The sequence below is a fragment of the Camelus dromedarius genome, chromosome 8, assembly GCF_036321535.1.
Source record: "Camelus dromedarius isolate mCamDro1 chromosome 8, mCamDro1.pat, whole genome shotgun sequence".
Classification (NCBI taxonomy): Eukaryota; Metazoa; Chordata; class Mammalia; order Artiodactyla; family Camelidae; genus Camelus; species Camelus dromedarius.
The window spans coordinates 71,546,878-71,618,966 of NC_087443.1; the positions used below are offsets into that span (position 1 = coordinate 71,546,878).

A 72,089-nucleotide genomic window follows, 5' to 3' on the forward strand; every position below is an offset into this window, starting at 1 on the left:
AGTGTTTACAGATAGGGTCTTAAAGAGATAATTGAACTAAAATTAGGTCACTAGGAGGGGATCTTATTCACAGGTGTCATTATAAGAAGAGGAGATTAGGACACAGACACACCTGGAGGGAGACATGTGAAGATACTGGGAGAAGATGGTCATTTATAAGCCAACGAGAGATGCCTCAGAAGAAACCAACCCTACTGATGCCTTGATCTCAGACTTCTAGACTCCTTGACTGTGAGAAAATAAAGTTCGTTGTTTGAGCTATCCAGTCATGGTACTTTGCCACGGCAGCCCTATGAACTAATACATGGGGATACATGAAATACATGGGGAGACAGTTCCCCATACAGGTCATCATTTTAAGGAATTCTCTTTATCCCATTCTAAAATGACTAGGCAACATGGTATGTCTCCTCTCAGAGGGTCTGAGCTCATCCTCTTTACAGCAGAGATGCCCCTGACCTCCCAAGGAGTACATCCCTGTCTTTGGGAGGATAAGAGTCATGTTCCTGAGTTTGGCTGTGTCTGGTAGAGGGTAGGGGGCCTGGGTTCAGTGGGCATCCACAGGGGTGGTGCTGGTGAGAAGGCCTCCCACCCGCTCTTGTTCTGGGAAAGTCTGGCCACAGGAACATTAAGGTCTGCTGGGACTAGAACACTGTTTTTGTTTCCTGATCAAACTGAGCTCATCCAGTACCCAGAGTAATAATAGTCATCAGTGGTAGCTGTGTGAAACTAGCAATTTTCACTTCACAGGAATTTGTCTGGGAAAATAACAGTTTTTCACCTTTGGATACTGCCGTTTGGTTTTAGGCAAAATGCAAGGTGAAAAGAAACATAGAGCATCTTCAATTTTTCAGGAACTGGATTTTGGCAGAAGTGATATTGCCCTTGGGTCGCACTTAGTGATAAGAGGGTCCACCATGTGTGGAGGTTGGTGGAAAATGAAAGGGGGTGAGGAGAGTCCAGATGGTGCCATCAGTATCTTTCCAAGAGCCTCTCTGGGCAAGGGGTGGGGTAGGGGTGGCACCAAGCTCGGGATCGATAAAGAGGGACATTGGACTTTGGGACAAATTGCTATCTTTCTTAATGTCTTTTCATGGGTTGTCTGGGAAAGGGTTTAATGTATTTACCATCTAGTTTATGAAGGTCTCCTACCTTCAAGTCTCAGTGATTGGCCATATGTATCTGGCTTGCGCCTCCTTGGGATTTTAAACATGTGAGGTTCATTTGTTCAGCCATTACCCAGTTTCTTTTGTACATCTTGTGTGTGCAGCCACAGTAGACACTGTGCAGGTGTGTGTGTGTGTGTGTGCGCGCTTTGTGGGTGAGGGGATGGAGATGGCAAGGCCGAGGGCAAGGCATATAATAGTGAAATAAGATGTCACATCTTTACAAGAATTGGGAGTCTGATAGAAGAGACAGAATTTCCATTTAGGAGGCATCCGGAAAACAGTGGCAGGGCAAGCGAAGGTACAGGTCAAAGTGCAAAGCCTGGCTCAAAAGAAAATTTTTTTTTTGCTGCCTACTGAATTTGTCAATATGACTCAAGAGCCGTAAGACTGTAGTTCTTCTGAGAAACTATCCTAAGGAAATAATCAGAAATGTAGTCAGGGGTGTCAGCGCGAAGGCTTCTGGAGACTTCTTTACAGTAGCTCCAGATTGGGTACCAAGCTAAGCTCTAACAATAGGAGGGCTTGGTTCAATAACTGATGATCTAGCCCAGGTCAGCAGACCAGAGCTCTTGAGCCAATCCAGCTCTCCATCAGGCTTTATAAATAAAGTTTTATTGGCACGCAGCCACGGCCATTCCTTTATGTATTGTCTGGGGCTGCTTTGCCACTACAGTGGCAGAGTTGAGTGGTTGTCCCAGGGACCATATGGCCAGCAAAGCCTAAAATATTACTCTTTGGCTCTTTAATAAAAAGTTTTCTGATTCATGGTTGAGCCATATGAAAAAATTCCAGGCAAGCATTAAAAATGAAATTAATAACATTTTTTATTGTCATAGAAGATTGCATGTGGTATAATGTTAAGCAAGAAAGCAGGATATGGAATTTTGATATGAATAACAATAACTAACATTTGTTAAGTACACAGAAAGTTCTAGGCACTGTTAAAATGATGTTTACAAGGAATTCTTAATAACATGGGGAAATGCAGATGCTACAGTACCATGCAAAAAAAGCAGAACATAAAATGTTGCTATTAGTAATAATTACTTGCATTAAGCATGTATTAAGCTCTAGGCTCTACACTCATCACTCATCTATTGAGCCTTCAAAAAACTCTGTGCAAAAGTTACTATTATTATCTTATATTAACAGATCAAGAACAGAGACACAAAGAAGCCAAGTAATTTGCTTTAGGGACTGACCTGGCTAGTGAAAGAGCCAGAACACCTGCTTTTTACACAGAGAAAGACCTAGAAGGAAAAGGGGCAGAATATTAGCAGTGGTTGTACATGGGCTGTGGGAGGAGCTGTTCAGTTAGGGTTGTCTTCAGCTGGGAGTAAGAGAACTTGGAAAATAACAGTTTAATGAAGGGAGATGCCCATTTTCTTAGGTGCCAAGAAGTCTGGGGGAGGCAGCCAGGGCTCGATTGGAGGCTCTATGACCCCAACAGGAGCCTGGGCTCAACTGTTCCGAGCATGTGAGTTTTGTTCTCAGGCTCATCACTCATGTCTCAAGGGGACTGCCTACTTCTTGAATCATTTCCTGCCCTCAAGGCAGGAAGGGGAGACAGGTGAAGCGCTAAATGTGTTAGCTGGCTGAGTGGCTTCTTTATTGAAGGACTTCCCTCTAAGATCCAGCCAGCAACTTTGGCTTATGTCTCATTGGCCAGAACAGAGTCATATGATCATCTATAGTTGCAAGGGAGGCTGGGAAGTGAAGTTTTCTAGCCAGGCTCATTGCAACTTTGAACAAAATCAGAATTTTGTCTGTAGGGAAGAAGGGGAGAATGGATAATTGGGAATCAACTTGCAGCATCTGTCACCTGGATGGTTATTAATTTATTCTTTATTCTTTCCTGCATTTTCCAAAATCAAATAATCTGGCTGAATCTGAAGGCATCAGGACTAAGGAGAGATGGTGAGAATGAGCGATGAGGAGGGGTGATGTCCTAGTCAGTTCAGGCGGCTACAACACAATGCTGGTGGATTACAGATGACAGAAATGTATTTCACAGAGTTCTGGAGGCTGGGGAGTCCAAGATCAAGGCTAGCAGATTCAGTGTCTGGTGAGAACTTGCTTCCTGATTCACGGATGGCCCTGTTCTCCCCGTGTCCTCCTACAGCTAAAGGGGCATGAGAGCTCTCTGGGGTCTCTCATAAGGGTGCCACTCCCATTCATAGCTGCCCTCGTGACCTAATCACCCTCCAAAGCCCCATCCCCGAGTACCATTACAATAGGGATTAGGTTTTGACATATGAATTTTGGGGGTGGGGGACACCAACATTCAGTCTCTAGCAGGTGGATAAACCAGGGGGGCTTTCAGAGGAGACACACTTTGATTTGTGGGGTGACGGGGGAAAGGGAAAACCTCCATCTGCCTGTGAGAGGCTCAGGCCTCCTGGGGTGTGTAAAAGAGGCCTGGGGACCGTCTGCCCAGTTGGCGTCTCCCATCCTGTGCAGGAATGAACCACTGGGATCCACCCTGCTCCTTTACAGGCCCATGGGCAGGGCCACAGCACGTGGACTCAGAAGCCATTGAGGCCCCACTGATAGAGTCATGAGTCCAAAAGTCCACTCTGGCAAAGGTGACCCTGGCTCCTACAGTGGGTAGACTTGTGTCCCCCGCAGAGAATGTGTTCAAGTCCTACCCTGCAGCACCTATTTGGAAACAAGGCCTTTTCAGATGTGATCAAGTTATAATGAGGTCACACTGGATTAGATGGCCTTAGTCCAGTGACCGGTGTCCTCGTAAGGAGAGAGAAATGTGGATAGAGACACAACAGACAGGGAAGAAGGCCATGTGAAGATGGAATAGTGATCCACCTACAAGCCAAAGGTCACCAGGAATTGCCAGCAACCACCAGAGACGAGGAGAGCGCCTTGGAACAGATTCTCCCTCAGAGGTTCTAGGAGGAATGAACCCTGTGACACCTTGATTTTGAACTTCCAGCCTATTGTTCTAAGCCAGTGTGTGGTCATTTGCCATGGCAGCCCTGGGCCAGGAACCGTTCCCTCTCAGGAGGATGGCCAAGCTCTGGTCCTCTGGTCCTCGTGTGTGTCCTTCCACAGGGAGTCTCCTGTAGCATGCTGGGCTCTACTCCATGGACCGTGTCCCTCCCCACTGAAGCCAAAAGGGACCAGGAGGCCACCTGGCTGGGCTTCCAGCCTCCACAATGGCTCAATGTCTATTCCCTTCCACTTCCCTTCCCTGGAGGGAGCAGGAGCAGGGGCCTGAGTGTTGAGATCAGGGTCACTAATCACAGACTCAACATAGTGCCCCAGGGTTGACCTCACCTTTGGGCCCTGAATTTCTTTTCTCCCCCAAAGCACCAGGTACTCAGGGCTCGCTGCAGACTTTGATTTGACCCTGAAACCTTGTTTGTCAGGACCCAGCCTCGGGAGGGCAAGGGGGTTGCACATTTTCTGTTAAATTGCTGAGTAACCATGTAGACAGCCTGCTCTTTTTGTGTGTCCCGGGCCAGGCTGCCACCAGCTCCAGGGCCTCAAGGCTGCCGGTGGCAGGTGAGCCAGGCTTCGTGTGCTGGAAATGAAAACTTCAGATTTCTTCCCTTGGCTGAGTCTCTCATTCATGCATAAAATGAGACATGATATCAAAGCACATGGGCTCAGGGTGTTAGGCAGCCTCTATGGGACTGTCAAGTTCCGTCTCCTAGGGGCGGGACCTCCTTTGTCTGATATCTGTAGTCACTTACCAACGATTAACGTTCCCGGGGCCCAGGCCCCGACAGCTTTTCCTGGACACAGTAACAGTTCCCTCCACACAGGGCGGGGAGGCTAGTCTCTTCTTTCTCTGAGGCCCATGGGTCTGGAGGGTGTTTAATAGTGAAGTTCGTTCCCCCAGACTAGCTCGTCATCCAGGTGTATACAAAGTCCCCAAACCTTGGGCACGTGGAGTGTCCACCATGTCACCGAGTAGGGCTGTCAGCTTCCAGTCCTCCTGCTCCTGGGTACAGAACTCAAACATCTCCTGGAGACCAATGTTTTGATGAGGTCAGGTTTGGGGCTGTTTCATGCTGCTTCTCCATTTAGAACATGGGTTCCTGATGGTCCTCTCTCTCCAGGACATTGGATTGAGAAAGAACTGTGAGGAACAATTTCCATCAGAGCCCCACTGATCTCATCAGCACAAATGCTGGATTTGGCAGTGGGACTCGGGGAATGGCTGGGGTCATTTATGGGATTTGGCTTCGTGCTTCTCGGCGGTGGGATCTGACCTGCTTTTTTCTCTTTTCTCTTATAGAGCTTGGTTCAAAAGTGAGAACTTTAAAGATCCTTAAGTGCCTGACAAGGGGAGGTGTGTGCCCACGGCTCCAGGGCTGCTCTGAAGGATGGTACACTGCGTCCACCCAGAGGAAGGGGTGCATCTTTCTAACTCACACAAAGGTGACCTAAGGGCTAGCTGTGGTCCTGGGTGGCATCCTGAGATGTTGCCATGAAGGATGTTAACAGAGAAAACCCCAGTAGATGAATTAGTATGGGCACTTCTCCTTATAAAGCTTTTTCTTTGCGTGGCCAGCAGATCTATGAGTCACTATTACCCTTACTTCCACTTCTAACTTACTATCTGCCGCACTCCTGCCAGTGTCCTAGGAATATATATGCTCTTTCCAGACATGACTTTTTAGTTCTCATACAGATATTTTCAGCCCCAGTTTACAGATAGAGAAATTGAGGCTCAGAGAAGCTGTGTAACTTGCCTAAGCACACAGCTTGCTGTGGGTGGAGTCAGGTCATTTCTTTGACTTTTGGTGATTTGGTTCCCTGCTTGTCTGCACTGTGGTTCATTGCGGGGAGGATTTGTGCTTGGGTAGTGTGTGCAGCTCTGGCTCCAAGCCTGGTGCACAGTAGGTACAGCCCAAGCCTTAGCCTCCCGCCTTTGAGTTACCTCCATCCAGGACACATTGGGCAGCTCAAGGTTTGAAATTAACTCTTATCTGCATCTCAGGGCACCTCACCTCCCAAGCAGGGCATTCTTTTGAGGGTGGAAGGGAGGGAGGGAACATGTGGATTTATGATCCTCCTGTAGAGGCAAAGCCCTGAGATTCTTGCTTCTGTTACATGGATAGTCAGTAAAGCTGAGATGAGTAAATGAGTGGATGAATCATCTTGCAGAGGTTTTGGAATCCAACAGACATGGGCTTGGATCCTTGCTCTGTATTCATGTAAACTTGGGTGAGACAATCTTTATGAACCTGAGTTCCTCATCTGTAAAATGGGCACAATAATACCACATTAGTTAACGATGAAGCTATAGCAAAAAAAAAAAAAAAAAAAAAAAAAAGAGAGAGAGAGATGCCAAAATACAATGGCTCAAAAAAGATATGTCTATTTTCCTCTCAGGTATCAGTCCTGGATGAACAGCCATGGTCAATGGGCAGTTCTGTTCATGTGGTCATTCCAGGATCTAGACCCCTTCCATCATATTGCTCTGTCTTCTCTGGGCCATTGTTCTCATCTACATGGTCAAAAATCAATATGCAGAAACGGGAAAGAGAGAGAGATCACAGTAAGGGGCATGCCTTTGGAGTTAAAGAACGACTCCAAAGTTGAACGCCTAGCTTGCGTTACATTTCACTGGTCTAAATGTAGTCACGTGACCAGGCTAGCTGCAAAGGAGCCTGGGAAGTGTAGTCTTTAGCTGAGCAACCACGTATTTAGCTACAGTTCTCTTACTATGGAAGAAGGGGGCGATTGCTCTTTGGTGGATAACTAGCTGCCTTGCCACAAATAGCACATCAGATGGTGGCGGAGAGGACTAATCAGATAATGTGCATAAGCTGCAAAGCACAGGGCCTGACACAGTGTCTGCACTTGAGAAATGGGAGCTATTATTTAATAATTTCAAAGGAATTCTTTTCAGTTGAATGTGATAATAATGTAATCGGGGTGAATATTTTCTTGGTCCTTTGGTGGGGCAGGGTCAGATGGAAAAACTAAAAGGGTTCCGCCACAAATGTTTGGAGATGATCAGAGAGTGTATAGCCTGGAAGCCTCTTGTAGGATGTGACACCTGCTCCACGTACACCTCCAGCTGGGGTTTTAGAGGAAGCACAGGCAGCCTAGAGATGTCCCTCAGATATAAGGATGTGGGGGTCTGGCAATGGCAGGAAGCTGTAGTGATGGACATCAGGCAATCTGTGAATTTGTTCTCATGCACCCGGTAAGTTCTGCTCGTCACAGTCAGGATGTAAGTTTTCAGGAGGGTGAGGGAGAGAGACAGCAGGACAGGCGTGTTCATGGGGAAGCGTGCAGGATGCAGTGGGATACCTGCATCCCAGTTGTCTCATCTCTGGGCAAATCACCTCACCTTTCTGCGTTCTGTTTTTGCCCACGTACAAAGAGGGGACCAAAGCAATCCTTGCTCTAAGGGGTGGTTAGGAAGCAAAAGCAAGATAATGGGTGTGCTCTAAATTCTGAAAGGTTCTACAGATGTGAGGAATTAGGATAATTAAATAAAAGTGGGGGAAATCCATCACCAGCAGTCAGGTGTGTCCCCAGACTGGGCTCATGTGGTGGGTGGGTGGAGCCCACTTACCTGTCCAAGAGCAATGCCTTCCCGTCCCCCCTGGGAGTGGCAGTGAAGCTGTCAGTCTCCATCAGAACTTCCTTTCTGGGAGCGGTTTCCTTCGTGTCACAAACTTGGCACAGTTCAAACCTCTGCTTCAAGAGTTATTTTCTTTGGGTTTTGCAAATCCTCTTTTACCCGGAGGAGACATAAATCTCCACATTTCTTTCTACCTGGAAATCACCACGGTTCTAAGGCTGTCCTTGTTTTCCCTGCTAAAGACATATTTGTGTGTCTACACCCCACAATTTTCTCATGTAACTTTCATTGAAGTTAATTGGCGTCACAAGATTAAGGCAGGCAGCAAGAGACAAAGAAGTCAGTGCCAAATGAGGCCTGGCCGAGGTACTCCCTGCACAAGGTTTAGGGCTGGAGGAGACTTCGTTCTAATGCAAACTGGCCTGGAAGGTATTTTGACTCCGTTCTCTTTCCTATGGTAATCAATACGGTCATAGTAACACGTAATACAGTCACTGAGAGCCACCGATCATGGGGCGTCTAGGATGCTCATCTCTGCACTTGTGCTTGGATTCTCACAGCCCCTCTGTGAAGGGTGTGGTGATCTGCATCTTAGAGATGCGAAACCCAAGGCTCAGAGAGGTTCCACGATTTGCCTGAGTGTGCGAACAGTACAGAGCAGAGTGAGCACTCAGGCCCCTGTCACCCGAGTGCACGGCAGGACGCTGGCTGAAGTGGGTGGGAAGGGAAGCCTTCCTGCCTGGGACTGTTTCTGGCTGATGCCAAACCACTTGGAGAGCCCCTCCCAGGCCACCTGTTTTTGGGCTGGCTGGGCATCTGGGACCCATCCTGTGGGAGCCTGGTGTGACTGGTCCTAGTGCTCCTGGGAAGTGGGAGTTCAGCCCTGGCCACCTTCTGCAGTAGGGGGCAGGCTTTCCAGAGCCCGCAGCCCACAGAATCCACCAGTTCTTAACCCTTTTATGTATAAAGACCCATTTAACATTCCGAATATTTTTAGTATCTAATTGACAAAAACCAAACTGATAAAAAAGATGCTCTCTATTTAATAATACTTGGAAATAGGTCTATATTTTATACATCCCAACATCTATGCAAATTAATAATAATGATAGAGATATAAATAGGTAATTCCCAGAGGAAATACAAGTGGCCAATAAGTATATGAAAACATGATCAATCTGACTAATAATCAGGGAAATGCAAATTAAAACAACAATAAGACATCATTTCATTCATCAGATAGGGAAAAATTAAAAGTTTGATACTATCTAGTGTTAGCTGGGGTGTGGAGAAGTGGTTACTTTCAACTGTTTTCTGTTCACAGGAGTATAAACTGATGCAGCCAGTCTGGAGGAGAATGCAGCAGTGATTGTTAAAATATAACACACACATACACACATTGGGGTTTGGCAAGTTTGCTTCTTGGTAATTCTTCTAGTGTACAAGATGAGATGAACTTTTAAGCACTATTAAATAGCAAAAACATTGGAAGTAAATTAAATGTCTGTCGATGGAGGAGTGATGACACAAACTGTGGAATAGTCATGCAATGGAATAGTACGCAGCCTTTAAAATGAGTGACCAGGTCAACATATGCTGACAGGGGAAGATTTCCAAAATACAGAGTTGAATGAAATAAACCAGCAAAGTGCAGGGTAGTAACATTTCCTGTGACGTTATGTGGCGGCCCTGAGAATGAGCTTCACACGCTTCCAGGTCGCATCACCGACTGGGGATCCTGATTGTGCACTTTGAGAGCCACGGCTGTGTTTGAGTTGAGGCCATGTTTCCTACGGGCTGCTGCCCGACAATGACTGAGTGTGAGAAGAAAACTAAAGGGAACCTGTTGCTGGGAGACATGGGACTTCTTTATTGGCCAACTTTGAGCTCAAGGATTCCCCAAAGGCACTGTACCTGCTCCCAGCTAACCTTTTCTCCCTGTCCTTCCTGGGGGTTAGACGGACATCATTGCCTGATGGTTATCTCAGCCTTCTTTCTATTTCCTTTTCATTCCCATCCTGCATATCTCCCTCCCTACGGCCCCTCATACAGGAATTTCCCTGAAAGAGGTTCCTACAGGCTTCATCCTATTTTGGTGTCTACTTCTTGGATGACCCGGTCTGGTGCACACCGTTCATGTAGTGGTTCTCAAACTTCAGCCTGTATTCAAATCACTTAGAGGATTTGTTAAACCAGAGATGGCTGGGCCCCAGACCTAGAATGTCTGATTCAGTAGGTCTCGGGTGGGGTCTGGGAATTTGCATTTTAACAAATATCCAGTGGTACTGATTGCAGAGGCCCACACTTTGAGAACCACTCTGGTAATGTATAACGCAAGCTGTTTTAAAAATATTTTTTTATAGATTTGCCTGTATATGGAAACATGTATGGAAACACGATACCCAGGAGGCGTCACAGGAAAGTTACAGCAGTGTCTTTCGCCGGGAGGTCGACAGATTGAAATCAGCATGTTGTGGTGTGTAGGAGCATGGACTCCGAAGCAAGACAGCCTGGGTTCAAACCCTCGTTTCACAACATGCTAGCTGTATAATCTCAGGCTGATTTTTAACTTCCCTGTGCCTCAGGTTTCTCACTGCAACATGCTGAGAAGTAATAGCACCAATCTCTAGAGTTGTCTGGAGACAAATATAAGGTGATGCATGGAAAGCGCTTAGAACAATGTCTGGGACAGAGAAAGAAAACGACGAGGTCAATTATTTTATTCTTTTTTTAATGAAATGAATGGTGAAGGCATCTTTAACTCTGAACTTTTTGCAACAAGAATTACTTGTATTGCTTGTATAATTAAATTTTTTTTCAATAAAAAGGTGAAGAAAAATAGTCGTGTATGTATGTGTGTTTGAAGCATATTCTGTTTTCAATCTACATGCAATGTTTGGTGAACAAATGAAGGAAGAGAGTTCTTGCCAGGTTTTTGTTTACCCTCCACTCCCTGAGGGCCCCAAACCCATAAATTCTGACCCTTTAAATAAGGCACCTGCCACTGCCTTGCTGGATGAGTTTTTAAAAATTAGTGTAACCCAAATATAAGTTAGTCCCTATGTGACCCAGTCTACCTAGGGTCATGTTCAAAGAAATGCTATCCATCAGCCAAAACTAATTAAAGAGGAATTCCAAATCTGACTTACATCATCCCCACAAACAAGGGGAGATCCATCGAATAACCTCACCAATAGTTCTTAAAATGCCCTTTTCGCTCTCTCCCCAGGGAAAGCTTGAGGGCACTTGCATGTTGTTAGCTGTGTTGGTCCCTGTCACCCTGGATTTATCAAGAAATCAGTTTAATTAAGCCTGACTCTTAACAGGCCTCCTGTTTTTAATGTGAGCCACTGCTACTATAAAAGGTTCCTTTTCCTTGGGCACATAATCCTATTTTAACATAGAATTATTGGCCGTGAATCCTTCCTGTCTTAGGCAGATTATTAAGTAAATCATGTCCCATTCAGCCAAAGAAGAGGGGTTGTCAGGGAGTGAAAAGTTAGAATGGTCTTTTTTTGGGGGGAGGAGGGGTTGTTTTCTAAATTTTTCATACATTTATCTATTTAACACTTCTTAAAAGACATATTCTATTCTGGATCCAAAGCTAGGGCATATACATATAGTATCTTATTCTATTCCCAAGACTCTCCCTTTGAAGCATAATTATATCCATTTTTCCAATGAGCAACCTGAGGTTTAAGGAAGTCAGATAAAAGCTTATTTCATTCACTCAACTGGCCAGTGGCTGAGCTTCTGTGGTCGTTTCACCGTGGTAGCTCTTTTGCTGGACTAGGACAGAGCGGAAGAAAGCTCAGCTCCACCATTCTCTCTCTATACAATGTTGAGAAGGTTTCTTAACATCCCTAAGCCTCAGTTTTCTCATCTGCAGATGAGGTGGTGCACATCTAGCTAAGGGGCTTTTTGTGGAAATTAAATTAGTTTAGACATGAAAGCATTACTGAGCATGGATACAGTGTGGGTTTATTGTGAGCCTCATAGCATCCGTGTTAGTTTTTACGAGAAGAAAACCATGACCAGCGTTGCTGTGGCTGATTTTGCCCATTAGCTTACTCATTGCTCATCCCAACTCCCTTCTAGCCTATCTTTTTGTATTATAGAGGTTCTGGAGCTGAAAACAAATTTAAAAAGTACATTTCTCAGATTCCCTTGCAGCTAGGAATTTGCATACGGTGGCGAGCAGATGTGCCACACAAATCTTGGAAGTGAAGTGAGCAGTAGAAGATGGTAGCTGCACGCAGGAAGATCAGATGTGCCGGTGAGTTGGGTGTAGGCGTCCGTGTTTGGAGCTGGCTGTGCTGGGGTTTGTGGAGCTCACAGTTCAGGATCATAGGTTCCAATCAGTGGGCCACAGAGACCACAGGTTTCATAGCACAACAGCCCCATGGGAAGGGTTGGTGTTTCTCCTAGCAAAGTGGCCCTTTAGCTGCAATATTTTTTATAGCATCGAAATCTGGTTCTCAGCACTTCTGGAGTTTCTGTGAGCTACTTTATCTTCCTTAATAAATCCCTTTCTGCTTAAGCTGACTGGTATAGATTCTATTGTCCAGAAATAATATTCAAAGACTGACATGGTATCATCCAGGAATATGGAGCTGAAACTGTCAACTTTGAGTGTTCAGTTGTCCATTGGCATGTGGCCGGTGCTCTGAACTAAAACATTTTCAAATACATAAATATGACTCCAGGTTGCTCTAACAAGGCAAGGAGTATAAAATTGATGGGGAACAGAGATAGAGTCTGAATTTTCTCTGGATTTTTCATTTGATGAATTATTTTAACGATCTATAGTGTTTCCAAACTAATAGTACTCATGCACTGGGAGCTGATGACTGCACAGCTAATATGGGTATTTTAAATTTTAAAAACCAAGTTATAATTTGGCAACAAAGTAAAGGAAATTTCCATGTCCCTGAACACAAATCATTTTTACAGTGTTGTTCTCACTGCTAGTTTTAAGTGGAAAACCAAAATATGATATTTGGACCAAATTAAAAATATCTGCACGACAAAGAGATAGGGCGCACCATCCCATCGACAGCTAGAGCAGAGAGAGGGAACGGGGTGTGCAGTCAGCTAGTGCCCAGTCCCAGCTCTGCCACATCCTGGGTCACCCTGAGCAAGTTAAGGACAGACTATCCATATGGTCCTACTGTGTGGTGAGAATGAATTGAGACAGTGTCTGGGAATAGCTACCACATAATAAAAACCAAGCTGATCATGGATCCCTCTTCCTGTCTTCCCCTTACTGATTTCAGCACGTAGAGAGGTATAACACAATCAGTTGCTACTTTTCTGAAATATTGTGTGGATTGAATTTTGTCAATATCAAGTCATCTTGACGTATGTCGGGGGACTCTGGAAGGAGCCATTGTAAATCTTGTAAAATAGAGCTCCTTTTGCGATGTGAGAAACGCTGCATGTTAATTTCTTACCTTTCCACGTTTGGATTTCTGCTTGGAGTTTCATTTTTTTTTCTGTAAGGACAGGGTGTACTTTTCCCACAAGCTTCAAGATGAAAGTGTCCTTAAGAATGTTCATTGTTAGGTTTGGAGACTCAGGATTAGAGTCTGAGGGTGAGAAAAGCAGGCTGATCAAAGGAGAACTAGACCCAAAGTCTGCTCCATGGTGCCCCCTTTTTATAAGGGTACTGTGTGAGCACCTACCAGGGTGTTGGTCTGTCTCTGAAACCCATCCACCCCACCTCCCGCTTCACCCATTCTCTCTTCTGCAGTTCTTGGTTCTCTGTTAACTCTCCACCTTCACACCAGATTGTCCCTTCTGCCACTGTTCACTTTGGTGACCATTTTTTGACATGTCCTCCATTCTGACCTGACACTCCCTTTAGGCTTGATGACACCCTTGCCTTCCAGCTTCATGCAGTGGACTGGGGTCAGAGTCACTCCAAGCACACTGGGTGTTGGTCCTTGGGATGTGCTGGGTGGGGGTGCTGGGTACTTTCTCTGAAGTACTGTGTGGTAGACACCACTGGTTTTCCTCCAATGTACAATTTCCTTTACCTCCCCTAAAGACTTCACTTCCAAGCCTCCCTTGCAGCTAGGCATGGCCGTGTAACTAAATTTTGGTCTTTAATGTGTAAGGTCTTCTGGAGAATATATTTAGAAAAGGGAGCATGCTCTCTCCACCACTCTCCCCTTTGCCTTTTTTTTTGCTAACTAGGGATGAGGATGTGATGTCTGGAGCAGGGGCAGCCATCTGGGACCATGTGATAGAAAAGAGCAATGAGGGATATGAAGCCTGGTGTTCTGATGATTTTGTGCTGCCACTTAGTCCTGACTGCTGCTCTGTGGACCTCATTTCTTCCTACTTAAGTCACTATTATTTTTAGTTTCTTGTTGCTAACAATTGAATAAAATCCTAATTGGTAAATAAACAGCAACTCCAGCACACCATGCAATGAGAGACCACAAGATCAGAAGTCTGGAGGTAGAATTTTTAGCCACTGTCCATCCATCATCTTGAGAATCATAGCATTCAGCCCCTCTGCTTTCCCATTAATAAAAGGGGTACAAAAGTGGTTCTTAATTCATTTTGAGCTATAGAGCCCATAAGAATGCTAGTGAAAGCTGTGGGTCATCTCCTCAAAAAAAGACAATACATTCAAGTAGACTAAGATTTGTGGACAATACTGGGAGAATTCTGGAGGACTCTGAAGCTAGTCAATGAACTCCATAGCAGTCTGAGCATCTGGAGTTAAGAACTAGCTAGAAGATTTCTCAGCTTTAGGATTGGAGAATAACTTTCAGTTTTTTGGTTGTAGATTATTGTTTTAAAATACTTTTTGATGTCTTTCAAAAAGGAACAAAATCAAAATGCATCTGAAAAAAATTCAACCTCAAATGTCCCAAAGTAGATTTCTGGATATGCATATCTGTACAAAATATATCAATATATAAATATATATTAAAAACTATAGATGTGTATATATGTATAATTGTGTGCATATATACATAAACACACACACATATAGTTGTGGGTCTTTTTGTTTTTTGGGGTTTTTTTTTTGCTTCAAGGAATTTAGAGACGTATATGATGAGCAGGGGACCTTCTGCCTCTGTGTGTCTGGAAAGGGTCCTTATCACCGTGTTAGTCCCAATCTCTAACCCTTCAGGTTGACTCCTAATTGGCACCTTTCTGGCCGACTAAGCCAGGAGGCCATGGAGCGAATGGATTACACATGCTAAGTGACCCATTAAGCAAATCCCCCTGCTCTGGGTCTGGGTGCGTGGAGGAAGGAGAAAGGGACCCTTAGCACTGCTACCACCTAAACTGTATTTCTTCTTTAGGTAAACAGAGGTAAATCTCTGTCGTTGTCCGTATAAGATATTTTTAACAGGACTGCTGGTTGAGTGAAGTGAGCACTAAAGAGGAAATAAACAAAGAGAAGAGAAAGAAAGAGAGACGATCAAGGGTAAATGACAGAGATGACCACGTTTTGCCACTTAGAGGTTGCTCAGATTTTGCAAAAACTCCATCTTCCTCATTTAGTTAGCTCTTTCTACACTGGAACAAACAGATCTTTCAAAAAAATAAAAGCTGAGTAAGAAGCTTGGCAGTATTCTTAGACCCAAGTGTTCCGTGGGTTAGGTTAGCTATAAATTAACCAGTCTGCAAAATATATAAATAAATGAATTGCTTTGTTCCGAGCTATCTCCAATAGGGCTTTGGCTGCTCGTGCTGAAGCCTGGTGGACGTTCCACTGCCCAGCGCTTTTATAAATACTAATGAGTGACATATTGAGAAAAATTGTACCTACAAAAGCAAAGACTTCTTCCATGCAAATCAGGCCCCAATTCCCCACAGATAAGGATCTTTTTGATGGAACACATGCAAAATCTCCAGCTCTTAATTCTTTCATTAGTATTCCAGGCAGATGGCTGCCAAATAACAGAGAAAACTGTCTGAATTGCTGTGTCTGAAACCTAATATTGATTTGTTTAATAGTGTCAGGAAGTCAAAATTCACAAATCTCCTGTCGATTGTTTATGAGGCAGTTAGCAGAGAATTGGTTGCCCCTGCTTAATTAATAACTCATTACTGAAATTTGATTATATGCTTGAATGCTTTAAATGGGTTCTGACACAGCATCTGCAGAGTGGTGCAGCGATGAGGTAAGGAGGCTCTGGAAGCTTCCCTTTTTAGGCTTTTGCCCTTAGGACCCAGGCTGTTTTCGACTTTCCTTCCAGGGTCAACCTCCCTCGTGTTAATATGTTGGTTGAAAAGGTGTTCTCGGGTCACATGGACTGAGTAGAGGGTGGGTCTGAAATTTGGGATGGAGACATTTCTAGGAAAAACACTGCTGTGAACATAATTTATAGGCCACTTGCTCAGAAGAGATATATGTGTGGTATTGTCTAAGAGAACACCAATTCTGAAGGTAGGAGCTCCTGGCGTTAGGGGTGGGGGGCAGGCGGTGATTAACTGAGGATGAGATCGAAAACATTATCCCTTAAATGTTGCTGTTTCGAAAAATAGAAATCCAGGGTGTCTAGTCACCAGGTGTAGACAGACGGGCAGGATCAGAGCTCGGGGGTCCCAGCATTAACTGACCTTGTGCTCTGAGGCTGGGGGCGGGAGAGGGGTGCTGCTCCACGTGGCCCAGTGCCAAGGACAGAAGGGGAAAGATGAGAGCCCTAGTTAAGGTTACATCAGAGCACACGAGTGTCTCTGCTGTTTCTCCTGCTTAAAATAATGCCTTTGGGAGATAACATGTCTGAGGGCTGGGCTTGGGACTGCTCGGAGAGGCGGTGCTCCACAGATCTGTGATGTAGGTGCTGCCCCTCATGGTGAGTGTGCTTTCTACCAAAGCACTTCCCTTTAGTGGATAATGGGGTCAAGTTCCCGGACTAGCCCATAAAAAATTATTTAGCTCCCAGTGGACTGACACTGTTAATTGGAGCATGTCTGTTGAATAGTATTGCAGTTGTGTTGGGCTAAATAGGACTTTGTAGGCTAGCCTGGGACCTAGCCGCCACCAGAAGATTATTGCATCATTTTAGAACATTGTTACTTTGGAAGAAATAAAGGAGGACATTCTAAATTCCAAACTACTGACTCACAAATGAACTTTTGGAAGCTAACCCTTTGTCATCAAGGGCTGCCTGTTTGCAGGCTTGCTCAGAGGTTATCTTCAGTCAGTGATGAGGGTGTGCTCAGGCAGGCCATGTCCTGTGGCCAGGAGCCTCAGGGAGCTTGCAGTCTGACTGATTGTAAGTGGATGAAGAGCAGCTTAAGATAAAATTCTGAGTGAAGGGCCACACAATATGGCTGTAAGATCTCAGAGGGAAGAAAGGTCACTGCCAGCTGGTCGGCCCAAGGGAGGCTTCTGGGATGAGGCAGGAGCAGAACGAGGCCTTGACGGGTGGTCAGATTTCATCAAGGGGTGGAGGAGCATTCCAGGCAGGCACAGGAGTGGTCAAAGGTAGGTTGCGGGGACGGCGACTGGCCAGGCCGACTGGAAAGGAGGGTAATATGACCAGCCCGTCTCCTGCCTGTGATCTTAATTGAAGCAGTCAAGCTTTCAAAATGAACAGTTGATCATTTGATTAAGAAGGGCCTTTGACTCTTTCGAGACCCACGGAGACTGATTTTTATCACCGTAGATCAGAAAGGTTTGCATGGAGGAATGCTGACCAGATTCAGGAGGGACGTTCTTTGCCTCTCCGAGGGGCCAGCCTGAACTGCTCCTTCCGGATGCCGATGCCCGGGTCCCTCGGTGGTCGGGTGGGCGTTTCAGGGCGGAGACCGGAAATTGCCAGCCGCCAGCCTGCTCAGGGTGGCTGGGTCCCCGGGCAGCGCTCACCCCTGCCAGCACCAGGAACTTTATGGAGCCCGGCTTCAAAAGTAAAACCTGGGTTTCTCCCGACAGCTTCCAATCAGGAATGTCTCCGATGGCTTCAGCTTGGCCTAGCCAGCTCCAGTGCAAGGAAAGTTCTTCGGCGTCTGCCATAAAGCCGATTTGTCAAAGTGCTATTAAGGATTTTCAGTTATAAAAAAAAAAGGAGTCAACTTTTTTTTTTAAAAACTCTAATTTATTATGCTTGATTACGCAGCTGGAATGGGAAGGTAGCTGCTGTTTGTAGTTAAATAACTCCTCGCAATTTCTTAAAGAAATGATCTTCAAAGCTTTAACGGGTCAGTGGCTCAAGTACAAAGGAAAGATTGATTTTCTTCCTCCCACCCTTTGTTCCCAGAGTTTAAAACAGACACGTTTGGGTAAATTAGTTTGTCTATGTTATTAATGGAAGAAGTTATTAAACTCCCATAAATATACGGTGGTATCTCGCTTAAGAGGCCAAATTTGCTTTCAGGAAAAAAAAAATCTCAAGAAGAAAATGTGGAGAAGTTCTGCTGGTTCCTTGATTCTCAGTGTTTTAAAATTTTCATTTCTAGATTTGAATTTGGATCACTAAGCTGGAGACAGGGGGCTGGCTCCAGATATCCCCTAAGTGGTGGAATAAATACCCAAGGATGGAGACCCTTGCACATTTAAAAAAAATAGTTGAATTTAATAGAAAACATTCAGAGGCCCGATTGTGGTAGGGGTGGGAGGTGTGTGTGGGTGGGATGCTGCGGGAAAGATACTCTTTCCACCAGGAAGGGGATGATAAAGGACTATGCGGCTTTTAAACCTGAGGGGCTGAGAGCATTTGATGGCTGAAGGGGGGAACGTTTCCCCCGCTCAAGGGGCCTTTGGGGGAGGGGGCTCAGAGAGGACTCAGGAGTCAGGGGGGCAGCCCCCAACCCAGATCCAGGGCCAGGATGTGAAGAAGGCCCAGCCGCAAGACCCACCCATGGGGGGCCAGGCCCAAAGAGCTGGAGGTTTGAGGCTCCGGTGTGCTTATACAGGTAATTCCCCAGCTGTATACAGCACTTCACTGTTTATAGACCCTGAATTCAGTGTCTTCTTGAACTTTACAGTGACCCTGTGGGGCTTGTGGAACAAAGCTTGGGATCCTGATTTTGCAGATGATCAAAATCGAACACGCAGCACTTTCCTCAGAGTAGAGAAGTAAAACAAAGAAAATTATTTGCAAAGTAAAGAAAAGCATGAAGAAGAAAACCCAAATCACTGCCAGAAGACATTTAGCGTTTCGGATTTTTTTTGTTTGAACTTTTCTCAGTGGCCACACCCACACTCACAGGCAGGCGCGTGTGCGCGCACACACATGCATGCACAGGAATGCTCAGTGTGCCAGGCACTATTATAGGTGCTTTTTATGTACTAATTAATCTGCAACTCCAAACAACTCTATCCAGTAGGTACTATTATTATGTTTATTTTACAGATGAGAAAACAGAGGTACAGAGAGGTTTTGACTTGCCTGAGGCCATGCAGAGGGAGGTGGTGGGAGATAAGGTTTGAGCCCAGACAGAAGGACTGGCTCCAGCACCGGCCACGTGTTCCTAACCAGCCTGCATTTGGCCTTTTCGTACACCTGTTGGCTTATTTAATATGGGTGAAATCATGCCATATCTGTTATATGCCTCACGAGCCTTTCTGATGCAATTAGAATTCTTCTAAAATGATTTTCAGTGGCTGCAACAGCAGGTGGGGAAGTTTAGGCCACAGTTAGCTGTTTTGCGTGGGATCCCACAACCCAGGACTGGACCTGGGGTCCTCAGGCTCACAGTTCAGCTCTCTTCCCACTGTGCACACTATGGAGATAGTCACAGCACAAAGCAGAAAGTATGAATCCAAAATCAGCCAGGAGGCACTGTCAGATTCAGAAGTGGCCTGGTGATCTGCAGGGGCTTCTGAGTCTGGATGAGCCCTGGGACAAGACTACTTTTCCTGTCACCTAGTGTCCCTATCTTAAACCACATGTGAGAAATTTTGAAATTCAAGACTAGGAAGAGCTCTATGTCCCTTGAGAAGCTGAAATGCTTCTTGGCTTTTCTGCTTCATAAATTTTCCCCTTTTCACTTTTGCCACCAGGAGGCTCAGCTTTAAATCTGAAGCTAAACTAGGGCAATTGTGTGATCCCTTATGACCTGCATGCTCTTCTTTTGCCCTACTTAGTCTTGATAGTCTACTCTTGTTTGCATTTTTCTCAGTTTCATGTTTTTAAAAAAATTTTTTATTGAAGTGTAATCAATTTACAATGTTAGTTTCAGGTGTACGGCAAAGTGATTCAATTATAATTAGGGATTGGGGATTAACAGACACACATTACTATATATAAAATAGATAAACAACAAGGATCTACTGTCTAGCACAGGGAATTATATTCAATTTCTTATAAATATACATAATGGAAAAGAATCTAGAAAGAAAAAATATATATGTATATGTATATGTTTTATGTTTACAGGTGCGTGACACACATTACAAGGTTTCCTAGAACAGCACCCTCCCTTGTGCAACCACCTGTATTTGCTCAGGCCTGGCAGCCTCACACGGTGGGGAGAACTGAGAACAATAATCGTGAGCATTCAATTTTGTGCTGTGTCACTGTTTATAAAGCTCACAAATAGCCACAATCCTACTTACTTGTCCTCTTAAAGGTCCTGGAAGGAAAGAACGATCATGCTCAGCCTCACTTGTGGAGCTGAAAAAACTGAGCTTGAAATAGAATTGGCTTACCCAAGGCTGTGTCCAAGCCTCCCTCCGATCCCTGGGATTTCTCTGGAAAGCACGGTGCAGCCTCAGTGCAGACGTGGGCACCCTTCCCTCTCACCCTCTCCTAGTCTCACCTTGCCAGTTGTGTTGGTGTTTCTATGTGCACTCTGTGTCATGTTGATGGCACCTGAGCTGGTTGGAGTTATTGCACTGAATAACGTTTGTATATTTTAAAAGTTATCTATTGGTTTTTAACAAATTACAGTAAGTGAAACTGGTTTTCCATTTCCAATAGTAGCATGTTTTTTTCGAATACATGTATTAAAGTTATTAATAAAAATGAATTAACTGAAAGTAAAATTTTGAGTAAACAGTAAATGAACAGGCATGTGGGTATGACCAAACTGGTGAGAAGACCCTATTCTTGGCTCCTGCCAACTTGTGATCACATTTGCAGATAAAGGTACTTATCTCACAGGTAAGACTCTTGATGATTGAGTGATTGAGTGATTGAGCCATTCTTCCCATCCAAAGAAATGAATCTCTAAGATAAGAATTTCAGGCCAGCAGCAAAAGAGAGTCCTTAAATCTGAGAGACAATCAACACTTCCAATCAAATATCCAAGGACCATGTGGAGTCAGGAAGTTCAGGTTAGGTCCCCTTGGCTACCAAGGCAGGCCAGTTAACCTCGCTGCACCTCCGTTTGTTCATCTAAAGAATGAGTGAGCCCTGCCTGGTTAGGTTAAAGCTGAGGTTACTTCCTCCAAGACAGCTTGGGCTTGTTTCACCAAAAGTTGCAAATTTCCTCTCTTTTCTTCTCAGCAAGCCCAGCCATACAAAGCAGTTCAGTCTCAGGTAGCAGATAGCTGCAAAGGGGCCATGAAGAATGATTTCTGTGAAGCACTGTGAGTGTTGCAAACCCTCCATATGCCAAAGGGAGGCTACTGTCTGAGCCTCAGTCTGCTCATCTCTAGGATGAAGGGGGTGGATGAAGTCACATCCTGCAAATAAATGGTTGCATGGAGTGCTGTGTGTGGGATGCTGGGGCGATACCCAGGCTCTGTGAAAGTAAAGGGACCAATGATTGACCTGTAGCATTTGTAGCTGATGGCATGATTGCTGACGTAGAAGCGGCCCCAACAGCCAAGATCCTCTGGGCCACTGTGGTCTTGGGGACTATGCCCGTGGTCTCTAATTCTAGTTGTTTCTAATTGTCTAAGAGGCAGAGCCAAGAGAAAGCCTGCTCGTCTGTCTCCTTTCCTTCCTTCCCTCTTTCCTTCCTTCCTCTCATCCGTTCTTCCTCCCTCCCTCCTGGCTTCCTTCCTTCCCTCCCTTTTTCTAGCCAGTCTCCATGGTGGTAATACAATCCTCATCTCTTAGAAAGGCTTAGGCTTATGTGAGCCTTTTTTGGGGACCATTACAATTTACTATCCATTCTGAGATACTTTTGAGAATGAAAGGGGCACTCTCGATAATTCTCACATTTATAACCTGGGACCCTCCTGGGGAAGTGGCATCACTTGAGTTGACAGTTTGAAGTTTTCAAACTTCCCCATGCAGAAGGATTGCCAAAGGATAGTCCTGGGCTCTGCCTTCAGAGATTCTGATTCAGCAGGGCTAGGGCCTGAGAATTTGCCCCGTTCCCAGGTGGTGCTGATGCTGCCCATCTACGGACCACACTTTGAGAAGTTTAACTTGGAGCAAAAGTGTTCACAGAACAGTTCACAGAACTCATTTGCAATGTGAGCTAATCCTCACAAAGAGCCCAAGAGGCTTGGAAAGTTGTTATCAAAATTTCCATGCTAAACTGAGGAACTGAGACTCAGAGAGGTTAAGTGATGGGCCTAAGGACACCCAGCTGCACTGGGAGAAGCCCTTGTTCAAATTCAGGTTCGCCAGCTCCCAGGCTCTGCTCTGACTCACCAGGTGCTGAGCATCCCAGCTCACAAGTGTGTTCAGAGCTGGTTTTGCTGTAATGCCTCCCTCTGAGTAAGTACTCTGACCCAAATTAAAACTGGCTCTTTTAAAGATAAATAAGTCACAGGTATATAATGTACAGCACAGGGAATATAGTCAATATTTCATAATAACTTTGTATGGTGTGTAATCTATAAAAATCTCAAATCATTATGTTGTACCACCTGAAGCTAATATAATATTGTAAGTCAACCATACTTCAATTTTAAAAACGCTCTTTTTGCTTTATAAATACCATTTCAGGTCAGCCAAGAGGTCAGAGATTTGGTTTAAGAAATTACTTTAGCAGTCCTTTTGTCTATATGTTTAATTAATATTTTAGAGTTTTAATCATTTTGATTTAACAAGATTTAAAATATTTAGATAATCAAGTGTAGGGTATCTTCTACATTTTACATCACTAAAATGGTATTCCATTTTTATCACATCGGTCTATACTCAACTTCCATGCATTTAATTCTCATGTGTATTTTCAGAAATGCAAAGGAGGAAAGCCTGTATTATTCAACCTCTCTATGCCTTAGTTTTCTCATCTACAATATGGGACACGTAATAATGCCTGCATGATTAGGTAGATGTGAGAATTAAGTAAATTAATGCATGTTAGAGAAACTGGAAGTGTATGTCCTTGGAAGATACTGAATGTTTATAAATATCAGCTATTCTAATTTTTTAAAATATATTTTTATTGACGTATAGTCAGTTTACAATGTTGTGTCAATTTCTGGTGTACAGCACAACGCTTCAGTCATAAAGGAACATATATATATTTGTTTTCATATTCTTTTGAACCATAAGTTATTCTTGGCTGATTTTATTCCACTCATCAATGTCTTTTGTCATTTTTATTCCTGCCCATCAGTGAGATCTCTCCAAACTTAGGTCTCTTTTCTCCCTTTCTTTATCTCTCCAAATCTTGCCCGCACGTAGTAGGTATCTAAAACTTCCTTATTGAATGAATGTAGAGTTTAAAATGCTTAGGAATTCCCAGAACTAATAGAGCAAAACTGTGAAACCCAAAACACAAGTGATGGAACATTTCCTTGAGGCTCCATGGAGTTTGCTGGAACAGCCGCACTTGGCCACCACCGAGCTTCCAGCATCTCCCTTTCAGCTGCGTGGAATGTGTTGTGGGCTCTGTAGCACCGTTTGAAACATGAGGTCTTATGGGATTTCCCATGTGAGTTCCATCCTGGGCTTGGGAAGGCCTGGAATCCATGGATGAGATGGGAAAATGGAAAATGGGCTGGGTGAGTCTCATTCAGCCCTGCAGGCGGCTGATGGATTTGGGAGAGCTAAACATTTTCCTCTGGATGCCTGGCTACGAAAGGAAAGAAAATAAAAGCAAGAATCTCAGTGGATGTGGGAGATTTTGTGGTTTGGTCCAAAATCAGAACCAAAAGTGGGCATGAATCTCATGTAGGACAGCCACAGTTAGACTTTTTAAAATAAAAATTCTCATTTGCCAGTTGCTTACTGAGCAAAGAGGTTTCATGGTGTTCCGAACTGGTGACGAGGAATGCCCCTGACTCTCACCAGGCTGATGGGTTTCAGGGTCTCCAGCAGAAGCTCTGACATAGCCATAAACATGAGCAGACATTTAAAGGGGAAACCCTATCTGGCTACACGGGTGGCTGTACTTAGAACCGGCTGTGAAACGAACCACCCCCAAATAGAGGGGCTTCACAGGTATCATTTCTCTATGATTACATAGGTCAGCATATTTGGTTGGGCTCAGCTGGGCAGTTCTTCTTTCCTAAGTAAGTTTCCTCAAGCAGCTGTGGTCAGCTGCAGGTCCCCGAGTGGCTTTACTTCGGGGGATTGGTTGGACATCAGCAGGGCAGTGGGGACAACTGGGCCATTTATCTCTTATTATCCCAGCAGGCTAGCCTGGGCTCATGCTCATGTAGGTGCTGGTGGCAAGAGTGTGTGTGTGTGTGTGTGTGTGTGTGTGTGTGTGTGTGTGTGTGTGTGTATGAGAGAGAGAGAGAGACAGAGAGAGAGAGAAGCAGGGGGGAGAGAGAGAGAGAGAGGGAGAGAATACAATACCTTTTAAGACCCACTCTCAGAATTGGTACAGTGTTGCTCCTGCCACGTTTTATTGGCCAAATCAAGTCACAAGGCCAATCTTTATTCAGAAATACACTTGGCAAAATGCATTCCACCTCTTGAGGGAAGGAGTTGCAAAATCCCATTGCAAAGGAGGCATGGGTGTGAGGAGAGTGGAAAACTGGGGCCATTTTTGAAACCAGCACGGACTGGGAGGGCTGATCTATGGACAGCTGTTGGCGGAGTGAAGCCGATAAGGAAACTGCATGCTGAGGACTTGGAAAGCTCCACACTCTGCTTAGCCTCTTGGCTGCCTGTTGGGAGCAGAGACGGCTCCTAGGAGACTGAGGAATAGGCCCGTGTGTGTGGAAATGGGGTGAGGTTTGGATCCTGATCCACTGCTGACTAGCCATGTGGCTCTGTGGGAATCAGGGAATCTATCAAGCCTTAGTTTTCCCATCTGTAAAATGGGATCACAGTTTCTACTTCATAGGATTTTGTAAGGATTTGAGAGGCAATTGGTCTGGTGTATGGTTGGCACTGGAAAAACCTGCTGCCATAATGAGTTATGTATAATATCAATCAAGGAGCAAATAATAGCATGCATAATTGAAGGTAATAAATAATGAGTAATTAGAATTTCTCCCTGGAATTTCTTACCCTGGAAGGCAGAGGGACATCCCAGGTTTATACCAGTGAAGGCTGGCATCTTTATGATGAAGAGGCCAATCTGGCCAAGTTGCTTAAGGCCACCATGGCCCCAGTTGCCTCCCAGGGCTCTGTGGGTCTGGAGCTTTTGTTCCCAAGAGGAATCCCAGCAAGTGCCTACTGAGCTCTGGGTAACACGCTCAGCCTGGGGTCTGACCTTGACTCTGCACAAAAGGCCAGATATGGTCAGAAGAGGTGATACTGACAAGGCAAGGCAGCTTCCTCGTGGCCTCAGGAAAACCACTCTGGTTTTGTCCTTTGACTCCCTATATGCCAGTGTCCCAGAGCAGGGACAGACCAGGACAGATAGCAGAGAATTACGTAGAGTTCTAGAACAACCATCTTGAACAGATTCTGTGTCTGTGCTACCCATATGGTGGCCACCAGCCATGCACGGCTACTGAGCACTTGAAATGTGGCTAATGACACCAAGAAACGGAATCTTTAATTTTAGTTAAGTAGTTCTATAGCCACCTATGGCTAGTGGTTGCCGTATTAGAAAGTGCATTCTAGATGGATGAGCCTCGGCAAAGACAAGGTTTTGAGGAGGCTGAACCACATGGCCATTGAATCTCAAGCCAGGCCAGGGTCTGGGTGTGGGTCAGCTGAGCAGCGGGGCCTTGGCAGACCCTCCGAGGTTGCTGGCTGGTTTCTTTCTATTTTTAAGTAGGGCTGAGAAAAGAGGAAATCTTGCGACTCTGTGGGAGCTCAGGATCCAGGAGGGATTTAGCCTCTCTGTCCCCCTTGCTCTGTTCTGAGTGGCCACTTCTAGCTCCCAGAAAGGCCATGACCCTGTATACAGTGTCACCCTTTCCTGTGCCAAGGAAAAGACCTCAGTGGTCCAGTCAAGGGTACCTTCCAAGAAGAGAAGGGTCCTTCCCATCTGGATAGTTGCTTTTGAACAAAAGGGATCACGTAGTCCAATGTGGCTTTTGAAGACATTAAATTAGTGGATATGTGTGTACACACACACACAAACACACACAAACACACACACACACACACACACACAAGGTTTGTTTGTGAAGGAAGGTGCTTTGTAGACTTGGACAAGATGCCCCCGTCTGGAAGAACGGAAGGTTTTGCTTCTGCTTTAATTGGGTTCAAAAAGATGACAAACCAAATCTGCCTCAGGGTTAGCTCTGGAAACTCACACTGGAATTTATTTTAGGAAATTCCCCTCGTCACAGCGCAATGCTGCTTGCGGAACGGACGGTGGATTTTGTCTAGAGATTTTTTTTTTTTCCCAATTGCTTTTCAACTCCAGCAGCAATAAATGACCCATGCCAATCAGTCTCTGTATGAGAGCTGAATGAGGGAGACTGCTCTCTGCCCACCTCACCAGTCTCTCAATCCCCTGAGAGTTCTGAAAGTTGAGACTCTGTTGTAGGCAAACATTCTAGTTTCCTTTAAAGGATAGACTCTTTCTGGATCCTTCGATTAATTGCGGTGGATACCAGCAGCTCCCGCATGAGCTTTCTGCAGTGGCATGGGCGAGATTAGTTTTCTGCTATTGCCATAATTTACAAGGCTCACATAACCATGTAACGACTCGGTGATTACATGGAAAATATCGTATAAATACATAGTAATTACAAGTTCATGCAGATTACTTGGTATATACATTTGAAGTTCCCGAGTAGTTCAAAGATTAATTATCCTGTAACTGGCAGTATTTAAATCATTTTTTTCTCGTCTACAAATACGTTGAGGCGGACTTCAAGGCTGGCGAGGATGGGGATGTGATGAGTATGATCTGAAAAGAAAAAATGAAATTTGACAGGCATGGATTATTTAAAGCATGCATCTGTGAGCTGAACAGCCAGGACACTTTGATGCAAATCGTAGGGGAAAGAGCAGGGGGATGGTGTGTAGAGAAAGGTGCTGAGCAAAGTAAGGATTTCCTGCTGGCGACTTGAAATTTAAACAAATAATCATTTAAATGGCGGCCCGGCATTACGTTCCGAGTTGTGTGCATTAATGTCAACATCTGGTACCAACATTTTGACAATTCTATTAAAATGCCCCAGCATTCCCTATCTAACACCTGTTAGCTCTAATTTTCTTTCCTGAGAAGCACACCAGTAGACAGGGTAGATTCCAAATCATTTATCACTTTTAAAGTGCTTCCATATGCGTGTTGGACCCAGCCTGGCCCTAGGCAAACGTTTTCTGAATGCATTAAAATTCAGGACTATTTTTTTTTTAAAGTGTAGACACCAATGTTTCATTGAATTCATGTCTGGTAATTATTAACTTAAATTATGGCTCACACATGACTTGACAAAGTAGACCATGAATTAAAACACGCGCGCACACACGCACACACCCCAGAACTCTTCAATAGATGTGACCAACTCTTCCTTTGCTTGTTATTGAGATGTCAGTCAGTAATCATTAGGCAAACACTCTTCATGGAGGGAACTGCTAAGAGGCCCAGGAGTCCCAAGAGACGATCTAAAAATGTCAAAAATGTTACAGTATAAATGAATGACACCAACAAGAGAACATGTGGTAGAGATGCAAGCAATTAGTTAATATATTACAAGTTTCAACCTCTGAGCAAAACAGGCAACAAAAATTTCCTCTTGACAAAAGGCTACAGATAAGATCAGGTTGATTCCCAGACAATACCATCTCCCTGAACTGGAGCAACCCTCCAGCAGGCTGGGAGGGAGGGATGATCGGGGCGGTGGGTGGGTGGTTCTGGGGTCTGTAGGGTGTGAATCCTTAGGAAAGGACTGGCTGGACTGCCGGGCTCTCGCGAGGAGAAGCTGAGTCTGAAATGAAGGAAGACATCCGGTGTCCCCGCATCCGGCTCACCGTGAAGCCAGCCGCCTGCTCCTTGCTGGGGCTTCAGAATGAAAGTTAGAAGGTAGAATGACATCTTACTGCTGTTTTCAAAGGAAAAGAGGTGCTTGTGAAAGCTGACGGGATGGGGACTTTGTACGGGCAAGTGCTTGTTTGTTGCTTTTCAGAGGAGATTTTAAAAACTAAATATTGTCTATTACATAGTTTCTCTCTCTTTCCTTATACACACACACACACAGACATAAAGAAAAGATGTTTCAAGCAAAAAATCTGCCAACATACATACACATACAGAAAATATGTTTTAGGCAAAAACACACGATATGCACTTGGCTAAGGATTTGAGTAGGTCCTTTAGAAATACCAAAGAAACACAGAACACAAGAAAGAAGGCATGAAAACCTGAGTTCACCAACTCTAAATGTAAAAAAATTTGTAGACAGTTAAAAATGTCTGCCCCTGTACACACGCGCACCTACACTTTCACACTTCCTCTGTTTACTAAATAACATTTCAGCACAGTTTTCATCTTATAAGGAAAGTGTTTGAAACTTGGAATAAGTGCACTTAATTAAAGGAAGGCTGTGAAAATGTGCACTAATCTGATATGACTAATAGCAAAGTGCATGAAATTGCTAATTAGAATTTCATTAAAGGTGCTGCTTTATCAGACTGTGAATATCACAACCTTTAAAATTCTTTCAGGAGAGCTTAATTCCTTTTCAAACAGAAATATTCTTTAAAGACATTTGATTTGTTCTGAAGGAATTTGTGGTTTAGGCTGGAACTTAAAATGTTGCCGATATTCCAGGAGGTGATATCAGAAAAGGAATACAGATCAGGGACTTTGTTTCATTTGCCTGATGAATCCCTTTCTACCCCACCTCTGTGGATTATTGTTCAAAAACCCAGTCATGAAAATAGAGTCGAGTCCTTGGTTTATTCCGCATGTAATTTGTTTTCTGCTGCAGCCAAACGTTTATCCTCTCCCGAAAGAATAAAGGAAACAGTCCTTTATAAAATTTTAGTCATTAAAAGTAAAATTAAACATTATCATTTTCACACGCATTTAAAAAATAAAAAGGAGCAGACGGTAAAATATTTTTTTCTTTAAAAGACTACTCATTAAAGAAGAAAAAGAAGACAGCAGCTTTTACTCTTTCTTTAAAAAAAATCCTCTTAAAATATTAATAACATTTCAATCATAAAATCGCACTTTTTAAAATTAGACAAGTCCACTGTTACCGATAGCAAATGCAGTTTTACTCTGACTTGCTTTCCTAGGTTACAGGGTTTAATTTCCTAGGTTTTCACAGTTTAATTATCCCGGGCACTAAATCAGCATTTCAGCTTGCTTTTTACCACTCGGATTAAAAAAAAAATTACCTTTTTATTCTTTAATCTTCTCTATTTTCAGGTTTATTTATAGATTTATAGATATGAAATAGATCACCTCTATTTTCATATCCATAAAGCCATATAACATTTTTTCTCTCTGAACACAGTTCCCAATGTTACCAATTATATTTTTTAATTTGCAGTTTTGCCTTGTTTTTCAAGGGTTCTTACAATTAGTAACTGGCTTCTTTTTAATATTCAAGCTTGATTGAACAGTTACATTTTGTTACTGAAAAACCATTAACGTTAATGGAAACTACAGCTCACTGAAAGCAGCGGTTTACTTTTACAGAAGTTGTTAAAAACCTAGCTGGGCTTCAAATTTGCTGAACACACCAGTTAACAGTGATGTAATCTTGCAGAATTGAATATTTTAAATACACTTTAAAAGCCTTGGTTGAAAAGCTAATCAGTCATATTTACCTGATGACCATATCTGAAAGGAGAGAAAATGAGAACAGAAGTAACTTTATTTGAAAAACAGTGTGATTTCTTTGGACATTTAAACAAATCTCAAGTGGCTTAATTACAGTTTTCTCTGATTTTAGCTCCAGCAGGAGGAATTTTCACGGCATTTAGATAATTTATCAACTGGGCTAGGTAACAGACAAAAGATTACATTTTCCTTTCTAACATTTGGGAGGTACATTTCTACAATAAATGCAACGATTTTAAAAGATCGGTCTAGACTTAAATGAATGAAAATTATGCTCGTTAACTGTAATGTCTGGCGTCCGAGGTGGGGTGTCAGTCTTGCCTATCGGTGGGCCACCGTGGTCAAACAAAGCTGCTTAATTCGACTGTTTTAAGTTTCAAATTGAGAAATATTGTCCTAATATGGCAACAATGGGGCTGTTGTCCTTTCAAGCACTCAGCGATTGCAGCCTCCTTACGGCTCGTTTTATGCAAAACGAATGGCAGGTAATTGAGATTTAATTCTTTTCAAGTAAATTACAGTGAGTGCGTGACACAAAGCCGCGGCGGACCCTCCTTTCTCTGTCAATAGTTGAATTAACGATGGCAGGAGTAAAAACAGCAATTCGGCACCACAGCCCTCCCTCGGCCCCGACCCTTGACAAAGGAGGACCTGCCAATCAGGCCGCGCCACCTCGAGGCTGGGAATCCTCGGGGCGCCGAGGTTCCGGGATGGAATGTTCCGGTGTCTCGGAGCAGGGGTCGAGAAAGCCGAGGCGCCCGCGGGGGTCAGCGTGCGCGCTCCACCGGCCGGGTGCCCACCGCGTGGTCACCGCGGACACCAGGGGCTTATGGTGCTGGACCCGCGCGGCCGAGCTGATGGCACAAAGGCTTCCCCGGGGGCTGGTGATCCTGGCGCTCTAATTACAGGTTAACCTGGCCAGGCTGGCCTCCCCGAGAAACACCCGGGAGGGCTTCCGGAGGAGGCGGCGCCTCCGAGCGAGAGGCAGGTCTGACAGCCGGGTTTGCCAGCGGCGCGGGGTGGCTGCGCTCTGCGCGCTGGGGTCCGAGGGGCCGAGACCAGAGCGCCAGTTCCGACCCTGGTGAGAAGGCAGCGGATGGGGTAGGCCTGAGGGGCGGGTCGGGAAGGGACGGTCGCCAGAGAGGGCGCATGCCTAGTGTTTGTTGCCTGCGACCCCAGGATCTCCGTAGGCTGCCTGGGCGCAGGAAGGGGTTTGGCTCCTGGTACACACTAGGTGCTCAGTAATCACTGAACTGGCCACTGACGTATGTTGTGACTGATCACTTCCCATTGTATTTGAACGAAATCCCAACTCCTTTCTGAGGCCCACGGGGTCTGTGTCCCCTAGCTTTTGCCTGGGTTTGGAATGCCAGGAAGGGAATTCTGCCCGGTGGGTCTTAAATGGGTAATTTTGGGTGGGTTAACCTCTCTGGCCTCAGTTTCCACAGCTGTAAATGGAGTTAATAATGGAACCCTACCTTCAGGGGTCCTTATGAGCATTTAATAAGCTACCAGTAAAATGCTTAAAATGGTGCCTGGCATAAAGAGCCCAATAAATGTTAGCAGGGCTTACTCGCCTCAGTCACATCTACGTTTCCCTTTTCCTGGACCTCCATAAATGAACCTGTGCCTCAGGGCCTTTGCACTTGCAGGCAGAGCTCTTCCTCTGCCCTTGTCATGGCTTCTGCTTCAGGCCTCAGCTCGGCTGTCACCTCTGAGAGAGCTTCATAATCACCTGGCAGTCTTGTCCATCACTATCACAAAGCAGTTTGCTTTCTTCCTAATTTTTATCCTTTCTCCATATATCTTTCTCTAGTCACTTATCATATATTGTCTGTTTCCTCCCCAAAGTGCAAGTTCCATGAGAATGGGGCCCTAGTTTGTCATGTTGTCTGCAGGTCCCAGCACCTCGATCAGTGCCTGCTCTGCAGTAGGTGCTCAGTAAATCCTGCAGAATGGATGGATGGAGTCACAGCCTCTGACCGGTACATCAGAGTGGTTGAACTGTGTCATCTCTAAGTGCCCAGTTCTGTCATTTGAGATTATAAGTGATGTCATTGGCATGGAAGTTGTATTTTCAAAATTAAAAACATAGTAGTAATTTTCTAAAGTGATCTAGGTTTTTAGGAAGGGCACTAGACAATTGGAGACTTTTCTTGATGTCACCATCTTTCTACCCTGACCAGTTTTGACCATGAGGCTGGAGCCAGTCTCTGGGAGCTCTCCCCATGGCTCCCTGATCCTGGGAGGTGATGGAGGTACCTTCCAGATTCTTCCCTAGCCTGCGCCCAGGAACCCTGTAGACCTCCGCCTCCCAGCACAGCAATGCCCACCTTACAGCTACCTGCCCTTCAGTGCCACCCACCAATGGCTACATCATTTCGCACTGGCCTTTTGTCCCCAAACCCCCCTAGCCAGAGCTTTTCTGCTCTGATTGCCCTCTTTGGCAGTAATCACAGATTCACACCTGCTTTTCCTTCTTGCTGGAGCTAGCTGCTTTAGACTGGCTCCTGCTGGGCTTGCCAGACCATCTGAAGGAGCCAGCGAGGCCGAAAGCTCAGCCCATGTTTGGGGAGATGAGTCAACTGGCAAGGATCACAGGGTCACTGCATCTCTGTGTCCAGGCTGGAGCCAGGGACAGAGTATTTCTGGAAGCCCTGGCCTGCCTTCCCATCTCACACTGTTTATTTACTCAGTGAGATTATAAACAATGAGTATCTTGGACCTGGTGTGACCATCCTTGGTGGCCAGCGCCTGTTCCAGCATCTTACCTTTGGGAGAGAATTTGGAGAAGACCTCTCTGGCTATCCGGAGGACAAGAAGGATAAATACTCAGCTCATTCACAGATGCAAAACGAGTTGCTTAGCACCACTGGATCGGGAGCTGGGGACATAGATACAGTGATAGCGGACACTTGTTTAGCACTTTGCGTGTGCCAGGAACGGTTCTAGGTGCTTCATGTGTGTTACATCATTAACGAAATACTCGCATCTCTATGAAATCGATTCTATCATTATCATTTTTATGCAGGAGGAAACAAACTCAGAGCAGACAGAGAGGTCGCTGAGGTTACATGGCCAGAAGTGATGGATCTGAACTTAACCAGAGCCTGCAGGTCTAACCAGCACACTGCATGGCCTCTCTGTCTTAGTCTCCAAGATGGATAAGTTGCAGCCCCGGTTGTCCAGGGGCACCAGAAGCAAATGGAAGGTAGCTGGGTGGGTGGGTGTGGTTTCCCATACAGGGGGTCAGTAGTGATGCATAATGGTTCTTTCTACACACCTGGCCCTGTTCTAATTGCGTTACACATGTTATCAGCTCTTTAAGTCCTCGCAGCGCCCTAGGAGGCAGGAAGGAACGTCACCCTCATTCTACAGATGAGATGCAGGGAGATCCAGCAGCTTCTCAAGGTCTCAGGGCTTGTAGAGGGCAGCGCTAGGATTGGAACCCACAGGGCCTCTCTCCAGGGCCCGTGCTCTTACCTCTGCCTTGTGCCTGGCCTCTGCCTGGTAGACCTGGGGCCCCTGTGCTGGTCCTCAGGCAGTGAAGAGGGTGCTGAGCCCCTTCGGTGTCACCAGGAACACCCTGAGCTTGGAGCCCAGAGCTGCTGCTCATTCCCGGAAACTCTTGGGGAGACTCCGTGACCTTGTCTGTGAAATGGGGTCATGAGGTCAGCTCTACCTGCCTCCCAGGGCTGCTTCGGGGAGTGAGGAAGAGAACGGACTGTGAAGAACGCTGTGGAGTGTGAACACTGGCCAGAAACACTCAGTTCTGTGGGCCTGGTCTGAGCTGGGCAGCCTGGGGAGGGACACAGGCGACTGATCTACCTTCACGCTACCTTCATGCAGGCCCATGAGAAACGAGGAGGTGATTATTTTAATTACAAAACAAATGACTATAAATAAGGTGTCTCCTTTGATGATGCAAATGATTAGAGAATTGTCTGCTTCTTCCACCCCTCTTTTGTCATTTTCTAAGAGGTCTGTATTCAAAGGCCCCTGGGCCAACACACGTGCCAAGCCTGGTGCTCAGAGATTTATGTGCTCCATCCCCCCAGGCCCTCCTCGTTGCATCCATTTTACAGGCTGAGAAACTGAGGGTTTGGAGGGCGAATGGATGAGCTGGGCTCTGACCCAAGTCCAGCTGGCTCTAGTCCTGGCACCTTTACTTCAGCGCTGGAGGGTCCCGGCACAGACCGGTGTGGCTGCCCCTCTTCTCTGTTCTGAGCTTTCGGCTTTAGTTGCACTTTTGTCTGAGGGTCTCCCTCCCTTGATCTCAGTACTTTTATGTCCTTCACCCTTCCTCAGTCTTGGGGGCCCACCACCCACACAATACCTCTGTTGAGTGCCTGAGGGACGATTCCACACCCCCTCCACCCATCCACCCACCCACCCACCAGCTTGCTGCTAGTGGGTAAGAGCTTGAAGTCAACACAAGGCACACGAGGCACAAGGTGAGGAGACGTCTGTCCATCCTCAGGACCTCACCTTGTGTGAAGCGGCACCCCAGAGTGCCAGGGGGCCCTGAGTACAGACCAGGCTGCCTTGGTTCCCTCTACGTTCACTCCAGGCCTCCTTCTGGCCCCAGTAGCTGCATTTATTTTGGCTTAAATGACTGAGTGGTCAGGGATAGTAAAAGTGTAACTTCATGAAACCATCAGGCGGATTGAAAGGGGTTGTGAAGGGGATGCCATCTGCTTGTGGGCTTGCAGGGCCCACTCTGCATGGGCTGGTGGGCTTTGCTGTGGGAATACAAGTTTGCAAGTGGCTGGTGACTCTACTGGTATGTCAGCGTGCCCATGGGCGGATGCTGGCCAGCCTCAGGAGGTGACTTCCGACAGGGAGAATCAGGCTTGGGCTGCAAGGTGGTGGCATGAGGATGAGGGAGACACATTCTCTGTTTGCCTTGAACCCATGGGGTGGCCAAGGGCGGCTGCAGGCTGTGAGCATGTACAGGAAGGAGTGTTTGCCTTTGGAACTGGCATAGCCACTGGGGATAGAGTCCCGGTTCCCCCACTTACTAGCTGTGGGGCCTTGGGCAAACTACACAGCTCCTCTGCACTCCATTTCCTCGTCGGTAAGGCTGGGATAATAGCTGCATGTAGCTCAGAGGGTTATTGGTAGGGGGTAATTATTCAGTACGTGGAAAAGCGTTTTGAATGGTGTCTGGCACAGAGTAAGCAGTCAATAAATGTTAGCTGATCTTCAAAATACAAGCTCAAGATTATCTTCTCCCTTCCCAGCTGCTTTCCCAATCAAAATACACAATATGCAAAAGTTGTAAAATGGGATGCCTTTAAAGCTGTATGTTGTCAAGAGACAATCCTGATGTGTCTTCTCGGCCCCACCACTCACTCCTGTGTCATCCTTTGTAAGTGACAGTTTTCTGAGCTCACAGTTTTCTTCTCTATAAAATGGATATAAAATTAAAAAAAAATCTAGTATTAATTGTGGGAATTTTGTGAATAATGTACATAAAGCAAATGGCACTTGTCATCCTTCTTCATCCCCTGCGCTTTTTCCCCTCTGTGCGAGTTCTTTCGGAAGCCTATGAGATATGTTCTCCAAATCAGTTTTCCTTCCCTCCTGGGGACACGAGAAGACTACATTTCCCAACTTCCTTTGCAATCAGGGGCCTCACGGGACTGAGTTCTGGCCAATGGAACGTGGGCAGGAGTAATGCATTGTACTTCCAGGCCTGGCCCCTAAAATTTCTTGCAAGATCTTTCGTGCTTGTTTTCTCCTCCACCTGCCAAGAGAATGTGGCCCAGGGTGACCTTGGGGGCTACAATTTGAAGATGGTGGAGCTCCCCAGCAGAGCTCTGCCCTTCACTGCATACTCCTTATCAACCTGCTTGGACTGGGACGTGTGTATTAAACCTTTGAGATTTAGGGGTTATTTGTTACTGCAGCTAGCAGTTAGCCTATCCTGACGTATACAGAATTTTATAGAACCCCTACCTAGTGTATATCCCTGCATACATTTATATAAGATTTTGTACATATTTTAGACTTCCTGGCTCCAGCCCCCTTAAATGCATCTATATGACCCAAGGTAAAGACCTTAATGCCTTAAAGAACCAAACCCAGCTGTTGTTATTTGTGACGGTGGTGACATAATTCCTGAGAGCTTCTTGGCTTCAGAGCCTCCCTATAGCAGAGAGATTCGGAAGACAACTCCTTACCTAAGGGATTTTAGTAACAGCCTCCCCTCTCAGGGCAGAAGTCTCCTAAGAGGACATTGCTAATCATGCAGACACTCTTGTCCATGCTGCAGTTACCAAAGTGCCTGCTCTCCTCCTCATGGCATGTCCACCACATCTGATGGGTCATGGGTTATGGGATCAGGCAGCCACTCCTCTCTGGAGCCCCTAAGACTAGGCTCAGGCCTCCTGGCATCTCTGCCCTCCTTCTGCCTGGGGTGAGATGGGCTCCTCTGCAGCCTCCCTGCATTAAATCGAGCGCCCCCTGCAGGCCAGGGCTGGGCTGCATCCATCCCCTTTCTCAGAGCCTGCTGCAAGGTTGGGGTGCAGCAGATACCATTTGTTTTGCACAGGATTGTTGATCTCAGGGGTCAGGCACCATCTTTACATGTCCAGGAAAAAAAAAATCCTCAGCTTGGGTAAAGTTTATAAGAATTAAAAATAATAATGACTTTAATATATTGAGCATCTGTTCTCTTCCAGGCCTCCTGTTATTTCTTTAAGTCCTTTTTCATAATCCTGTGAGGTGAGTTTTAAATAGCCCATGGTCCGGGTGAGGGAGTGGAGGTGTAGAGATGCCAGGCCCAGGGTCTCAGGGCTGCAGGGGGTGGGTTGGAGACTCCAGCTAGGCTCACTCCAATGGTAAGAACAGCTAACTTTTCCTGAGCCTTTACTGTGTGCCAGCAACCATGTGCCATAAGGGCGTTATATGAATTATTTCATTTAATTTTGATAATTTTCTTTATGGAGAAGAGACTACCATTATTTTCACTTTCCAGGTGAGAAAACCAAGGTTCAGTGAGGTGAATTATCTGTTTTTCCCAAGGTTTCATGGTTAAAAGAGGTGGTGCCCAGATTCAAGTTCAAATCATTCTTCCTTTAGAACTTGCACCTTCACTCACTCGGCACTTTGCTGAAGTGGAAAAGTGTGATAGGAACCAGGAGAACTCCTCCAGGGGTTGTGCCTTTGGGTTGACAGCCTGCTGAGTCTGCAAAGTCTGACTACGTGCAAAGTCTGACTCTGTGCCCTGCTGTGACACAAGGGGCCCAGACTGTCCCAATGTGTTGGCGTGCTGGGAGAGAAGAAAGCTGGGTGCCTATACCTGCAACCTGAATAAGTCAGTGCCCTGGAAAGGGTAGATTTTGCAAACCTCAGAGGAGAAAGAGAGCACCCAGGTAGGGGCACGGATGGCTTTACCAAGCAAGTGGAATTAAATGAGCCTGATCTACCTGAATTTGAATCCCAGCTAACTGAGTGACCTTGAAGAAGTTACCTATCTTCTCTGAACCTGAATTTTGCCATGTGTAAAATGGAGATAATGAAATAATAATATATAAAGTGCTTAGAACACAGGAAGCCCTATATTATATACTTACTTACTCTTTTCATGATCAAGGACTGGTGGACTTTCAATAGTTGAAGACGGGAAGCTTAAGGCACCAAGTGAATGTCAAGAGCAAAGCTTCTGAGTCCAGAAAACAGAGGGTGTTTTCTGAAATGATAAATAGCTCAGCTTGGCTGGTTCATATGGGAGCAACAGAAGATGAGGCTGAAAAGAGAGGCCAGGTTGATGAGCACATGCTTAACTCAGTAGGCAATAGGGAGTCCTTGAGGGTTTTTGAGCAGGGGAGTGTCATAGCTGGAGCTGGATTTTAGAAAGATATCTTGGCTGCAGAGTGTACAGTGGATTGGAATGGGACTTATGGGGGAAATCCCAGTCGAAAACGATTGTCATCAGCCAGGGGAGAAGGTGGTGGCAGCTGGCAGGGCAGGAAAGTGTGAATTGGCACTCATGGCAGGGGAGGTCCTCTGGAGCTTGGCGCTCTGTAGACTCGGCGCTGCTTGGGGTGTGTACGACACACACCCTTGGCCGAGGGCAGTGCGGCCCTGGTGCTCATGCAGGTCTGAGTGAGTGGCTGGGTTTTCCCTTTGCAGGCCCAGGCTTGGGAGGCTGTCCCTCCGGGCATCATGTCAGCACTGGTATCTTTGTTCCAAGAAAGAGACAAAAGAAAGGTAGAGAAAGGGCAGACCAGCCTCCTTTCAGTCCTGAGAACCCGGGGTCCCTGGTGTCCTCAGAGAGGAAAAGCCCTTTGATGGTCCAAAAACAGGTTCCAGAAGACTCACTCGGAAGGGAAAAAGGAGGCAGGCTCCTTTTGGGTTTTCATTTAGGCTTTTGAAAAGCAAAGCAGACTGGCGAGAGCCGCCTGTCTGAGGCGTGTTTTATCTTAACCTTTCCATGTAATCCTGAAAGCCCACCTAATCAATTGAAGATCATAAAATATTAGACTTAATGCTGCAAAGTGCTGCTTTTTAATTCACATAACAAGCTCCTAAATAATTCAAATAGCAAACAGACCCGGCAAGTCAATGGTGGGAGGCTGCTTGGATCAGCGGGAGAGTGTCAACACATGCCACATTTCCCGGATCGACTCCATTTCAAGAACCCTATTAAGTTAATTGCCGGTTTCTGACAGCAGAGAGCATGCTGGGAGCACAGCAAGCTTTATTAGCCTCCGTGGCATCTGGAGACATCAGCCATTTTGCCCCTACTTGCAGGCACTGGGAGCCGCATGGAAAAAAGTAAATCAAATTATGAGACAATAAATGCTTTTGGCAACACGTGGGCATCAGATTCATTGGCGAATCCAGGAGTTTGGGTGTCAGTTGTAGGCTTGTTAAATTTTTTACAGCAACACCGTCTATCTGTTGCAAAAGTCTCAGAGGATGCCACAGAGTGGTTACATCATTTGGCACCAACTGCATGGCCGATGCAGGTAAACATTAGTGCAGTTGAGAGGACCCCACCCCCTAAATAAACTCGTGGGTGGAGACAGTCTTTATTAGAGAGGGAGTTGGGGTGGGCATTTAGAGAGGCCTCAAATACCCCAGCTGTCCCCTGTAGCCCACAAGTTACACATGCAGGTTTGTTAGCAGACCTGCCTGGATTTGGAGACCCAGTGGAGACACCCGCAGGGTTCTGGTGATGGTTGGAGATGGGCAGGGAAGAGAGGATGTGTGAAGTCAAGTCCCCACCTTCTGTCCATCTGGACGTTCCCAAGCAGGGCATTGCTTCCATGGCTTCCTGCTCTCCCCTTGGCCGTCCTGATATACACTGAGTGTGGAGTTGTGGGAGGGCATCCTGGCAGCTTGGAGATCCATCAACAGGTACCACGCAGCAGGGTGGGGCTCTGATACCTCCAATACCATTTTTGATACATGAGAAAACACAGGCAGAGAGAGATTCTGCGACTGTCCCAAGGTCACTCAGCCAGCCGGTTCTCTTCTGTTGCCTGACATCATCCCGTTTCATGCTGTATCTTTTTCAAGTGTTGTGGTGCCCACCTAGATTAGATCTATGTTATAATCCTGGTTCAACCATTTACGGTCTGTGTGACCTTAACTTGAGCAAAATATATGAATTTACTTATCTCTCAACCTTGTTGGCAGAATGAAGACGGGGTGCTTACCAGATGGGAATTTTATGGAGAGGATTGAATTAATGATGTATGTTAAGCGTTAAAGCTGCAAGCTCTGTAACCAAGCTCTCAGCGTACTCTCCTCCCATCATCTGTGCCGGGGCCGCATCTGAGTGAGACACAGATGAGTAAGATTATTCGTGCTTCTAGGCTATTCTTTACAAACCAGCACTCTTCCAATTGATTGGCTTTGCACATCTGAATTCTTACATCGTTTACATACAGGGAGGCAGGTCTTTTTCTTTCTCATTCTCATCTCTCCTTGCCCCAGTCCTGAGATCCAGCCTCAGTGTCTGCAGAAATGACACTTCTTCTGGAATCAGGCCCTTGATAAGATGGAAATACAGTGGGAAAGACCCTTTGTGAATGATGGTGTGAGGAGGCTGGAGGCAAAACTGACAGCAGGTAGAGAAGTACAGCAAGTAGACTGACAGTTTGGATCCTGGTTCTCAGGCTCCCCTGCATTCATGGGGTTGCTGCGCTTTGATGCCAGAAGGGGTGTCAGAGATGGACACCCCCATTTCATTGGTGACGAAACTGAGGCTCAGAAAGAGGTGGAGACTAGTCTGAGATCACACAGCTAGTTAGTGGTGAAGCCAGCGGTCGGAGGTGGGTCTCTTCCCTCCCAATCCTGTCCTCTTTCCAATTCTCAGACTGTCAGGATCGACTTTCTGGGCATTTGTGCTGATTCCACCTTACTTGGGAAGACATAGAGTGAGGCCATTGGCCCGAGCCTTTATGAGGCTTTACCTCCTGCCTTTATAAGGAGAGGATGTGCCATTGCCCCAAGACATCTCTCTCTGAAAATGATATCAATTCATAACGATTTGGCAATAATCACACCTATCATACCTGAGGGCTGAATTCCAGGTACTTTTTTTATAGATCCATGGAGCCCTTTGGGGTAGGAGTTACTGCAACCCCCATTTTTCAGAGAAGGAAACTGAGGCTCAAGGGTTAAGTGGTTTGCCTGAAGTTACACAGCTCTTAAAAGTCAGAGGTAGGACTTGGACCAGGGTTCCTTTTGACTCACGTCCTTTTCCTGTGGCAGCATCCGCCCTCTGCCACTGGATTTTGGCTTAGGCTGGAGGTCTCTAGATGGTAACGCAGGGACAGATGGATAGACCCAGGGTCTAGCACTAGCCAAGATGGGTAGGCATTAGCGAGAAGGTGCTGTTGGATGCACATCCTGCACCATGAGGTTCTGCCCCCTTTCTCCTCGGTTCTGCCCCCTTTCTCCTCCTCCTACTTGTGTACCCTGCCAAGAATAGTTTGGTAGCCAAGGACCCAGAGCTTCCCTTTCACACAGTCCCTAACTAAACATAAATATTAGGATTAGGTTCAGCTGCATCAAACAGAGAAGTCCAGTAACAGTGGCTTAGATGTACAAAGGTTTCCCTCTGACGTATAAGAAGTCCTGGATAGGCTGGTGTGGTAGCTTCATGATCACCTGGGGCCCAAGCTATGTCTCTCTTCTTGCTCTGCCACTCACAACATTTGGCTTCCATCCTCAGTGTTTCAAGATGCCTGCTGGAGGTCCAGCCATTGTGTCCACATTCCAGGCAGCAGGAAGGAAGGAAGAGGGTAGAGCAAAGGAGGTCTTTTGCCTGTCGTCCTTTCCCCCTTTCAGAGACCCTTCCCTGAAGTCCCTCCCTATGAACTTCTCTTGTTTCAGTGGCCAGAACTTAGTCATGCGGCCACACCTTGCTGTAAGGCTGGGAGTGGGGTCTGGGCACATCGCTACCTTAATAATACAGAGGCTCGTGAGTGAGGAATTATGGGAGAAGCAGCAGGCAGACTCTGCCACAGCCCCATTCTGTGGCACCTCTCCCGCTTGCCAGCATGCTGATGACTGAGAATGATGACTTTTTGAATCAGAGAAAACTAGAGTTCGCTTTGGTCAGAGTTTTGCAACACACTTGGAGATAATTGGAAACGCCCCGGGATGCCGCAGGCCTAGGGTTGGAACCACCGTGCTGTCTGGGGCTCTTCGTTCGGGGATGGCAGCGCTGATGAAATCAACAGTAATTCACACTGTCAGTGACTTGCGTCCCACATTGTCCCCTTTCAAAATATGGATATGTTTTATTTCTCTGGGTTTCTTCTGTTCATGACACACTTATTCTGTGAGTCTTCTGAGGTTGACTGGAGGATAGCTGTCCTGTGCTGGAGAATTCAGATGACTCCTGGGCTGTAGAAACAAACACAGACACCACCCATGTTGCAGGCCCTGTACGCGTGGCAGGTCATGTGATCCTCACAACAAGGAGAGGGATTATGATCCCATTTTTAGATAAAAAGTAGAGGCTCAGAGAGACCAAGCAACTTGCCCAGGACCACACAGCTAGTGCTATGGGCTGAATGTTTATGTCCCCTCCTCCCCACCCCACATACACTGTAATTCATATATTATAGCCCCAAACCCCACTGTGATGGTGTTTGGAGGTGAGCCTTTGGGAGGTAATTAGGTTTGAATGAGGTCATGAGGGTGGGGCCCCCATGATGGGGCTGGTGCCCTTATAAGGGGACGAAGGTTGCAGAGCCCTCTCTTTCTCTGCCAGGTGAGGACACAGTGAGAAGGTGGCCATCTGCAAGCCAGGAAAACAGCTCTCATAAGACACAGGCCCTGCTGGCACCCTGATCTTGGACTTCCAGGCTCCAGACTGCGAGAAATAAGTGGCTGTGGTTTAAACCCTCAGTTTGTGGTGTTTTTGTTGTTGCAGCCCAAGGGGATGAAGACAGCTGGTAAGTGTGAGAGCTGGGGGTCGTGCTTTCCATCACACCACGGGGCGCTTGGTGGCTCCCAGCCGTCACACTCAACCCCCATTGCAGACCATGGCTCCTTGTGACAACAGGTGTCCTGGAGACCTCCAAGCATATGTTGTCTTCTAAAGTCTTTTCTTTTCTCCGCCTCCTCCTTCTTTCGCCTCAAGACCCTCCTCTCATCTTGGAAAGACCCCTGCAAAGTTGATGCAGAAATCCAGGCCCATCACCTGCCCTCCACACAGGCTCAGCCAATCCCGTCTCCTTGCTGGGCCCCATGTGGTTCATGCTGTGGTCCAGCCCCCGTGTTACCCCATCTCCGCCCATCAAGTTATGACCCACATCATCTGCAAACTAGGACCAGGGTCTGTAAATTGGAACAAAACCTAGGCTGTCCCCACCCCTGGCATGGGTCCCCAGCTCCGTGAGTGAAACCACGGACTCTGAGGATAGGAAGAAAAGCTCTCTTCTCACAGCCCTGGGAGGCAGGATGAGCTGTGTGCGCAGCTGAGGCCCAGCCTCGCTCGGAGTTTCATATACATAATCTAAATATATACTTTGAAAATTGAAAAGTGCTCACATATAGACTGTGGCTGCGGGGAGGGAGAGCTCTCTTTGAACATGTCTCTTTAAAGACAAAACTTGCCAAGTGTTTTCTTGCCCTCAAGGAGACACTTGAACGTGGCACCAGATGTAAAATGGAAATTGAAGTGTCTCTCCCAGGCCACCGTACACGTATAAAACGGGCATGGTCTATTCTGAGCACTCATTAATAGCTGGTCTCTGAGGGCCCTGGCAGCAGCCAGAGGCTTTTACTCATTAAAAAGGTGGCGAGGTAGAGTTTTGTGGCTTCCCCGCTTCTTGCTGTTTGATCCTGGCGTTTAGATGTCGCCAGCAGGCCCCAGATGAGTGCCCCTCAATTGCCGGCATGAGTGACAATTTTCTGAAGGGTTCAGGAGTGCCACCCACTCATGGATGGGGCAAGAAACCCTTGCTGTTTATCAAGTGGATGTGTCTTTCCTCCAGGTGGGCCCACAACAACATTATCTCAGGACAGACCCAGAGAGGACAAAGCTTTAGCTTGTCAGCTAGTACAAGATATTGGCGATTCTCAGCAGAGCATCGTGGTCCTCTCAGCACCACCGTAAATGACACAGACTCCCCCCCCCCCCCCACCGGGCATGGTCCTGGCAGGGAGGCCTGGGGTCCTCAGATGGGTCTGGAAGGAACCAGACCCTTAGAATTGCAGGTGCTGACTGACAGCCCCCGGGCCTCACGCCCAGCAATGCCCACTTGTGGGAGCCGCTGGTTTATTTTAGAAAAAGAGGATCCCTGGCTTCTTTTTTACACCCCACCTCCCTCTTTGTTCTTTGTTTTGACTCTCCCACTGTTAGGATCAGCATTTTGTCCTCTTCTCCCACTCTTGTGAGGGGAGTGACACTGTCTTGTCCCCATCAGCACACCTGTGAGGACGCTGGACAGTTTTCCAGCATCCTGAGGGCTGCCTCTCACCCCAAAACCTCCAGGTGGAGGCAGGAAGCCTCACTGGCCTCCACAGTTCTGCCTCTTCCACGTCCACGTCTTCTCCTGCTCTGGACCTTTGCTTCTGGTCTCCTTGACTTGCTGCCACTGTGCGTCTTGCGGCAGGCTCAGATGTCACCTCCTCTGAGAGGCCTTTCTTAATATGTCCCCTCCCCCTCCCCCCTCTGCTCACTGTTACATTAAAACAATTCGAAATGGCCTTGTTGACTTGTAGCTCCCTTGTTTTTTGTGGTCTCCGCACACTCCGAGGGTAGATCCGGGAGGGCAGGAACTTCCTGTCGTGTTCACCTGTCTCCCCAGGTGCTCAGGGCCGTGCCTGACCCCCAGAGGTACTTGCTTCATTGAATGGGCCAAGAAACAAAGGAATGAATTGAAGGGTCCTTCTGTCCCCAAACCTGGTTCTTCATCAGTCTCCTGGAGCAGCCCTTCGGGGACTTTCGTTGTGACCCTTAGTAGCTTTCTGGGCTGTGGTCCCCAACTCTTGCGGAGTTTCCTGCAGGAGTGCTACAGGGCTGTCCTACATGGCGCACAAAGTCAGGGTCGCCCCAAGGGACCAGAGCGGAGATGAAGACAAGACGAAGGTCATGGTATCGAGTTCCTACAGGGACATTCCCTGTAGGGAATGTCTCCTTGTCTGTTTTTAATGGCTCAATTTCCAAACTGTGTTGAGAAATTCATTAATTTTTATCCTTTATCATTAGCAGGTAGAAAATTATTATTTTTGAAATGTTAATAATAAATTGAGTTGTTTAAATTGAACTAAATTTCAAAGCTTTACAGCCTGATGTGTTTTCTGAGGGGCAAGAACAGGGTGATAATAATGGAAACCAGCTGGGCTGAGGCTGGGGTGCAACTGTAGGGGGCAGGGCTAGGGGAATCCACTCTCGTGGAAATGTTATATGAAGGATGGGGAAGTTGCCATGTGAACAGCAGGGAAGAGCATTCCTCGGGGGGGAACAGCATGTGCAAAGGCCCCTTGATGTGCTGGAGGACTGGAGAAAAGCTGTGTGGCCGAGAACACTGTAAACAGGAGGAGGGTCAGACAAGATTAATGTTGGAGAGGTAGGCAGGGGCTAGCTCCGTGGTTCCCAAGGGGAGTGGTATTGCCGCTAGAGTTCATTTGGGATATTTGTTGCTGGGAGGTACCATATATTCAGTGAGTAGGCACCAAGGGAGTAAGACTTCAATTAGGGCATCTAACAGTCCTACAGAAAGATGGACTGGCCGGGGTCCTGCTGATTTGAGGATGTCCCAGGAGATACTCAAGTAGGTGAATTTCCAATGATCTGAGTCTGGTCATAACTCTCTTATTCATAGAAACAGAAAGTCATTTTAGCACAGTGTTAATTATATATTGAATTTTCTAGGAATGGAATTACTGTATAAATTAAGGGATGATTGCTCTGTGTTTTGTTTGGATCGTTACCAAGCGGTGTTCGCCATGTTGGGAAAATCACGTCACCCATGGCAACATCACCCTTGGTATCTGAGTCTCCAAAACAACACCCCTGTTGTCAGTCTGTGTTTCTAGCTGTGGCATTCACTATGGTTTTACACACAAATACAAGCCTTTGTGTTAATTAGTGAAGTCCTGTCGGAGACCTTACCTGAAATACAAGATGAAATACATCTTGTTTTATTACGAATTACTTTTCCCCCCCTTTATATTAAAGTTAATATATTATTATGGTGAGGAAAACATCTTGTGTGTAGATAGATTATATTACCCCTGAATTCTGTTTTAGGATAGCAAAGGACCATGACAAAATATTGTCTGAGAGAAGTCCCAGGGCTGGATCCCAAAATTTTGTGTGACTCTTGATACAGAGTTTGGATTTTATGCTGAGAAGCCTCAGGAGCCATGGCAAGATTTTCAGAAGTGATGGGTTCTTTCAGGGCCGGTGACAATGACATCTCCTCTTTTCCTCTTTGATCTTCCATTCCTCTCCTTCTGGCACCTGGCACAATGCTGGGTACCCAGCAGGCACTCTGTAAATTAAAGTGCTACCAGCCAGAACAACCTCGGCCCATGAGCTAAGCAGGTCTGTACTCCTCCCATACAAATGAGATCGCTGAGGCCAGGAGGGGTGGAGCTGCTTGCCTGGACCAGGTAATACCTGGTAAATGATATCAGGTAGATAGGGGTGTATGTGTGTGTTTGGGTTGGGGGTACCTACCTCCTTTTCCTGTCCCCACCAGCAGTTCTGTATGATGTCCCTGCTGGCCAGTCTACTGCTAACCACTCAGCCACCTGCCCAGGCCCAGCCCTGCTCATGGGCCTTCCTGTCTCGCTCCTGTGACTTGACCGAGGCTGCTGGCATCACTGTGTCCCAGGAGCCAGCTTCTCAACCTCTAGACCCCAGGCCAGGATCTAAGAATATCTCCGAGAGTATTCTCCACTCCTGCAACAGATGTGCCCACAAATTACCTGGTCCCAGGGGGCTGGGGAGCAGGCGAGGAAAGGGCAGCGTTTTCCTAAAAGCATTACACAGTTAATGTGCAAAGTTACATCACACATTCACGCACAGGTCCACATTCTGGGAGCTTATTTCAAAACCAGAGGCATGTCAGGGATCTCGAGTGTGTCCTTTACAGAGAAGGCAGTGGGGGGATGTAGACACCCATGAGAGTCAGATGCTTTCACACATGCAAGGGCAGATGGGGAGCGATGGATATTCGAGGGACCCCTGCTCTGCAAGGGCCCAGTGGGTGCCTCCACGAAAGTCTTCTCACTTCTTACCAAGCAAAACCCTGCCCAGTGCACATGAGCAAGCATGTCCTCATCTGACAGGTGTGGAAAATGAGGCCAAACAAGGTCATGTGTCTTCCCATCACTTATAGACCATGTGACGTGGGCAGAGCCTGAACTTGAACCCAGGTTGCTGGACTCCTAATCCCACATCTTCCCCACCACCCAATGCAGTGAGAGATGTGAATGGGTGTGATGTACACTGTATGTATAGAGTGTGGATGTATAGACACACCTAGCTACACTTCTAAAAGATTTTATTAAAGTGTATATATATTCTTTTTCAGATTCTTTTCCATTATAGGTTACAAGATATTGACTATAGTTCCCTGTGCTATATAGTAAATAAACTTACTTACAAAACAGAAACAGACTCACAGACATAGAAAACAAAATTATGGTTACCAAAGGGGAAAAGGATGGGGAAATAAATTAGGAGTATGGAATTAACAGATCCTACTAGACATAAAGTAGATAAAAAGAATTTACTTAGGTACATTTTTTTTTTTTTAATTTGATGGGTCTGGGTACTTTATTTCTAAGAGCCACAGAAAAAGCTCTGGAACCTATGTGAGATTGCAGCCAGTAGACAAAGAACTGTCCACAGAACCTGTGAAATAACAAGTTGTAAAAATGAATAAGATTGAGTTCACTCCACAGTCCTATCGAGTTTAGCTCATTCAATTGACGAATTAATTGTCTTGAATTATTGTTGGTAATTTTAGGGTTTTTAAAAATTAACTCGAGGGTGTTTTCACATTCAGAGACCATTTAGAAGTCTATTTGGTTTCATAGCACAGGGAACTATGGTCAATATCTTGTAATAACCTTTAATGAAAAAAAACGAAAATGAATATATGTATGTATATGCATAACTCGGACATTGTGCTGTACACCAGAAATCGACACATTGTAACTAACGGTACTTCAGTTAAAAAAAATTTGAAAAAAAGAAGTCTATTTGTTTTCTAAATTTAATATTGGAGACATGACAGTTATAAAGTTAAAACCCTAGTTCTTCCTTATGCGTTTAAATTCTGCTTATAAAATGTATTGTTCTATTTATTTTCCTAGTAGTTTTTTATTGTGGTAAAATATGCAAAACATAAAATATATCATTTTAATCATGTTTAACTGTATAATCCAGTGGCATTAAGTCTATTCACACTGTTGTACATATCTGCACTTTTTTAAGAAACCTAAGAAATCTCTTCTGAAAATTCTAGCCAAGAACAAACGGATCAAAGGCTTCTGGGAGACAAGCCAGCCCCACGTGCCCCCGTGTCCACATCCCAGGGTCCAGGGAGCACTTGTAAGCACGTCTCTCCTTGTCTAGTAAGGTGTGTATTTCTGCCGGGTTCTCTCGGTCTCTGAGGTCACGTGGCTTGTTACCACCGAGAGAGCATCTCAAAGCCAAGCTGCCTCTTCCTCCCTCTCTATTTCAAAGCAATGTTTCCACAACCAGATTTACATTTTCAAAAACCCTTCAGATAATCACAAACCCAAGAAACTTCCACTCCTCTGAGGTTTAATTAGGAGAAACTGTCTTTCTGGTACTTCTGAGAGCCCGGCTCTGAATTTCTCAGCAGAAAGGGAAGGTTCACGGCAGATGAGTGGGAGCAAGGGGGACCTGTGAACAGCCTCCCCCTCGTCCCCCTCTCTTCCCTGCAATGGAGAAAAAGATGTGTTGCAGGTCATGAAATCCCATTGCGAGTGTGCCCTGTATCATTAGGACCCAGAGAATGGGGACGATCAGAACGCAGGATAACACATTAGCGATAGATAATAGAGTCTAAATAAACATAATCAGCTTTCCTCTACATCTCCGGACCAAAGCTTATCTATAAATACTCTAATGACGCCCAACCAGCCAATTACTCGTTTCTTGGAAGAGCCCCTTATTAATGGCGTTGCAGTGAGGGAAAAACATTAATTATTGGACACAGTGGGATCTTTTACGTTCTGTCTGGTCCGGACAGCACCAATTAATGCAACAATTATTATCAATGACCGTGGCAGCCTACTGAGTGCAGCCAGCCCGGGCCGACTCGATGGGGTGGGAGAACACGTGTGCTGGGGGACCGTCACCCACGCTCACTTCACGGAGCCTGCTGCTTCATCACTGTGGAGACTGCTGGAACAAAGCAGACGGTGGCCAGAGTGTGTTGGCTTTTCCTTTTAAGCCTCAGGATTGTGCTCCTGGAGTGCTAAGTAGGGGAGAGGAGGAGGAGTCAGAAACTAGTCTGTTGTGTTAAGTTGCTAAGTGAAGCCAGGCAGAAGATCGGAGAAAACAGGCCACCTTCAGGGCATGAAGCACCTGTCTTGGGCCCCACTCACTCTTCCAGTCCCTTCCTTCTCGTTCATTGTACTGCAGCCTCACGGCTTCCCTCTTAGCTACTCCAATTCAGCAGTCTGCCATCCTGCCCCAGGACATTTGCACAAACCCGAAGGAGTCCCTGCGCTTTGCAAGGCTGTCTCCTTTCTGGATGCAGTATAAACGTTCCCTTCATAGAGAGGTCCTTCTTGAGCCTAGGCCCATAATACACATTTCCCTTAATGTCAGTCACTGCTTGTTTCTATTTTTTATACAACATCTATCACAAATTAGCACAGGGGACTGTATTCAATTTCTTGCAATAAACATATAGCAAAAAAATCTGAGGGGGGAGGGTATAGCTCAAGTGGCAGAGCGCTTGCTTAGCATGCATAAGGTCCTGGGTTCAATCCCCAGTACCTCCTCTAAAAATAAATAAATCTAGTTACCACCCCCCACCAAAATAAAATAATTAAATAATATAATAATAAATTTAAAAAACATAAAGTTAAAAAAAGAATCTGAAAAGAAAATATATATGTATGTATATGTATAACTGAATCTCTCTGCTGTACACCTGACATTATAAATCATCTACACTTCAATAAAAAATGAAATAAAAAAACCCAAAAAAATTATAATATACTTAACGGATATATCTCATTACTTTCGTTGTGTCTGTTTCCCCCACAGCAATGCAAGCTCCATGAGAGCAGGGACATTGTCAGTTTTCTCCAGCATCTGCCTGAGTGTCTTGCATTTAGCAGGTGCCCAACAAACATTTGGTGGGTGAATGAGTGAATTTGTGCATTGTGTAGAAACAGATTATACTTAAGGGGTTCCATGCAGATACGACAAAGGCTAAACTGGCTATTCTCTTGCAGAAATTCCATAGGAAAAAAAAACCCAAACCGTTCTATTAATAAATAGCAATAATGATGTCTCCTGCAAACTATGTCGACCCTACTTCTGCACTTTAAAAGTGAGTCGTGTTTGAAGGGCCTTTGACAGGCTGTCCTGTAAAATGCTGGCCTCCATTATTATCCACATCATGGAACTTTATTGGAACAGGTGAAAAATGAATCTGCTCTGCCCAAGGTATAAAACAATTGCAGGAACGCTTTTATTTTTCTCTTCTCAGTGACAAGAAGAGGATCTCTTCTGGGAGGCATTAATTACAGAGCACTTTGGAAAATTGGTTCAGTGAAGGCTGGGAGAACTCCCCAGAGCCTTGGTCAGGGCTCTGAGAAGAGGGTGTGCCCCGGTGGCTCTCCTGGAGAAGGAGCTCCAGGCTGTTTGCACCAGAAGTTACCCTTTCGGAGTGTTAAAGCAGCTCATACACCTTATTCAAAGTCAGAGCCAAGTTCAAGAAGCTTATTTGACCTCACTGAACCTCAGCAATCCCTGGGGCCACTAACTGGGGTCCAGCCTCGTGTGTCATTGACTGAGATGATCTCCTCCTGAGGTTTTCTAACCAACGTGGAACAGTGGAAACTTAAAGGCAGCCACAGGAAATCCTTAGCTGACGGCTGCTGTACAGATGTGGCCATGGCAGGCACTACCATTCCAGCTCTCCTAAATAACAGTCTCCAGGGAGACACTTAGAAATGACAGGGACACTCAGGGCATCTGTCAGGGCTGTTTTTGCTTTCATCTCTTCTGGAGAGTGGCAATGACCTCAACTCACAGTGATCTCACCCCCTCTGCACGCCTCCAATACATTTGGTCTTGACCCTGCCTTTGGGCCCAAGTGTGGACTGTCCAGCATCTAGGCTGTTTGGGGGCCGGCAGATTGTAAGCTGCTGGAGGGCAGGGTCTGCAAGGTCCCTACCCTGCTCAGTGCCAGCTTGGTGATGATAGCTCGGTGGTGTTGAGCAGAAGGCTGTTTCAACGCCACGTTGCATTGACATTATTGTAATTCTCTCCCCACCTCCACCCCCGCCTCCCCCCAGACCAGCCTGTGACTCCTGGAGAGCTGGAACCATGAATTATTGTTCCATCTCTGGTGCCTGGTGTGGGGCCCCAGCCCCCAAAATGACTTTCAAACTTTGGAATGAGCCAGTTGATGGTCTTAGAATGAAGCTGCCCTCAGAGGCATGTCAGAAGAGGCGATCCCTGCTCCAGAAGAACCATTCTTTTCTTTCTCCCTTGAGAAGGAGCATTTTGGGTTACTGTGAGCCTCTAGATGCCCAGAATGAAAATAAGAATGAAGCATTAGAGTCAGATGATTGCAAACAAGGAGGCCTGCTGATCTGCGTTCGAATCCTGGTCCTGCCACCTACTGGCAGCAGGCATTGGATGTGGTACTGGCATCCATCTGGCAGCTTGGCTTCCTTGTGTGTAAGATAGAAATGGTCACAATCTCATCACGCTGGAGGGGTGTTCCACGGGGTGATGTCAGTAAAGTGTTTAGTATGATGTCTGGGACAAAATAAAGCTCCAATAAATGTTAGCTGTTGTGGTTATTTCTGCTCTAAATGGAGAAGTTCAGCCCTGGGACTGAGGTCAGCTGACAGATTTGTAGGGGAACTAAGGCTTGTCCTCAGCCTAGAGGATGCAGCAAAGACAGAGGTTGATTCCGTCCCAGGGAATCCGTTGCACGTTAACCATCGTGGTTTCCTGCCCACTGGAATCTCATTTATTCTGGAGAACCTGGCCCGTGTCCTGCAGAAGGACACCTTACGTGGACACTGAGTGTTTGACAAACGAAGGGAAGGATGATGACCAGGGAGCGTGGGCTGCTTCCGAAGGCCCCAGCGACGGTGTTTGGGGTGTATTTCATTGCTCGCTGTAGTCCCCGGACTGTGCCGGACGATCATTAACCATCTTTAAATCAACCAGTGCCTGCAGCCACATAGAAATGCCCATGTCAGAGGATCCAGATCATAAATCATGGGCTGCAATTCAGATTGCCTGCTGTTAGGGCTTTAAATCAGGACTCATGTTTAAAACTACTATCTGCTTTTTCTGCTTTTGGCATCTTGATATGTTTGACATTTCTTAATCAACTCATGGTGTAAAAGTCCCATTACTATCAGCGGCTCAGGGGGACGACTGTCTTTTTCTCCCAGATCCCTCGTCACCCCCCCAGGCAAATGTTGTGTACACTGTGTGTAGCTGTCTCGTGTGACTACCCCGAAGATACTTCCTAAAATCAGTGCAGGCATTTTAGGTGTTGTGGAAACAGACAAGCAGAAAGGTATTTTATTTATGTAGATTTGATGTGTAGGGCGTCTAGTTGGTGCCCCTTGGTATCCTTTGATTCAGATTCACCCTTCCTTGTTTTATTCATTCCCTCCCTTCTCCTACTGCCATTTCCTACTGTTTCTCAATATAGTGATTCTCGACTTCCTGGAAAGTTGAAGAATATGGTAGTCATTTAAAAAGTGTAAAATTCCTAGAGTGGAGGGTATAGCTCAAGTGGTAGAGCACATGTTTAGTATGCATGAGGTCCTGGGTTCAATCCCCAGTAACTCCTTTAAGAATAAATAAACAAGTAAACCTAGTTACCTCCCCCCACCAGAAAAATTTAAAAAAATAAATGAAAAGTGTAAAATTCCTTACCCAAAATTGTGATGTCTCTTCCAATGATTTCCGTTATTATTCATGACAAATGATTTTGTTTTTGAATTGAGAATATAGTTTATTTCCAAAACAATAGCATGAGTTCTACATCAATGTCCAAATCCTCCACCGTACAGTTGTCAATTCTGGGTCATAAGTAGAAGTACGGATGGAAAGCAACTTCTTCCGGTTTTGGGGGGTTTATGGCCTCATAACACTTAAAGAGTAAAACTCCTTCACCGCTTGCTCACTGCTCTTTACTTTTTCTCCGCATCTGATCGCACTTCCATCATGCTTGCTACCTCATGACATTTTGTGACAAGTTCAGTATCTTCGTCAGTGCGGTACCTATCTGTGAACCTTATATAATTGGGGTCCCTCACGTCATATGTGTACCTTACCTAATTTCTCTAACCATGAACCTAATTTAATTGGAAACCAGGAACCTTTGAGCTATCTAATGACATCATATGGCTTTTATTAATTTCTGCCTATTTGCTTAGTTGCCCATTTCTATGCTTATTCTAAACTTTGATGAAGAAAGGAAATGTGGAGAAGGCAGGTAACAACAGAGTTTATTCAAGCAACAAATGAAATATTAAATGAAAAGAAATGAAGTCAGTAATAAATGAAATCCACAGACATATGAAGCCATGGTACTGAAGACTACCTCTGTCAAGTACCAACAACAACTTTCTTTACTAAAAATATGCGGGAAAGTCTCCTGGGCTCTGGATTGCCTCTGGGCAGGGTGCAGGTGGCGCCAGCAGACCGAAGGTACGGGGACGCCCTGCTGTAGCGAGTGGGTAAGAAAGCAGACCCTGAGGTGACTGCCTAGCCATGGGATTTGGGGTAAGTTATCTAGGTTTGTGGGACCTCTGATCTTTCATCTATAAAAAAGGAGCCAAAATTATCCCCTATCTCATAGGGGAGTACTGAGCTTAAATGAGATAACTTGTGTGATACACTTTGCACAGTGTCCAGCTCCCAGAGTCCTCAATAAAAGAAGGTTAAATGCTTTCCTAATAATTAGGACCAGTTAAAGATGGCATGGGCTTCCTTAGGGATGGGCTAGGGAGTCCCCGGCCACTCGAAGTATTTAAGGGGAGGCAACTGGCTTCTCAGAGTTTCTCCTGCTAACGAATTACCTAGGGTGAGTGCTACCATTTGAATTCTGATTTCCATAGGTTCTGGGTGGGGCCTGAGTTCTGCGTTTCTAATGAGCTCCTGGTGATAGTGATGCTGCCAACAACCACACTCTTATGTGGTGGCCACTGGCCACATGTGGCTATTAAATATTTGAAATGTGGCTGAGTCCAAATTCAGATGTACTATGAGCGTAAAATGCACATAAACAGCATATAAAGAAAGGACGTAAAATATCACAATAATTTTTATATTGATTGCGTGTTGAGGTGATGATATCCTCCATACATTAGGTTAACTCATGTATTAAAATTAATTTCACCTGTTCCTTTTTACTTATGTATTTAAGTTTTTACCATGGCTGTTAGGAAATGTAAAATGACGTGTGGCTTACATTCCATTTCCACTGGGCAGCGCTGAGCTGGATCATCTCCGAAGGTCCCTTCGGAGCACGTGCACCGAAAGTCTCTGGTGTTCCACGTCGTCTCTAGGCTGACGTCCACTCGTGTCCAGGTGTGCGTCCCCTGGGGAACGGGTGGCCTGTTTCCTCCCGCTGCTGAAGTCAGTGAGCGGGGCAATGACAGAGCCCAGGGGTCTGCAGCCTCCTGATTGCCTGGGGTGGGGGTGGGGGTGGGGGGTGAGGCGGGAGCCTGTGTGTCTCTCCACTTTTCTCTCCCTCTCAATCTCCCTCAGAGCTAACAGGCAACAGAATGCTGTGTCGCTGCAAGGGGTAACCAATTTCCACCATGAAAATGCCATCTCTTATAACTGCCTTTCTGGAGAAAAGCCACTTCGTCTTTAATCCAGAGCTCCTCACTGAACTTACCCCTCCCCGCCTGAAATAACAACGGCTGCCTGGGGAGGCTTTCCCTTTGGGAGCTGGGTGTTTGGGAACCCAGGGGGCAGAGGTCCTGGCAGTGCCCGTGGACGCAGTGCCGTCTCCTGGAAGGTCACCTAGCAGATGTGGCTCTGAGTCACCTGAGGGTCTGGGGAACTGACCCGCCACCCTGCAAATGACAGGGCTGTCAGAGGCGGGGGGTGGACCTGTCGGGGCAGGTACTAGCTCAAGCCCCATGACTGCAGACTTTTAACATCATGTCTGATCTCTGGTTCCCACATCCAGCCGCCACTTTTCTTCTTGTTGTTGCAGTGCATGGTTTTTGCAGGCATAAAAGTGAAACTGGAATTTGAAAACCACCTGCCATTGTCATCTCCACCATTTCCATCTTTCCTTGTCTGTTCATAATGACTGCTGGATACGAGGTTCTGACTTTTGCACAAGGAACAGGCTGGAAACCTCCTCACATGACTTTGCCCAGCCATCTCACTGGACGAGACGCAGCGCAGTAAGCAGTGAGGAACTTGAATGCAGTCCTTACTCCTTTCTAGCTGGGGACCTCGGACAAGTGATACAGGTGCTCTGTGCCTTGGTTTCTTTTCTGTAAAATAGTGATGGCGATAATACCCATGTCCCACCTCGGCAGAGCTCTTGTGAGAATTACTGAATTAATGTGATCAGGGGCCGAGAAGAGTTCCCCTTGCCTGGAAGGCTGTTATTCTTGGCTAATAAATGCTCCCTGAATGGCAGCCTCTTTTTTCAGCTGGCAGATTACTTAGAAAAGCCCCCAAATTGCACACCTGGTTGAGTAAGTCAGGTCCTGCGTGGCGGTGATGTAACATACCTATTTTTGGTGGACTCAGCAATTCAGGGAGTGACCCATCTCCCTGCACTGCACCAAGGTCATTGCAATGGATTTCATCAACCAGCAGGTTTGGGAATGCACCACAAGGTTCGAGTTTTCCTGCCATCCTGCCACTCTGGACCGCTTTCACTTCAGGCAGCTCAGGTCGGGGCTGGGAGGCGGGGAGGGGCGCTTCCATGATGACATCCATGTTCACAATGATGGCATCAGAGACAGGAGGAGGGGCAGAGTACACAGTCCCTGCTTGACTCCCCAGGGACGTTGGCCACGTCACCAGAGGAGTGGGAGGACTTCTGTTTGTCTGTTCAGCTTGGGGCCTGGAAAAGGGAGGCTTGTGTTTCCAGGTGTGTTTAGGACCTTTTGAAGGTTGAATGACAGCGCCCTGGGGGAACACGTGTTGTGAATCTCCTGCTGTAGGGAGGACCACGGCTCCCAGTGGAGGGCGAGATGGCTCCTAAACATCTTGTTGGGCACCTTTGTCTGGGAGAATTTCTTAAAAAGCCTGAACTTGCACTCCAGGGAGACATCGTCGTGGCTTTTTGCACCACTAATCCAGGTGGAGTGAAGGGCACTGGGTGAAGGCAACTCTAGCAAGTACAGAGAATCTGGAGGTTCAAACTCTCTTTGGAATAAGGCTGAGTGTGAATAAAAGTGTATAGACATACAACTAGCTTGTTAACTAACTGACCCACTGTAAATCGAGTTGCCGGCAATGGTAGTTTGGTCAAGGCACATGAGGTGGATGCAAAGAGCAGAGCTTTGGGCCCGACAGGCCTGGACTAAAACCCTGCTTCACTACTATTGGCTGTGTGGTCTTGGTCAAGTCACTCAACCTCTCTGAGCCCCAGTGTATGTGTCTGCACCATGGAGGACAATGCCTACCTTGAAGGGCTGTCAGAGAAATAGACAGCAGGCAGCCCCAGACCTCCTGAACCGCCTGGCGCAGATCCAGGCCCTGCTGGCCCCACGTGGCCCTCGGCTCCTGGTTGCTTCTGATCTTCCAGGTTCAGCTTAAAGGTCACCTCCTCAGAGAGGTCTTCCCTGATCACCCATGGAGAGCACCCTGCCTGCTCCTCCCACTTCCTGTTACTTTCCATTGCTTCCTCTGGTTTGTTTCCTTCTCAGCTTGAGACACAGTCTGCAATTTTCTTGTTTGTTTGTGTTTGCTTATTGTTCTTTTTTGCTTATTGATCACTGGCTGTCTCTGGCCACATGACTGAGGTCACCAAAGGCAGGGGCTTGATCTGTGTGAGTTGGGACTGCTTTGATCAGTGCCCGGCTCACAGCAGATGGCTGGGGTCTTTGACCAAAGATCCTTGTATCCAGGGCTACCTTCTGAGCCTTGTTAGACCTTGTTTTTTCTGCATCCGTGATACCGGGAGCCACTTTAAAGGGTTGTGATGTAATCAGGATGCACGGAGATACAGTGTGGGTTTCACTGAGGACAGGAAGTGAGTGACACAGAGCAGAAATCAGTAGTATGAGATAATATCATGAGATGGCGTGCAGAGTAATCAGTGCCCCCAAACAACAAACATTTTTATTCTTTTTCCCTTTGCTTTTTTCTTCTGAGTTTGTACCTTTTACTTGTAGATACAAGTCATACAGAACGCAAACTTTGGGATAATAGATGTAACTCTGAGAAATGAGAAAAGAGAAAATTTTGATTTCTCAACTTATAAAACCTGTGATTTCATTTATAATGTCAGAGGAAGGGTCCAGTGGGTGAGTTCACCCATTAACATGGAAACTGACCGAACGAGTCAGTCTAGACGGGGAAGTAGCACCTTTGGATTTACTGGTATATTCCATCAGAAAAAGAACACAACTTTTGTCCTTTGTAAGTTTATATAAGGACATTTCTTCATGAAATCATCTCCCTTAAAAAGAATTGATTTCCTCATCAGTAAGAACTATGGAACAGAGTGGATTTCTCTTTTTACCTTGAGTGGCAGGAAGCTCAAGGTTAATTTCAACATGCAATCATGATATTAACTCTCAGTTGATACTTCTACTCATTTTGGTGTTTTGAAAAGAAGCAGGATTTAAGTAAATAAATGCATTTTGTAAGTGTGATTTGCTTACTGAAACCCTGTGTCTGAGTTTTCTGGGATGGACAAACTGCACGGACACTTCCTAATTTTTGCCACGGCATTTGTTGAACATCTCTGTGGCCTGAGCTTGGCTCTCTTCCCTTGCTCTGGTCCGTAATTTCGTCAGCTGTTAAAAGAGGAGTCTAGACTGAGAAGGGTCGTTCTGGGCACTTGTAGATTGAAAATGCTTTCACTCTTTCAATGTTCTAATGAGCAGTGCAGCCCTCTCTTCTCTGTTCCGCTGTGTCTCAATGCTGTGAAGCAGGGATTCTTTTCAAACTTTCTTTTTAAAGCTACGTTGTCTTTTGTCCAAAATAAAACTGATGGGGAGTCCAAGAACACGCAACACATCACAGCAGAGCTCTTGCGGTTGAAGTGAGGGGTGGGGTTATGGGCCAAGAATTCCACCCCTCTCCCGTCCCTCTTACAGACCCCAGGGCACCTCAGAGTCATCCCCAGACTTCCAGGGAACACCGTTTGAAACCACAGTATTACAGGATTGCTGGACACAAGCAGAATGGAATTCACTTTCTAAAATCTACCTGCTTTAAACCACACCTGGATTGTAAGCTTCTCGAGGGCCAGCAGGATCTGGCACCTGTTGAAAACACAGGTGTGTGTTACTCAGTGAATGAATGAGTCCAGCAGTCTGTTCTCGGTTCAGAGATCCCGCAAGGCTTTGCAGGTCCTGGAAGCAACTCCCTGCAGCCCTTCAGCACCTTGTAAGACCACAGAGTCCCCGACTGCTCGGGGAATATAGAGCGTGTGCTTTTATGGCCTTTGTATCAGAATGATTTGTGACTTCTCAGGTGGAACAGCCAGTGACATAATTAACATTTCAAAACTCTGCAACCACAAATTTACTTTCTTTTGAATATTTGGGGCCGTTTAAACAGTAGCTTCGGTATTAAATTTGTACTTTGTGGGATCTGGGGAGGAGGGACATGCGGTAGGGAGGAGCAGGAGGGAAGAATTTCCCAAACCTGTATGAAAAAAGGATGGAAAACATTGTTGAGATTTTGCTTAAAAAAAATCCAAAACTGTTTTTTCTCTTCAATTGAAATACTGCTTTAAAGCATTGGCAGGCTTACAGAAGTGAAATGAAAAACAAATCCCACAAAAATCCTGGAGTACCATAAAAATAATGAATAAAGTAGTGCAAAATGCTTTGATTTTAGTAATGTTTTTCAATAAAGCTGGTACATTCCAAACAGATTGTATTTATCTCACAGGAGGCCCTCTGCACTGTGGCTTAAAGGTTTATAACAAATTTGGTGGTCTTGCTTGGGATATGATAATAAGGACTCACATAGTAAAACAAAAAAACAAAAAACCAAAAAAACATGGCTTTGAAAGTGGGCTGACCGGGTTCGAATCCCTCCTCCCCTTTATGTTACCTGGGCCTCTTTCAGTAAGTGGCCATCCTGTCTTGGTTGAGTTTCCTTACCTGAAAAAATCCGAAGAACAATGCCTGTCTCAATGGGAAGTTACATGTGGGAATAAAAGTAAAAGCTGCTGGTGGGGTGTGTGGGCACTGGGACTGAGCTTGTCTGGGTAAAGATGGTGATTCTGTATTTGTGTCCAGAGCGCTGCACGTTGTCTATAATATCACACAAAGCTCCAATTCCAGAGGTGCAGGAAACTATAGCTGTGTCCTTGTTTTGTTTTTAGTTTCCATGGCTTTTTTTCTGATTATAAAATTAGTATATATTTACCAGAGAAAGCTTGAAAATTAAAGGTGGATGTTAAGGAGGAAGAGAAATCACCCACAATGCAGTTTGGTGCAGCCATTGTGGAAAACAGTATGGAGATCCCTCAAAAGACTAGGAATAGACTTACCCTATGACCCAGGAATCCCACTCCTGGGTATAAATCCAGAAGGCACCCTTCTTCAAAAAGACACCTGCACCCCAATGTTCATAGCAGCTATTTACAATACCCAAGACATGGAAACAGCCTAAATGTCCATCAACAGATGACTGGATAAAGAAGAGGTGGTATATTAATACAATGGAATACTATTCAGCCATAAAAATGACAACATAACACCATTTGCATCAACATGGATGTCCTTGGAGAATGTCATTCTAAGTGAAGTAAGCCAGAAAGAGAAAGAAAAATACCATATGAGATCGCTTATATATGGAATCTAAAAAGAAAGAAAAGAAAAAAAAAAGAAAGGAAAAAGACAAATGAACACAAATACAAAGCAGAAACAGATTCATACTCATGGAATACAAACTTGTAGTTGCCAGAGGGGAGGGGGGTTGAAGGGGACAGACTGGGAGTTCAAAATTTGTAGATACTGACAGATATATACAGAATAGATAAACAAGATTATACTGTATAGCACAGGGAAATATATACAAGATCTTGTGGTAGCTCACAGAGAAAAAGAATGTGACAATGAATATATGTATGCTCATGTATAACTGAAAAATTATGCTCTACACTGGAAATTGACACAACATTGTAAACTGACTATAACTAAATAAAATAAAATTAAATAAATCACCCACAAGCCCAATAAAATATTGGTGTTTTTCTATGTATGGAAATACAATTTTTCTTTGGTTAATTTCTATTTTTTGGCAAGAAAACAGTTTTATTCATTGAGATTTTCAAATAAATTAGAATATGCTTTAACATACTTTTCTTCCCTTATAATTTCTTAGAAGACTGCATTTATTAGTACAAAAGTAATTAATGAGTGTGCATTGTTAAATACTTAGAAGTGAAGGCACAAGAAGAAATAAGTATATTAACTATGACCCAAGTCACAGAGATAGTCACTGTTGACATTTAGTTGTATACATCTTTCTTTTTTCAATTATATATATATAACATTTCGTATGTAATATATATAAATTTTTCTTTCCAGTTTTATTGAGATCTAATTTATACACAAAATTGTATAAATTTAAGGTGTATAATATAATGATTTGATATAGTATATATTGTGACATGATTATCACAATGAGTTTAATCACCTCACGTAGTCACAAATCTTTTTTCTGGTAATGAGATATATAAATTTAAATGGGAAACTTCTTGAATGATCACTATTGTTGACTGCTTTCTTTTGACAAATATTGCATATAGAATCCTTCTAACATCATTAACTTTTCTTATATGTCATAAGTTTTAATAGTTGATATTATTTCATTGTTGTATATCATAGTTTATTAATTCCCTGTTATTAGATTGATTTCAGTATTTTATTATCATAGGCAATTTTGCAGTGAACTTCTTAATAGCTGAATTTATGCTATATCTATGATAAGTTTTTTAAAGTAAATTTCTGGACATGAAATTTCTAGTGGACTTACATGTACATTTTCAGGTCTTTTGTTAACTTGCCCTCCAGTAAGTCTATACTGATTTCTACTGCCACTAGTATTACATAAAATTACCTGCTTCCTTATACCCTTAGGGTTATGATACTGGTAATATCATCAAAAAGAGAAAAACTTTGTTAATTTGTCAAAAATTATCATACTTGATTATAACTTAGATCTATTATTTTATGCATTATCTTCTGTATCTTTTGTATATTTTTATTTTTCATACCAGTTTAATTTGTAAAGCAACATAAAGAAAATGAATAAAATACATTAAGAGTACAGATAGATTAGTTTTGACAATTGTACATACACATCTGTGTAAACACCTAGATGAAGATGTAAAATTTTTTTTAACACTCCAGAATAGAATACAACCTCCATTGATCTATTTGTTTATTCTTGTGGTAATGCCACATCAAAAAAACATCATGTACCTTGGAATAAACCTTAAAAAAGATGTGCAAGATCTCTTCTCTGAAAACTACAACACATTATTTAAATAAAGAAGACCTAAGTAAATAGAAAGATATACTATGTTCATGGATTGAAACACTCTATATTGTAAAGATGTTGATTCTCCTAAAGTTCATCTATAGATTAAATGACATCCCAAAGAAATTGTAGAAAACTCCCCCCCCCCGTGGAATCAACAAGCTGATTTCTAAAATTGATATGGAAATTCAAAGGCCAAGAAAAGCCAAGGCAATCCTGAAAAAGAAATGCAAAAGTGAAGGACTCATACTACTAGATATCAAGACGTTATGAGAGTAATTACGAAAAGGAGTAGACTATGTAAAAGACTTGAACAGACATTTCAAAAAGTGGATATTAAAATGGCCAGTGAACATATAAAAAGATTCTAAACTTTATTAGTCATAGGGGAAACACAAATTAAAACCACAATGTGATACCATTATATACTTGCAAGAATGACTAAAATTAACGCAGGCATATCAAGGGTTGGAAGGACGTGGCACAACCAGAACCCTCATCTACTGCTGACAGGAATATTAACTGGCCAGTCACTTTAGAAAACAGTTTGGCCATTTCCATTTAATTTAAACATATGCCTACCTATAATGCAACAATTCTACTTGTAGGTACATACCCAGCTGAAATGCATACATATATTCACCAAAAGACAATTAACATTCGTTAATGAGAAGTCCACCCAGCAGTTGAATGGATGAATTGCAGGATATTCATGCAATGGAGTATCATATGGCAATGAGAGTGAACAAACCACAATTACAAGCAAAAACATAATAGTCAACCAAAAAAGCCAGACCCAAAAGACTACACACTGAATGATTCCACTGATACATACAAAATTCTAAAAAGCCTAAACTAACCTATGGTCTTAGAAGTCAGGAGACCAATTACCCTTTGGGATCTGGAGTGGCTGTCAGTGCATGATGGCGCTCTGAGCTGACGGTCATGTTCTGATCTTAACTAGGTGCTTATTATATGAGTGTTTCCTTTTTGAAAATTCATCGAGCTGTATACTTAGGATTTATGTACTTTAAATTTTGTACATTATTTCTTACTTTTTCTTTTCCCAAGGGGGAAACAAACCTCAATGGCAGTGCTGTGCAATCTTTTTGCTTTGGATTGCTGAGGAGCATTTTGAAGCCAGACAGGTTTATGTTTCTTGGGTGGGGTCATAGAATTTTCCCTAACCTAAGACTAGAACATAAGTACCAGAATATTTCTATATGTTGGCTATATTAATTAATATTGCCTGCTCTCCAGGTAGCCCTTTGTATCTCAAGACTTATCTCTTCTCCTTCTGTTTCTTCAGTTTTATAAGATTTTCTTCCATTGCTTGTTAGATTGCTGTATCTTCTGTCTCTTTGGCTATCTACATTGACAGTCCTGATAAGTGATAATTGAATCTGTTGAATCATTTAAAAATTCTTTCCTTTTAAAATGTTCATCTCTTTATTCTGGGAAAACTTCTTGACCTTATTTTGCATTCCATTGACTTAAAATTTAAAAAATATTCAAACGCTACTACTTGTGGCTTTCAATTCAGGAACTGCACTTTCCATCATTTAATAGAATTTCCTGATCTCTCGTGTTCTTTTTAAATTATCACTCGCTCTTGATACAATATTGAGAATATAGATTAGATAATTCTTAAAATTTTCTCCTGCTTCTTGCAGTACCTGTTTCTTATGAGAGTATTTTCTCTGATTCCTCAGAGTGGTCCTCTCTTTTTGCACTTCAGAAGCTTTCCTCTTCTAGTTTCTTTCTCCATCTGTGCATTCTGACAGAGATGCTCAGAAATGGGAACCAAGATAGGGTCTGTTATTCCATACATCTTTCCTGTGTACATACTATTTGCCAGTCCATCCCCTAGGTCCGGAAGATAGAACTCTCTAGAAGAACTCTCTAGAAGCCATTTCTGTTCCATGCTCTTATACTCTAACAGGGAGTATTGAACACGTGATTACACGGATGGTGCATGTTGTACAGATGAAGAGCAGGATCTTACAAGAAAGAAATTTAACCTAGTCTTGGCGATTGGTACCTGGGGTCTTCTGGAAAGATTCCCTAAGGAAGTGATGGTTTAGGCTAAGATTCAAAAATAAGTGGCAGTTAAGGAGAGGGCAAAGTAAAGGACTCCTGTGTACAAAGGTGCTGAATGGCTGGTGTGGTTTCTCTAGCTATGCAATTTTTTTTATCCTTTCTACATTGAATGTGTATGAATGCATCACACGTATACATGCCCATGTGGGCAATGCATGGGATAGGATGCTGACTTGAACCTGAAAATATTAGCTGTGTCTGGGATCACAAGCACAATTTGAAATCCTTTCCCATCATCAAGTGATTGAAGACCCCAAATAACAGTGGCCAGAACTCCAGCTCCTCTCTAAAACCACGGGGGTCTGGGGACCCTGACACCTTGACAGATGTCTTCCTCCAGCATTGACCTGTTTGCTGTGAGGGCACAGAATCTTTCTATTGGGTGATCTGCTCGAGGGTGGAGATTTCAGTGTGTGCAAATGTGCAAAATGCAGTGAACACTTGGCAGTAAGTTTTGTGATTGAGTTAGTCACACAGCTTAGCCACATTATCGGTTAAGTAGGACACTGTGGGCTGGCCTGGAAGCTTTAAAACCAAAAACAATATTATATTTCTTTTGGAAGATAGATTATGTGGTCCAGACAAACCTTGGGAAGCCAGCGCACTTGGGACCTGGACACTTCCTGTAAAGCAGGAATATTTTCACACTGAAAATCTTATTTTCATATATGATGTGAAAGACTGTACACAAAAATAGGATAAGAGGATGAGGGCATTGATTTTGCTCCCACTGTTTTCTGGACAGATGGTGCTAAACTATGTCTAGAATTCAAATATAACAAAATTCGCCTGACATTGAGACGTTATCACGTCTTCCGTTTCTTTAAGCCTCTTTTAGGACAGAGAAGCTTTTCCAGTCTCCTGAGCCAGATCTTCCTGTGTCCATGGGAACTACCTCACTTTTGGGGTGCGGGGCTCGTGTGTGTTCAAGAAGGAGGATGAGCACACATTCCAGAGTTGGCAACAGATGGAATGTTGACACCAGCTTCTTTTCCATCAGTGCAGCCCACTGAGAGCTGATGGAATTTTGGGAGGCTGGGGATGTGGGTTTTGATCTTTGCAAATACCGGTCATGAAAAATGTTAACTCCAGACATAGGTGAGAAACTCATTGTCCAACTTTATGAAACTGAACTTCAATAGTTAATAGGCCAATAGCATACTGGAGAATACGCGATGGCCCCGAGGTCTCCAAGGGCTGGGTAGTGGCATTTCCCTGCAATTCCAGTAAGCTCAGTCATCTAAGTAGCCTGTTTGTCCCCAAGCTGTATGGGGCCATTCCCATGCTTACGTAGTAAGAAGGCAGAGCAACAGAAGCCATCCCTCCCCTGGGATGCAGACCCACTGTGTGCTCAGCAGTCTTGCCCAGGCCCTGGCACGCTTCCCAGTGGTATAATGAGAGGAAAGGTGGTGAGACTGAGCCTCTTCTTGTGGGTCCTCAGTTTGTAAATTCTTCACCCCCATCCAAATCCCTTTCTTTGTCCATATGATATCATGTTGTGGTATTTTTCTATCCCTGAGCTACATCCACCCCATTTTCTTTCTTAATTGAATTATTTTGTCTTGTTAGGATGTACCCAATTTTGCAATCTGCATTAAACTCTTTAGGAAATAAGTCAACAAGGCACTATTTAAATGTATCAAAACAAATACAACATGGCAGGATGCGTTCCCCTTCGCCTGCCCACCAACCCTGCACTTCCGGGAGGCTGGCTGTCTTCGTGTAAATAATAGGAGGGGATTTCCTACATTTCACAGCTTATAACTCAAGGATGAGAAGGAGTCATAAGCCCTTCTAGCCCAAAAAGGCACAAGAACTATTCTTTCCAGGTTAACTTTTCAGTAAACTCGGAGGCAAAGCATCCTGAGGATTTTCCACTTTTCCCTTTTCTTTTTGCAGGAACTTTGATACATGAGGGGTGGGGATGGGAAGGCAAGAGTGTAAAAGGACCAAAAAGAATGATGGGAGAGGAGGAAGAGGGCAGGAGGGAGAGGAATGAGGGGCATTCTCTCTGTTCACTAAGGGGCCAGTGACATCTTCATGGTCTAGGAGTCAGACTCAACTCCCCACCAACCCACAGGCTCTCTGGACTGAATTACATTGCTTGAATCAGAAGTAAGGAACTAATAGAAAGTTCTTTGGGATTCTGAGTGTTCTTGCCTGGCCACAGGAGGAAGCCTCCTGCCTCCTCTTTGCCCATCCATCCTTCCAGCCACCCCCAACCTTATTTCCATCAGAAGCCTGGCATTTAGGAAAGAGTCAATAAATGCTGGTTCTTATGATTGTTATTTATTACACTTTGTCCATTTCAGCGTCAGTCACAGGCGGGGCCATTGCTGACCTCGTCTTCTAGGAGGCCAGGATGGGGGGGGCTACGTACCACATGTGAGACCATGCTATGCATATCTATCTAGCCTATGTATCTAGCCTCAGATGGAAAATGCAAGACTTGCCATTTCTTCCCATCTTCTCTAATAGTTCCTGCTTCCCAGTCAAAGGAGAAACTGTTTAGAAAAATCAGGCCACGATTACCCCCAAGAGAAAATATGTTTTGAGTCTAGTGAAGGCCTTTGCTGAGTGACATTAATTACACTCGTTTAGGCTTGACATTATTAATTAACCTTCTCAGCTGTTTATATTGTAGCCTCTTATTAAAACAAAATGATTAAAACAAATAATTAAAGAATATGACTACCACCTTAAATGCGTGCATCGTTTTAAGCTTACAGAAGGCTTCTCTCCACCATCTCATTTGATAACACGCAGTGATTCTACAACGTGAATATGGTAAAGCTTATTTTTTTTTACTTTTGGTAAAATATACATAATATAAAATTGATCATTTTAAAGTGTACAACGCAGTGGCATTACGCACATTTACAACATTGTGCGACCATCAGCATTATCCACCTCCAGAACTTTTCCATTATCTGAAACGAAAACTCTACACTCAGTAAACAATAACTCCCCATTCATCCCCCTCCCCAGACCCTAATAACCTCTAATCTACTTTCTGTCTCTGTGGATTTGACTGTTCCAGAAACCCACGGAAATGGAATCATGCAATATTTGTCCTTTTGTGGCTTTTTCACTGAGTGTAATGTCTTGAAGGGCTATCTGTGTTGTAGCATATATCAGGATTTCATTCCTTTTTAAGGCTGCATAATGTTCCATCATATGTACACACCATATCTGTTTATCCATTCATCCATGGATGGACATTTGGATTGTTTCTACTTTTCTGGCTGTTGTGAATGGAGCAGCTGTACATATGGACAAGCCTTACTGTGATATGACAAATGTGGTTAAGTGATCCACCTAGTCTCATGGAGGTAGAGGCCGGTTCCCAGTCCTGACTGTGTGTTAAAATGGCCATCAGAATGTCAGATTCCCTGGAGATGCAGCCTGGATGGAGCAGATTCTTTAAACTGAATCCATCTGATTCTTTTGTGCAGCCAGAATCACTCATGGCCCTTCGCAGGCTTTCTCTTTTGGGTTCTTCTCTCTTTTATTAAAGCTATCCATCAGAATCAGTGGATCAAAGTGGTTTCTCTTTATAGCATTTTAGTCCATAGAGTGGAAAAAATAAAATAAAAAATTTTTAATTCAAAATTCAAGCTTAAATAAACCCCCATGCTCTCAACACTGTGAAGCCCAGCGCTGGTTTGTTGGCTGAATATGTGGACCTATTTGTTTCTTTCATTTTAATCATCTCGTTTTAATAACACGCCACAATACAAACACTTGTGCGGGTGTAATGCAGCTTTGCTTAAGAAGTCTTGTTCTGTTCCCCGAAGCTTGTTGTTCCGTCTGGTTAAATGCTTATGCATTAAAATGCTAATAATTAAACTGTTACGACTGACTAATGAACTCCGCCAACGATAAATGATGGTCTTGTTAGATTCACCGCACAGCCAGCCTCTTTTTGTACTGAGAAAGTTAAAGGTTAAAGTGCTCTTGAAACCAGTGAGTGGATCGAGATGCAATTACAATTTTTCCTTGAAACTAACAGTCACTACAATAATGTTTCAATTCCAACCCAGTAAGAGTAAAAAAGAAAAAAAAATAGAGGTGGGGGGGGGCTGGGGTGGGAGGAAGACTCTGCGCTCTATTCACGGAGAAGGATGTGGAGCTTTCTTTAGCCCACAAGGCAGATGGCATGGTTATTCAGACGGAAGCCTGCTGAGTTACAACATCCGGCCTAGAACCGGTCTTCCCAAGAATGCAGACAGAAATAGTTTTTCAGGACACAGCGGCAGGTGACCCAGCATCATGGGTACGATTTGGACCGTGATGGCTAAACAATGCAGAAAGTTTCTCCCCACTTCTCCTTGCTATTTGGAGGAAGTTGCTTAATGTCTCTGGACCCCGACTTTCTCATTCTTAAGAGCAGAATAATAATTGCAACTCTCTGTGGCAAACATTTGCTTGGTCCTGCTGAGCAGTTAGTTTCCGCTCTTCCACTCACAGCCTCCAAGCCAAGCCTTGCTCCTGGGCTTTCCATTCACGCGGTTTGTTTTGGTGGGAGTTGATTCCAACCCCCAAGCCCCAGGGGTGAGCACGTGACCAGGCCCGGCCAATCAGAGCCTCACGTCCATCTGGCCTCCACTGCGGGGCATCAGTCAGCGCAAATCCTGGGGCTCCAGCCAGGGCTCTCCCTTTATGGTGGACTTGAGCCCACAAGGATGTCACCCTGGAGTAGCTGGGGCCACTGTAGCCGAAGGCCTTCTTGTCACAGGCTAAACAGAGCTGAGGAGAAGAGGTAGATGCTTGAAGAGCTCGATTCAGACTTACCCTGGGATTTTTCAATGACAGAGCCAAAATTTCCCTTGTGCTCCCCGCTTTAGCCAGGTGGAGCTGAGTCCTGTAGCTAGCCAGGAGTGTTTTCTCAGGAAGAACTGTGAAGCTCAGCCTCAGCCCCGCCTCCTCGGGGGGCCCCTCGGACGGCCCCAGTGTGATAGGAGCTCCTTCCTTTGACTCACAGGAGTCACAGGGTTCTGAGTGGTCCTGGGGCTGGCATTTATAGAAGCTTTGTTTCTCCATCAGGTCTGGGAATTCCTCAAGGGCAGGGTTACCACCCCCCCCCCACCTCCACCCCCACCCATGTGCTCTTCCTCAGGTCCTTAAAGCCACAGGCAAGGTGAGCTGGACTCGGTCAGCTCGGTGAAGATGCTGAACTGACCAAATTCTTCAGTGACAACAAAACCATAAGGCGGGGCTGGCTGAGAAGACCCTAAAGACATCCAGGGCTTTCCCTTCTGGAGTCCCTGTGCCCTTTTCCAAATATGCCTTTTTCTTTTTTTTTTTTTCTGGAGGAGGAAATGGAAGAGACCCGTATCACTTCTGTTCACTTCGCACGGTACCTGCAGGTGGACTCAGTAGGATCCTCTGACTTTGGAGAAGCCTCCAAAGCAGGAAAGGTGGAGACACTTAGCCCTGGAGGTAGGACTCTGCCAGCTGGCACAGAACTGCCCTGCTGCTTTTGGTGAAATCAGAACTAGTATCAGAGACAACCTGAGGGCCTGTGACACAGGACTTCGCCTGCTGCGTTACTATCCCTTCTCCCTGTTTGTGTTTTGAGAAGAGCTTAGGAGACGAGGTCACACAGCACTGAGGATGCAGCTCCAAGTGTAGACTATGAAAGGCAAGGGAAGATGCTACTTTGGGGACCAAGGTAGGTAAGCTCTGCTTCACCTCCTCCAAGAAGCCCTCCAGGATTCCCTCTGCTAAAGTATCCTTGCCCTCTTCTGAACCCCTCTCTGAACTCTCTTTCTGCCTCAAGTAGAACTATCTGCTCTGCCCATGATGCCCACAAATCTCCCTTACTGTATTACCATATGTCTGGAAACAGGACTCACATCAGATTCATCTTTGTGGCTTCACTGTACCCAGCACAGTGATGGAACATAGAAAATACCCAGTAGTTATGGTTTTTGAGTGAGTGGACAAGTGCATTTCAATTGGCTCCAGTGGAACAGGTCACTTTGTTTTTTTTCTGGGGAGGATTATTGACCACTAATCATAAAATCAGTAAACATTCATCAAGTTTTTACTGGCTTGTGTTAGAAAATATTTTTACAGCCATCATTTCTATTTCTAATCTTGTTTAGTGACCCCACTGTGGTGCATCATAGCTGCATTATTAATGGGAGGAAGCGGGAACCACAAGGTCCTGTCTCTCTTCTCTGGGAGTCACGGCCACCAGGAAACAGCCCCCTTCCTCCTGGGCAGCCTGACGCTCTGTTGGTGACCTCTTCCTCAGAGAGACATAGGCAGAGAGGGAGAAATGGGGTAGAAGGTTTACACAACTCAAACCATATAGTTTATATCTTCTAGTGGGTCCCTCCTCACTGCCTGATCTTACCTCACTTCACTTCCTTGGAGTAGGACCCTCCCTTCCCCAGATCAGGGCAAAGCTTTTTGTGAAATTCTTCACTGATGCAGGATACAGCTTCTTTGTAGAATTTGACATAATTGCAATTTCACATGGTTTTAATGATTCTTTAATTCATAGTCCCCTTCACAAAACCAAAAACTCCATAAAGGCAGGAACCATGTCTGTTATCCTCACACCCACCCACCCATCCATCCATCTATCCATCCACCCAAAATAAATATCTTTGTGTCCCAAGCACGTGTCAGGCACTGATCTGGCCGCTGAGGAAACTGCAGTAAACAGGACAAAATCTCTACTTGGATGCAGCTTACATTTGGGTGGGTGGAGAGAGTCCATAAATGAGAAATCAAATAAATGTAGGACATGTCCAGGATAATAAGTGCTGTGAAGAAAAATAAAGCAAAGTGGTGGTGGTGGTGGAGGGGGTAGAGTGATGGGCAATGGGGGCTCCATCCCCAGGATCTCAAAGAAGCCTACAGATTTGTCTCCCAGGATTTTCTTCCAAAGGAAAGAAATTGTGGCGGTCGCTGGTTCCCAGCTGGCAGCTGGCCCATTTTCTACTAAGACCCCTGGGTTCCTGCTTCTGTCCCCTTCTTGAGAAAGAAGCAAGTGAAAAGAGAGAAAAATATAGTAAAATTTCCAGTATCCTGCAAAGGGTCTGGCATTTAGTGGGCACTCAACATTAGATGAACGAATGCATGGATGGATGGATGGATGGGTGGGTGGATGGATGAAAGGGTGTCAACGTAGGGATATTTTGGGGAGGGGGGCTGGAGGCTGTGGACAGCCCCCAACCCATCTAGAGGAGAGGTGGGCTTTGGGAATGTGGGTGCCTCACCCTGACCTTTGCCCACTGCCCATGAAAGGTACTCCGGGGAAGTTGAGATGGGCCCAGGTGGCACCCACAGGACTCCCTAAGTCTCCTGAAGCTCCCCTACCCTACTCCAGTGGCATGAAAGGAAGCCACACCTGGTCCCTGGGTCAGTGTACTGGCCCAAAGCATTGAAGCAAAGGGTGGGGTCCCGGGGTAAGGCCCTAACCTGGTAACCACAGGAATTCCTCTTCCTGGATCCACTCAAGTGCAACAAAGGCTTGAAAGGCAGCTAAAGTCAGTTAATAAGAAAGCTGCATCGTGTACCTGATGAATTTTTTAAATCAATTATGAAACAGTCTCATTGATCATTTGTTAACATCTTGAAACCTTTACAAATTAATTTTACTGTATTAAAAAAAACTCTCACAGTCTGTTAACTCCACAAATGTGTTTTAAATTTGTTTTTGAATGCAGCAATAAGCTCTGTGTGTGTGTGTGTGTGTGTGTGTGTGTGTCCGTGTGTCTGTGTGTCTGTCTGTGTGTTTTAGACTGACCGTTCTCACATAAGTTACTCTGCATTTGAATGGGGCCCACCTGCCCATTCACAGACAGGCTGGGGTTTGGCTGTCAGTGTCAGCGACAGTCCTGTCCAGAGGGGTGGCAGCTCTGGTACAGTTGCCCCGTGTGTCTGGCTATCCTGGGCCAGCAGGGTGGCACCTCTGGAGATGCTGCTTAAAACTGCCACCCAACTCAGGGCCAGCTCTTCTCATGGGGCAGAGTTAGTGGCTGATGACTGTGGCAAGCGGCACCAAGAGAAAGGGACAGTGTGAAGGCAGCCTTCCTGACCCCCAGAAGGCAAAGAGGCACGGGCAGCGGAGCTGGGAGGCCCGGCTAATGAGGGGCACCGAGGCCGTCCGCAGACGCCAGGCTACCCAGGGAAGCTGGCAGCGGTCCTGTTCCAGTGAAGTGCTGTCCTCTTTTAAGCCGGTGACATGGGAACAAACCAATAAGAGGGGGCGTTGCCAGACCCATGAAGTGAAATGCACGGCCATTCTAACTTTGGCTGAGTCCATGTCTGAGTTCTGTTTTAGGCACCCTGTTTGGAGAAGGATGCAGAGATCCTGGAAAGAGGCCAGGGGGAGGCAACAATCACTTAGAAGTGTTGAAAGGCGGGATTAAAGGAGCTAGAAGTATTTTGCATTTTGAGGGGGGAAGGGGCCGGCGGGCTGGGGATGTAGAGAGATGGGGACGGCTTAATGGCTACCCACGTTCAAGTCTGCAGAGGGTTTGCAAGCAAGTCACCATTCATTTCCCTGGAGAAGAATGATGGGCATTTTTTTTTTTTTTTTGAAACAGGAAGGAATCAAGTTAGACCTGGGGAAGGCTGTCTTGAAGTAAAGGTGATTTATCACAGTGATGATCCCTGACTGAGGTTCTAGAATCTGCCTCTTCCTGAAAACCCTTAAGAATCAAGCAGATGTCTCTGTCCTCTGAGCAGTAGGCACAGCGTTTGCTGTGGACCAAAGTCTCAGTCTGATCTGACAGGCTTTTAAAAATTAAACTTTTCTTGTTTCCCATCTTATATTTCTACATAATCACATTTCTCATTGTCAAATATAGCTACATTAAATTTGTATTTTTAAATAAAGTTCTTTTCTGACTGTATGCTTTTT

At 45.2% G+C, this 72,089-nt stretch overlaps 1 long non-coding RNA gene across 2 annotated transcripts; it reads left to right on the forward strand.

The window, feature by feature from the left end:
* The first annotated feature begins 27,681 nt into the window (after positions 1 to 27,681).
* Positions 27,682 to 55,060, forward strand: LOC105095090 (uncharacterized). Of its 2 annotated transcripts, XR_004139819.2 has the most exons (4): positions 27,682 to 27,945; positions 41,957 to 42,140; positions 53,888 to 53,986; positions 54,624 to 55,060. It is a non-coding gene; the product is annotated as an uncharacterized LOC105095090 (long non-coding RNA). The 2 variants fall into 2 exon arrangements; XR_004139820.2 differs by lacking the exons at positions 53,888 to 53,986; positions 54,624 to 55,060 and adding an exon at positions 49,905 to 50,706.
* Positions 55,061 to 72,089: the final 17,029 nt, after the last annotated feature.